At 53.2% G+C, this 67,401-nt stretch overlaps 19 protein-coding genes across 19 annotated transcripts; 9 read left to right on the plus strand and 10 right to left on the minus strand.

Moving 5' to 3' along the window:
• Positions 1-3,567: 3,567 nt before the first annotated feature.
• Positions 3,568-4,352, plus strand: V2A60_001719 (Mic19 family protein; the record flags this gene model as incomplete). The annotated part of the gene is made up of 3 exons (XM_083253076.1): positions 3,568-3,617; positions 3,756-3,813; positions 3,945-4,352. 3 exons carry the CDS (start codon positions 3,568-3,570, stop codon positions 4,350-4,352), a joined length of 516 nt encoding a protein of 171 aa, XP_083109202.1.
• A 494-nt stretch (positions 4,353-4,846) lies between these two features.
• On the minus strand, positions 4,847-6,170 carry V2A60_001720 (tRNA methyltransferase TYW3; the record flags this gene model as incomplete). Its single annotated transcript, XM_083253077.1, has 2 exons — positions 4,847-5,443; positions 5,580-6,170. 2 exons carry the CDS (start codon positions 6,168-6,170, stop codon positions 4,847-4,849), a joined length of 1,188 nt encoding a protein of 395 aa, XP_083109203.1.
• A 502-nt stretch (positions 6,171-6,672) lies between these two features.
• Positions 6,673-9,099, minus strand: V2A60_001721 (phosphoadenylyl-sulfate reductase (thioredoxin); the record flags this gene model as incomplete). Its single annotated transcript, XM_083253078.1, has 2 exons — positions 6,673-7,208; positions 8,220-9,099. 2 exons carry the CDS (start codon positions 9,097-9,099, stop codon positions 6,673-6,675), a joined length of 1,416 nt encoding a protein of 471 aa, XP_083109204.1.
• Positions 9,100-11,261: 2,162 nt separating this feature from the next.
• On the minus strand, positions 11,262-12,797 carry V2A60_001722 (uncharacterized protein; the record flags this gene model as incomplete). The annotated part of the gene is made up of 1 exon (XM_083253079.1): positions 11,262-12,797. One exon carries the CDS (start codon positions 12,795-12,797, stop codon positions 11,262-11,264), a length of 1,536 nt encoding a protein of 511 aa, XP_083109205.1.
• Positions 12,798-14,213: 1,416 nt separating this feature from the next.
• Positions 14,214-15,247, plus strand: V2A60_001723 (class I SAM-dependent methyltransferase; the record flags this gene model as incomplete). Its single annotated transcript, XM_083253080.1, has 3 exons — positions 14,214-14,283; positions 14,361-14,984; positions 15,057-15,247. 3 exons carry the CDS (start codon positions 14,214-14,216, stop codon positions 15,245-15,247), a joined length of 885 nt encoding a protein of 294 aa, XP_083109206.1.
• An 878-nt stretch (positions 15,248-16,125) lies between these two features.
• Positions 16,126-17,694, plus strand: V2A60_001724 (HAD-like domain-containing protein; the record flags this gene model as incomplete). Its single annotated transcript, XM_083253081.1, has 1 exon — positions 16,126-17,694. One exon carries the CDS (start codon positions 16,126-16,128, stop codon positions 17,692-17,694), a length of 1,569 nt encoding a protein of 522 aa, XP_083109207.1.
• Positions 17,695-18,325: 631 nt separating this feature from the next.
• On the minus strand, positions 18,326-19,036 carry V2A60_001725 (uncharacterized protein; the record flags this gene model as incomplete). Its single annotated transcript, XM_083253082.1, has 3 exons — positions 18,326-18,555; positions 18,673-18,724; positions 18,938-19,036. The coding sequence occupies 3 exons, from the start codon at positions 19,034-19,036 to the stop codon at positions 18,326-18,328; spliced, it is 381 nt and encodes a 126-aa protein (XP_083109208.1).
• Positions 19,037-19,725: 689 nt separating this feature from the next.
• On the minus strand, positions 19,726-21,655 carry V2A60_001726 (palmitoyltransferase ERF2; the record flags this gene model as incomplete). The annotated part of the gene is made up of 2 exons (XM_083253083.1): positions 19,726-20,499; positions 20,549-21,655. 2 exons carry the CDS (start codon positions 21,653-21,655, stop codon positions 19,726-19,728), a joined length of 1,881 nt encoding a protein of 626 aa, XP_083109209.1.
• A 1,920-nt stretch (positions 21,656-23,575) lies between these two features.
• Positions 23,576-26,929, plus strand: V2A60_001727 (translation termination modulator NEW1; the record flags this gene model as incomplete). Its single annotated transcript, XM_083253084.1, has 1 exon — positions 23,576-26,929. One exon carries the CDS (start codon positions 23,576-23,578, stop codon positions 26,927-26,929), a length of 3,354 nt encoding a protein of 1,117 aa, XP_083109210.1.
• Positions 26,930-27,540: 611 nt separating this feature from the next.
• Positions 27,541-27,738, plus strand: V2A60_001728 (uncharacterized protein; the record flags this gene model as incomplete). The annotated part of the gene is made up of 1 exon (XM_083253085.1): positions 27,541-27,738. One exon carries the CDS (start codon positions 27,541-27,543, stop codon positions 27,736-27,738), a length of 198 nt encoding a protein of 65 aa, XP_083109211.1.
• Positions 27,739-30,885: 3,147 nt separating this feature from the next.
• On the minus strand, positions 30,886-33,697 carry V2A60_001729 (glycosyl transferase family group 2-domain-containing protein; the record flags this gene model as incomplete). The annotated part of the gene is made up of 2 exons (XM_083253086.1): positions 30,886-33,126; positions 33,251-33,697. The coding sequence occupies 2 exons, from the start codon at positions 33,695-33,697 to the stop codon at positions 30,886-30,888; spliced, it is 2,688 nt and encodes an 895-aa protein (XP_083109212.1).
• Positions 33,698-42,526: 8,829 nt separating this feature from the next.
• On the minus strand, positions 42,527-44,065 carry V2A60_001730 (concanavalin A-like lectin/glucanase domain-containing protein; the record flags this gene model as incomplete). The annotated part of the gene is made up of 2 exons (XM_083253087.1): positions 42,527-43,463; positions 43,527-44,065. The coding sequence occupies 2 exons, from the start codon at positions 44,063-44,065 to the stop codon at positions 42,527-42,529; spliced, it is 1,476 nt and encodes a 491-aa protein (XP_083109213.1).
• A 7,071-nt stretch (positions 44,066-51,136) lies between these two features.
• V2A60_001731 (FAS1 domain-containing protein) lies at positions 51,137-52,498 on the plus strand (the record flags this gene model as incomplete). The annotated part of the gene is made up of 3 exons (XM_083253088.1): positions 51,137-51,262; positions 51,318-51,365; positions 51,419-52,498. The coding sequence occupies 3 exons, from the start codon at positions 51,137-51,139 to the stop codon at positions 52,496-52,498; spliced, it is 1,254 nt and encodes a 417-aa protein (XP_083109214.1).
• A 493-nt stretch (positions 52,499-52,991) lies between these two features.
• On the minus strand, positions 52,992-54,069 carry V2A60_001732 (splicing factor SR family protein; the record flags this gene model as incomplete). Its single annotated transcript, XM_083253089.1, has 3 exons — positions 52,992-53,494; positions 53,561-53,666; positions 53,737-54,069. 3 exons carry the CDS (start codon positions 54,067-54,069, stop codon positions 52,992-52,994), a joined length of 942 nt encoding a protein of 313 aa, XP_083109215.1.
• A 1,202-nt stretch (positions 54,070-55,271) lies between these two features.
• V2A60_001733 (uncharacterized protein) lies at positions 55,272-55,686 on the plus strand (the record flags this gene model as incomplete). The annotated part of the gene is made up of 2 exons (XM_083253090.1): positions 55,272-55,500; positions 55,583-55,686. 2 exons carry the CDS (start codon positions 55,272-55,274, stop codon positions 55,684-55,686), a joined length of 333 nt encoding a protein of 110 aa, XP_083109216.1.
• Positions 55,687-56,276: 590 nt separating this feature from the next.
• V2A60_001734 (marvel domain-containing protein) lies at positions 56,277-56,783 on the minus strand (the record flags this gene model as incomplete). The annotated part of the gene is made up of 1 exon (XM_083253091.1): positions 56,277-56,783. One exon carries the CDS (start codon positions 56,781-56,783, stop codon positions 56,277-56,279), a length of 507 nt encoding a protein of 168 aa, XP_083109217.1.
• Positions 56,784-59,648: 2,865 nt separating this feature from the next.
• Positions 59,649-60,650, plus strand: V2A60_001735 (uncharacterized protein; the record flags this gene model as incomplete). Its single annotated transcript, XM_083253092.1, has 1 exon — positions 59,649-60,650. The coding sequence occupies one exon, from the start codon at positions 59,649-59,651 to the stop codon at positions 60,648-60,650; it is 1,002 nt and encodes a 333-aa protein (XP_083109218.1).
• Positions 60,651-63,051: 2,401 nt separating this feature from the next.
• Positions 63,052-64,725, minus strand: V2A60_001736 (uncharacterized protein; the record flags this gene model as incomplete). The annotated part of the gene is made up of 1 exon (XM_083253093.1): positions 63,052-64,725. One exon carries the CDS (start codon positions 64,723-64,725, stop codon positions 63,052-63,054), a length of 1,674 nt encoding a protein of 557 aa, XP_083109219.1.
• A 1,590-nt stretch (positions 64,726-66,315) lies between these two features.
• Positions 66,316-66,915, plus strand: V2A60_001737 (GNAT family N-acetyltransferase; the record flags this gene model as incomplete). The annotated part of the gene is made up of 1 exon (XM_083253094.1): positions 66,316-66,915. The coding sequence occupies one exon, from the start codon at positions 66,316-66,318 to the stop codon at positions 66,913-66,915; it is 600 nt and encodes a 199-aa protein (XP_083109220.1).
• Positions 66,916-67,401: the final 486 nt, after the last annotated feature.

Genomic DNA, 67,401 nt, shown 5'->3' on the forward strand with positions numbered 1-67,401 from the left:
CTTTACTGGCAAATTCTTTGGTGCTTGTTGGCAGAATTCTCCAAGGCCATCTAGAGCAAGCGCAAAGACCACTCTAGCACCTGAGCTGTCATGAGGCTCTGTTAGTGTTTCCTTGGCGGTCGTGCCCTTTGAGGGTGCTGCTTAAGTATTACTCACCAGTCAATAAGTAACTTACCCCGTACTCCGTACTCAGTACTAAAAGTAGCAGGGCAGCAAACCAGCTCTTCTACGGATAAGTACAGCAAGTACGGAGTAAGTGGCATCTTAAACTTCCTGGCGAGGTACTTGCATCTCCGTTACCGTACCAGGCAGCCAGGTAAGTACTCAGTAAATCTCCCCTGACCAGGTGCCCAGCCAGGTACCCCTCGCCCAGGCGCTACCACAATACTACCAATTTGCTCTGCCTCCATCTTCCTTGGCAACAGCAGATTGCTTATACCTAGGTACCTAATACTGGTAGCTACCTACCTAGGGACCTAATAAGCACTGAGTATGCTTGGTTCGTCGTTGCCTCTTTCATCACCCCCAACAGTTCATCATTCAGCGTCCCATTTCCGTCGCCAACGTCCGTCCCCTTTGCTGCAAACATTCATCATCTCAGGGTTACCCGACGCTACCACCAACTGCCCGTTTCCCTTTTTTCGTCTCGTCTCGTCTCGTCTGGCCCTCATCTCGTCGTCCTTGCAGGGGCCTGTCGCATCCAAACGAAACAACCACGGCCTCGCCCGTCACGCTCCCACTTTGCCCCTCACTCGTTGCTCTTGAGCCTCGCTCTCTCTTTCTGTCGGATCCCGCTCACTAGCCAAGTATTGAGTACTCACAAAAAAAAACATCATTCTGAAACCAGCCACAGCGGAGTGACCTGCTGCAGGGGTTCAAAGGCCTGTCGTCCAACAGTCGCACTGCACACGCGATCGTGCAGTGGCTTTACGCCCTCGCCGTTTTCCTGCACTAGCCTCTGCGAACCCAGCCAACCAGCCCGACGAACCACCCTCCCATCTACCTGCTCTACCTGACTCTATGCACCCTCTAGTCCACTCCCGTCCACTCACGTCCACTCATGGCCGCCTACGTCTCGTCAATACGCAAACAATCCCTCAGCTCTGAACGCTATTCGCCGCCAATACCTACCTACCTACCTTGATTCGCAGCTCGGCTGCATCTCTTCTTTGCATGCCCTTCGTCGCCTGATCTGATACGTCCATCGAACCAGTTGCCAGACTACCAGATAGCTCATCACGCCAACAAAAATCTTTATAAAAAAAAACGTCACCACCTATTCGCACCCACACCGACTCGAGTCCCGCCTACAGCTGCATGTTTCAATTCGCGCTCAACCACCACCACCGCATCTTGACAGTGCAGTTTAAATACCACACACTAGGATGCTCACTTCAACTCGCACTGACGTATTTGACCCCTTCTGTGCCGTCTCTACCGTCTCTACCAACGTCATGCCCTTTCCTCGACTCATCGCCACAACCGTATTAAAACAAAGGAAAAGGACAACCTCCCCCCGGCCAACCAAAAACCTGGCCCCTGACTCCGTACGTTGTGCCCACAACCATACATCTGTACCAGTAATTGGCTTTCATGGCAATTAATTCCCGCCCAAATGCCACTCTATTACGGATGACAGAATGCACATTTCCCCGTTGGCTAACAAGCCTTCAGGCTTCTCATTAACGAGGGACCGCCAAAGGACTGCCAAGCAAGCAGCCACACCTGTCACATCAACTCGGCATCATGTCGTCTTTATTAGTCGCCTCAATGCTATCAGTCTCTAGACTCGCTCAACCCCGTCGCCCGTATCCATCGTCATCCACATCAATATCCGCCCTACTTTCTTTTGCGCCCGCTAGTACTACTCAATCTGCTACAGTGCCCACGTTGCACAATAAAAACGAATCACCAAAAAGTCGGAACCAATTTGCACAAACGCCATGCTTGCGTAAACGACAAATCTTCTCTTACCAGCAGTTCCTTTCGCGATGCAGAGTACAACGTTTCACTCAGCCACCAACTTGAGCCCAAACTATTACTTTCTGAGACAGCCACATCATCTCCTCAGAGTTTCTAGAGCCTCTACTTACCTGTGACCGTGAACCCATCATCTATTCTACACCTCGTGGCTCGCTGCCTGCTGTACGGAGGATCTGGCACCGTCTCTCCAGAAACGGCTTCCGCGACATGAACCTTGCCACCAAAATAGGCCCCTGGTCAATACTTGCATGAGCACAACATGAACGATGGAAAATTTGAGCCATCGGAGAACAATGCCCTATTGACCCGACATACATTCCAGTCGACGACTGGAAATCAGCTGCTCTTGTCGGGAAATCCGTTGGCCCATGACAACAGCGGCGGCGCTACCCCTTGCCCCATCGCCGTCACACAGAGCGCCAGCCCCCCTCACGCTTGGTTGACTCGTAATAGTCTGCAATGATATCATGCCATATTCCATCTGCCAACACGTCACCCAGAATCATCTCACCATGTTGCTGGCGCCCAAAACGGCTATTTCCAGCGGAAAATCTTGCAAAGGAATTAGTGACGTACGAGTGTGACAGCCACACGTGCTAGCTCTCGGCCGATGCCTCTGAACTTGTAGATGCGCCAATACGTTGATTTTCTTTTACCCTTTCCTCTACTGTCCTCTCCTGGTAAATATGCAACGGGTCCCATAAGTAGGAGTCAGCTTTCTGTCAAAGCCGAAATGTCCAAATGCCCAAAAACAAGGGAAAGAAAGAAAAATAAAAGGCCAAAACAAAATAGCCGGATGATAACAATGGTCATGATCTGTCTTGCACCCCCCACCCAGCAATACGGTTTCGCGTCTCTGTCAAGACAGCCGACAAACGTGGCTCGCCATGTTTGGGGCAACGGTATAAGTACTAGTTCCTGATGTTTCATTGGGACCGAATCTCCTTCGTCTATCCCCGCATCCTGAGCAGTCTACGCCGAGCCCAATCTTAGAAGTTGTGTGGTACGGATACGGATACACTGTTCCGTTCCATAGTCATGTAAGACAAGCACTACCAATCTCATCAGCCTTGGCTCTACTGTAACCACAATTGTTTCGGGAGTTACATAGACCTGGCCGTAGAGCTATCTACTCTTTTTCATTTTTCACAGAAAAGACTTCCAGTTCTTCTGAGTTACGCGTCCTGTTTCGGTTCGCGGCGAACTACGTGTCGGGCATGGAAGCCTGTACTCCAGTAAGAGAAGCCTTGGCCAAACAACCTGGTCCGCTTTTGGTCGTGTTGCGGCTAAACACAGCATGACTTCATTTTCGACCAGAGAATCATTACCAAAAATGACATACAACTGTACCTATTTCACTTTTTTTTTTGGTAGTGTCTATTCATTTTCCTAGCTGTCCAGAGTTATGCAGCGCCAGCCAAAATGCTCACGACGAAATTTCTGCCTCAGGCATAAACAGGCGTTCCACTCCGGGAACTGATCGCGCGCGCAAGCTCAACTCTGTGCCGAAGTGATCCGGCAGCTTCTCCAGGAAGCCCATTCAAGTATTCCGCCGCCGCCGCCGCCGCAATTGACAATCACATCATGGGATCCAGCACATCGAAACCAGAGCCATCGGGCTACCAGTGGAAGGCGTACGTACTGGTCAATACTTTTTCCTCTCCCCGACCGCCCCCTTTGCCATCTGCGAAGCATGCTACAAACTGCCGCATCATTTCTTTTCGCCGAGTCCGAGCCATATTTGCTAACGACATATCTTGGGGAAAAAACAGCTCAGGCACGCCCGGTGTTTCCATGCCTGTCCTCGACTCCTTACAGTCTAGTCCCGAGGTACGACAACCGCGCAATGCCTGATTTTCTTTGCCTTCCCCCCCCCCCCCCCCAACACGAGAAAGGGCAATCGAGGAGGAAAGAAAGAAAAGAAATAGAAAAGGGAAGCTAATACACGCCATCCCAAACAGACCGACGCCTCACGTGCGAAGCTGCTCGAGCAGCAGGTCCAGGCCCGCGTCGGTGAGGAGCTCAGGAAGCTGCAGAAGCGCGAGGCCGACGCCCTGGCCGCCGCCCACGACAAGATTGCCGCCGCGTCGTCCGGGCAGAACGGGTCCGCCGCCGACGAAGGCGGCCCCGACGGTTCGGCAACCACCCGCTTCACCGTCGGCAAGGAGGTCGACGCCCTCCGCCGCAAGCTCGAGGCGCGCAAGCAGGTCCGCGCGCTGCCCGAGGCGGTCGAGAGCGCGCGCGGCCGCGTCGTCGAGTGCCTGCGCGCCAACGACCGCCGGCCGCTCGACTGCTGGCAAGAGGTGGAGGACTTCAAGACCGAGGTCCAGAAGCTGGAGAAGTCGTGGGTCGACAAGGTCGTGTCGTGAAAAGAATCAATTTTTTTTGTTTTCTCTCTTTTTATAAAGAAACAATGATGATGTCGCTGCCACCACCAACACCATCAACGCAGGCCATGTTTGGGAAGACAGAAAGAGAAATAGAGGGAGAGACGTGAGAGAGAGAGAGAGAGAGAGAGAGAGAGAGAGAGAGAGAGAGAGAAACGGGGAAAGAGGGATACTACAATTTATCCCATGGGCTCGTTGGGGACAGAAAGCAAAAGGTAAGCGGCTGAAAGCTTTCTTCCTTGCTTTACTACACACGCTGGCCTTGATTCCATTTTACCGAGAGGGCCTTGGTTGTTTTTTTGTGTACATTACGAATATCGGGAGCTGTTCAAAAGCTATTATAGACAAAAAAGACAAGAATTATACGACCAGTGAGTGGTACGGTGCTCTTTATGATGTGACCTATATACAAGAAATGTGTGTGTTTTTCTGTGTGCATTTCCCTTCTTATTCTTTTTCGATAGAGGGATTAAACTTCATTCTTGCTCGTTGGACTCTATCAACGTGCCCGACGTCAGGTCAATATCTGGTCCTTTCTCCTCCTCCTCCTCCTCCTCCTCCTCCGTCCTCCTTTCCGCCCGCACGGCCGCCTTTCGCCGCAGCCCTTCTGCGCGCATCCTCTCACGCCTCGCCGCCGCGTCTTCCCACGCCCGGCCGTCCGGGCCCACTCGCCTCGGCTCCGCCGCAGTCGTCGCCTCGCAAAACGCCTCCTCGAAGCGCCGTATGCGCTTCGTGTTTTCCGCGAACCGCTCGTGGCCAATGGTCATGAGCGTGTCGAGGTAGCCCGGCGGCACGATGAGCCTCAGTCGCTGCTGTTGCCGGCCGCCGCCACCGCCGCCGCCGCCCTCCTTCTTTCTGTGGTCGTCCTCGTCCTCGTCCTCGTCTTGGACGTGGCCGATCAACGACTCAAAGCCAAGACCCATGGACCGGACGGCGACCACGGGCTGCGCGGGCCGCTCGCCGCTCGGGGCGGCCACGAGGCTGACGGCGCCGGACTCGCGGAAGCCGGCGTGGAGGGCGCACCGGAGGAGGAGTTGCGCGTGGGCGGGAGAGGCAGTGAGGACGTGAAGAATCTTTTCTCACGTCCATTTTTTTTTTTAATTCTCTTGTCAGCCTTTGATTGGGTCACCTTGGAATTGACCAGTGTTGATAGCGGGCATGGCATTTGCTACGCTCGCCGTCGCAAAAAAAAACGTGTCAGTCACTCACCATTGGTTCAAACTTGAAGTGAATCAGCCTCCGCTCTGAATCACGGCCAGCACCGGAACCACCAGTGGCATCCAGCAGCGATGCAGCATCCTGCTCGTCAGACAGGAGGCCCAGTTCCTTTACCCAGTCCACCACGGCACCCTGTCCGGCCAGCGGGTGCGGGTCGTGCGAGACGTACAACCACGTTCCGCCTCCGCCCTTGCCCCCCAGGCCGGCCACCGTCTGCGTGCTCGCCGGCTGTATCGACGCTGTCCCACCATCCGTCCCATCATCATCTGCATCCCCAGCTGTCATCGTCTTTGTCCTCGCCGTCGTCGTCGCAGCCACCTCTGGCTGCTGCTGCTGCTGCTGCTGCTGCGCCGCCTTGCGGCCCTCTACAAAGACGCTCACTCGCCCCGCGCAGCTGCTCGTCGTCACGAAGCCCGCTGCGGCGTTGATCTTGGCCAGCAGCGGCCGGATGCCAGCGTCGACGGTGCCCTTGGGCGAGGCGTCCGAGTACTCGGCATCCGGCACCGCTAGCTGTTCCAGGATCTTGCCCTTGCGTGCCTCGAAGCTGGGGTCCGGCACGGGCAGCGCTGATGGTGCCGCCATGGTGGTATGCGCGTGTAATGAGGGACAAGCGGTGTGAGTAGAATGGCTTTCAGCAGTCTTGCTTTTTCATTTCCCGTTTTCGTATGATGGGCAAGCGTTGTGATAGCGAGTGTCAAATTGAGAATTTTGAGTGGGGTCTGTCGTTGAGCATGTCGTTATGAACTTACAATCAGGTGAAAGCGTACACACCTGGTGCATCTACTCTTCGCAGAGGCTCAGACTACGGAAATGTGAAAAAATTCCTGATACAAAATTGCCCATTACTCTATTTTTTTTGGCTTGTTTCGGTGAACGACGGCGGGTGATTGTTTGGAGTCTTGGCAATACCGAGCACTACCCTTGAGTTTCTCGTGTTAGTGATGCCGTGACAAACGCTGTACTCGACCAAACCCTGGTGAAGATGGCACCTGACAGCTTGTGCATATTTGATTCACGGTAAATATCAAACGGAATATATAACCCTTGACTGAAACTCCATATATGTCATCTGAAGCTACGCCTTTCAACCAGAAATCTCCTTGTCTAGCATCATATCCCAAGTCGGTTTCGGCAGTCGATGCTCAGTCTCCCTTAGATAGTCCTCGTTATACCGGTCAGCGGCCATCTTTCCGGCCACATATTGCCGTGCTGTCGTCTCAATCAGCCGCCAGTCAAGGACACCCGCGCCCACGATCCGGCCCTTCTTGCGCATGCTCGCCAGCTGGCCCAGCACCTGAGACACCCAGACTTGCGAGTCATACCCGTCATGCAGAGCCATGGCGATGAGGTCACCCTCGACGGCGGGCGGCCGGGGTGTCTCTCGCATAAGCTGCTCCAGGCGGTCATCGTCCTCAATCTTGGCGATCAGGATGCGGGCGTACATGCGGGCGGGGCACTTGATGCTGGGGAGCGTGTCCTCGGCGTATCGCCAGACGAAGCCCTCGGGATGGCCCGTCGTCCCCAAGGGCACGCGATGAATATAGTACCGTACACCTGGGTTGATGGTCGTGTTTTCGTGCTTTGGCCCGATGAGGAAACCCCAGCTGAAGCTGCTCTCTCCTGCGTGATTAGGTTTGACAGCTCTTCAACACAACTAATGACTCTTCTAGACTTGAAAAATCTCACGCCAAGTACCTTTCCATGTCCTCTGGAGCGTCTTCGCCAGGGTATACAGTCACGTATAGTCGATTTTTATTTGGCACAATGTATAAGTGAGTATTGTTGGACGCCATCGTCGCCGGGTGATGGGTTGAGGGGCTATAGCCTTCTACAAAGTGAATTTGACGCAGTATTTATATTCCTACATTTCACAGCAGAGCTCTTCATTTTCACGTTCGAATACCGGAGGCGTGACCATGAAGTTGGACGGCAGCGTTGCGCAAGGTGGTGCTGGTACTGCAATGAGACATGGCACTGAAAGGTAGGGAATTTGGTGGTGGTGACAAAGAGCAGCAGGGTTCGATAATCTCCAATGATCTGATTCTTCCATAACTTATCTTATTCTAAGCCCTTTACTGTGAATGCAGAAGCCATTTGCGAAGCCGGGCTTCTGTTGAAAGGTGATGAGTAGAGAGCATGATTCAACTGCGGGGTCATGTGCTGACTGACCAATCCAACACAACACTCACTGTCCGACTTCAACTCGCATCTCTGCGACGTCACCGCCTCATTCTTCTCACGATACACGACGGATGAGAAACTTTACTTATTTTTGTTTATTCTTATCTAAATGCAGTCTATTTGATGCACCTGAATCGTTTGGTCTCCTTACCAAACCAAACATCCCTTTTGTGGGACGACCACCTCGGAAACGAACGGGGAAAAAACTAAACGCCAAACCATGATGATTGAAAACAAGATTGGCCGCGGCCGTATGACTACCCATGCTGTGCAACCGTGAAACACCGAGAAAAAAAACCAAAGCTTCGAAGGACTCGCAAAATTATCCTCCAGAAAATGCTCCTCTTCATCAAATTCATTACGTCACCAGTCCTGCTTCCGATTTTGATCGACCAACCCAACGCACGACGAACTTGCTTGCGCCGTTTCAGACAGGAATCTGCTGACTACCCTCCATGTCCTTGAGGAACTGTGCGTAACGCGACTTCTTGTTGTGGATACCGCACTCTGTCTTGGCCTGGCCCTTCCAGCGGCCGGCACGCTCGTCCTCGCCGTCCTTGACGGGAACGGTCGAATGCCAGTCGCCGACGGACTTGTAGCCCTGGTCGAGGAGGGTGTTGTAGGGGACGTTGTTCTCTCTGATGTAGTCGTTGACCTGCGAGAAGCTCCAGGCGGCCAGCGGGTTGATCTTGATGATGTTGCGCTCCTCGTCGAGCTCGATGATGGGAATGGAGCCGCGGGCGGCGCCCTGGGAGCGGCGGCGGCCGTTGAGGACGGCGGCCACGTTGAGCGTGTCGTACGCGCGCTGCAGGGGCTCAACCTTGACGATGTAGTCGTACATCTCGCTGGCGTTGTGGTAAAAGGCCTCGCCGTACGTCTCCTCGAGCTCGGCGGCTGTCTCGGCGCCCTCGGGCTTGAAGACGTGCACGGGCACGTTGGGGTAGCGGGCCTTGACGCGCTCAACCAGCTCGTACGTCTCGTTGAAGTGGTACAGCGTGTCGAGGAAGATGAGGTCGACGGTGCGGGACTGCGGGCTCTCGGCCTGGATCTTGGACAGCATGTCCATGGTGGCGAGGCCGGTCAGGCCAAAGGCGGTCGACTGGTACAGGTTGGGGAACATGATCTTGCAGAAGCGGAGGATATCGATGGGGTGCATCGACTCCATCTGGTCGTTGAGGTACTCGACATGGGGCTTGCTGAGGGAAATGAGGGGTGAGGCCGAGGCGGGCTTGACCGGGACCTCGCCATCCTGACCGGAGACGTACCCCGATTCAATGTCGTGGTGGTCCATCTTGTCCTCCTGGAAGGACTGGGGCGAGCTCTGCGTCATGATGAAGGAGAGGAGTACGACGACGACCAAGGAAAGAATGGGCTCAGTGTATCGAGCCACGATGCCTTTGTCTTGTGCGCGTGTATTGTGCGAGTGTGCGGTGTAAGAGGATCCTGAGTTACAGGTGAGTTTTGGCTCCTTCTTATAAAAGGTAGATGTTGTCTTTGCTAATCTGACGGCGGCAGGATGTCTTCGAGTCAAGGTTTGTAATCAACACAATATGATTTCACAAGTTATGAACTGGAGAGGAAAAGGAAGAGGAGGTTTACGGAATCCAAGGCATTAGAGGGCGGCACGCAACAAGCCCATGGCAAGTCTGGGGGGGCGGGCGAGCGTCCTGACTAATTGGGCGAAAGGAAGTGGGCTTTGTCTTGTCGCCCTCTCTTCGCCATTGCGTCTTTCTTACGGGTGTCATTGGCAATATGCAACGAGTCTGCCCGAAACCACCGGCCAAAACGGCGGCTGTGGCCTTGTCGGAGCCTGTCTGAGTTTTTGCGTGGTGATGGGGACTGATCACGACATCGACGCCATTGCTTCCGCGATGTGAAGCGTGCAACATGATTGGCCAGCGAGGAGCCGGTCGGGCTCGTCGGCAAGTTCCTTCTACTTTTCTCTCACGCCATCACCGCTAACACGAAAAGGTTTCAGCTACTTCATGGGGCTTTTAGCTCAACTTTTACTGGAACCGGTCCCCCCCTGGCGGCGGCGAAGGGCTGTGTTGTTGCCTCATTGAGCCACGCATTAAGATTAGAAATGCTCTTTGAGCCAAAACCTGGACTTCCTCTCAAGGCCGTCATTGCCCCGTGCCTCGGGCGATGATGAAATGACTTCACCCTTCCCCGCGATCGCCTTGCAAGCAGCAGCACACACACTCACACACACACACACAATGAAGGAAAAAAAGAAAAAAGAAAAGACCAAAAGATGGCACACACACGTTCGTTGACTAGTAGGGGTGGTAGTTGTGGCTGTTCAAGCATCATGACTGAAGCCGACAACCCGCCCGACGAGCCGCAGCCGTGCAGCCAATGCTGTAGTAACGTCGAGCTGCCGCCCGAGCCGTGGCCAGTGCAGATTTCTTCTCTACGAAAATTCAGAATTGTGTAGCAATGATGCTCTAGTCTTTTTTTTCCCCCTCTCGAAAACATTCTTTTACACGGGGGCTCCGGGGCGATGGCGTGCTGGTGGTGGGTGGGTGGGTTGCGAAGGCCTTGCGGAGTGAACGGACTCCAGGAGGAATTTGACCACCTTTCTTTTGCGTCGTCAGGAATACCACTCCTGCTCTCTCGCACGCAACAGGATTCCAGCAGAATGTTATATTACAGCGGGGCGCGGGGTCATCTTTGGCCCAGCCCCTGGCTCTTCTGCCTCCGGGGACAGGATCGGGAGGGTGGTCTCGGGCCGTCGCTCGTTGCGCCAGGCAGTACGCTGCTCTCGGGACATCGACTGCCAGAACACTGCCGGTTCTTGCGGGGGACAGATTAGGCAGCTCCCGGGAGCTTCTCGCTGGTGAGAAAGTGCAGGCATCACGTAGACCACTCTTGTTGCATTGATTTGACCGTCTCATGTAACCATCCAGCGGCATCGCGATGCCGTGTGCCAAGGCGTTGCAGCCAGCTAATTGGAATGGCCTCGACCGGACTCTTTCTGCGGTGAAGGTATACGCCGGTACGAACAGTCCCGTGGAAAATGTTGGCTATCCGGTCTTTACCGCGTATCACATCGGGCAACGAGGAGAGTTGGAACAATATAGTGTAATCTCAACTGATAACATATTAATCGCGGTAGCAGACTGTCCAACTTTGAGCCCACCTGTACCACTCGCTCTCCCTTTCCCTCCTTAGCGAATAGCCAATGTTCGAGGCACTCATCCTTCCGTGAATTGCTTCCCATTCCTTAAACGCCTAAAGCACTCAATCTCCCCCGCATGAATTTCTTCCCGTATCTAGAACGCCCGAGACACTCAATCTCGCACGAGTGAATGTCTTCTCCAGTCTAGGTTGTATAGCAATCGCCGGTGCTTCTGCCCACATTCAGAATGCCCGAAACACCTCAACCTAGCACGAATGAATGTCTTCCCATAGTCTAGGCTGTAGAGTAACTCCTGGTGCTTCTGCCCAGTGCTGTCCCGTCCCCGACAGGAGCAGCGGCAAGATGGTACCTCACTCTTGCCAGTCATCGTCGCCTCTCGACCGATTGCCGCGCCGATTCTTCTTGACCCTCTTCCTCTTGGTCCTGGGTGGCTCCTGCGTGACTTGGGGCGGAGGGAAGAGTTCGGAAGCCAGAGCTGCGGCCTCAAGGCCTCTGGCTGCATACCGGGCCTCTTCCCTGCTTATACAATTAACATGGCAAAACATGGCCCGCGGCATGCGTCGTGTCAGGATTTTTCGTCGTCTGCCTTGGCTAACGATTCGGTCTTCGAACTCGTCTCCAAGCAGATACTCTTCCGCGCGACGGCTTTCCAACAACAGTCTGTTCTTGGCACATGCGTCCTTTCCGGCAGGCATGTTATAAAAGGTGAAGTCCTGGTGCAGTAGCTCCTCCTGCTCACCGTCCGAGAATACTAGTTGAATGGTGGCAGTTCCAGTGTCGCTGACAGCTTCATAGTTTGGGCGCCTCCAATAGTTTCGGCTCCCAAATGTCTGCAGGTCCACTGTCATCAGCCCAGCATGCAAAGCTTCGTATATTCGGTCGAACAGATCCCAATCAAAGAACTGCCGTATTCGCCACAGACGCTGTTCGAACATGCTGTTCGGGACGGATTGCCCGTCCTCGTCTTCCAGCCAGTCGCTCAAGTGTACGCGGTGAGAAAAGCCACCCAGAGACTCAAGGCTCCGGCCAGAGAAGAAGGAGGCCCAAAAATTTTGCCTTTCGCAAAAGCAGTCTTGAATCGAGGACGCGTCCCCGCCAAAAATGCTCAGATAGGTCAAGTGTATTTCCTCCAGACGCTCGAGGTATGGACGTAGCTTGTCAAGATTGGCGTCCGTGTCTAGGAAGACATTACAGTCGAGGTAGCACGGCGGGATGGCAAGGCTCTTTAGCTTTGGTAGAAGCTGCAGCGTCCGCCAAAAGATAGGCAGGCATTTTGTGCCCCATGGAAATATGCCGCCCAAGCAGCTCTTGCCACGAGGCGTCTTGCTCGACAGATGCACCCGAGCATCCAGAAAGCCTCGGAGTCGGAACGTGACGACGCTGACGCTACGAATGAGGGCACGCGTACCGGTCGATGTGACGGCCATGCACGCGACAAACTCGGTGGCGTCAAAAAAGCTGAATGTGTTTTCGGACCAAAAGAACGGCGCAGCAATTGAAAAAATCCAGCGGTTGGTGAGCAAGAGGTTGATGCCGCTGCGCTTGGCACAGTTGCAGTACGTCCACGTCTCGGTCAGACGGAATGATTCTGGGGGATCAAACATATTCAAATAGTTGTAGGTACCGGTCTGTCCCTGTTTGTCGCGCTGGTAGACGGCATCGACAAAGACACGCTGGGACATGAAGGGCGGTTGCGCCACGGCATGCTCGTTGACGGGAAGGAGGTCACAGCCGTCACGGTGGCGGCGATCCATAAGATCGGGATCATGGACAGCGAACCAAAAGATTCTCTCTTGAATTTCCGTAGGAAGATGCAAGAGTTTGAATGGCTGCTTGGCCGCCTCGAGCTGCCGCTTTTCCAGCGCGGCTGGATCCGCAGACGCCATGACTTGAAGTGTATCCGGCGAACCGGTACGCCGGAGTGTACTGAAGTAGAGGTAGGTGATTGAAATACAGTTGCTGAAAGTGATCAAGATTTTGAATGAGGAATTTGCAGGAGAGTTGAATGAAAATTTTCGAGGCGAGTTTACCGGCGAGTTTACCAAGTCTGCATCCTGTTGGCGGGGAGAGCTGGTATAAATATGTGCATCCAGGCAGAATCACGAGGTTAACTATACTAGTGAATATTCTAGAGGAAAAGCCGCGTCTGAAACAAGAAACCTTAAATTACTGATTTGATTGTCTCTGGTCGCGAAGCGAGACGAACGGTGCCACCTTAGCTCAGGAAAGGGGAAAATGACTTTTGGGTGAAGAGTCACGATCATAGATACAAAGTACACAAATGTCACCTGAAGGACTAGTTGACGGCTGCAATAGACTCCAAAGTAGAAGAAAATTAAAAATGGAATACAGAATCGAAAAACAAGGGTTGGGAACGATTGTAATTCTGCGAGTCAAGGCCACTATACAACTGTGTGAGATTTGCAAATGAGCGTCGGTGACAATGCACAGAGTGCTGCTACTTGGGAAAGAAGACTACTTTACTAGACCGACGCGATGGCTAGACAAAAGGATAAACAGAGTTTCGGCAAAGTTTTCTTTTAAAAGAAGACGGGACATCTTGGAGAGGAAAAAAAAAAGCCCCTTCATACGTGCTGCTCGAGCCATACATGAAATAAATGGTGAGGACAGGTATGTGAACGGCATGGTGACGACACTTGAATGGCCAGGAAGACAGAGTAGAGGCCTGGCATAGACGAGAATTCCAAGCTTGAAAGAGTCATCGCTGAATTAGCCTGAATTAAAGGCCGAATACAGTGCGCGAGTACGAATTGGTCGATGAGGTTGTATTAGCCTCCGCCAGCCGAAATCACGCCTCGGCCGATTGGGGCAGACTGCCACGGTCTCTCCCAGTGTAGGCACAATGCTCTCGGGGGAGATGCTCTCAGAAGAGATGCTACTCAACCCTACTCAACCCTACTCACCCAACGGGGGCGGCGTCAGCCGACTCCTCATATGGCTGCACAACAAGGCTGACATGGTTCTCCCGACTGCAGCCCCGAGATGGCTGCTGGCCACGGACTTAGCTCCCGGCCAGATCAGGAAATTGTCGGCCGCGTGCTTGCATAGGTAGGTTTGCATAGGTTTCCCACTCACATGGCCCTTTTGGCGTACGCTCCCGCTTCTCATTTTCCTCATCTGCACACACACACATACACACACACATACACACACACATACACACACACACACACACACACACACACACACTCGTCTAGTCGGCATACGCGCGTTCAGATTTCTCAGGTATCCCATTCTCTCGACATTAATTGGAAATCACCGCTACCCTGAAATTCTCAATCATGCCGCTTTACTTAAAAGAGCGCTGGGGTGCTTACACTGACTCTGACCCATTGACATATGCCGTTTGGGGTACGTGTGGTGCGCTGTACATGCTTCCTGTGAACAACATGGCCGGGAGTCTGCTGATACCTCCACCAAAAATGTAGCGATTTACGAGAATGTCAAAGTATTTTACCGTGAGGGCCGATACGGCGACCTCTTCAGCCCTCGAAAGCTGCTAGATGCCGGCTTCCACCTGTGGTACACCGAGATAAGTAAAGCCGCCCGCACACTGTCGTCTATAGAACCTCTTGTCGTGGCGAGAAATTTGGCTGACAGCTATGGGGGGGCTGGTATAGATCCCTTCTTTCAGCGGTTCGAGGCCACAACGGCCATCGCCACGCTTGTTCCCCAGTGTGAGGGCGTTGTGCTAGAGCTCGGGCCTGGACTGGGCAATCAAATTGCGCGCTACGACAAGAACAAGGTGACGCGTGTCGTCGGCGTCGAGAGCAACCCGCACTTTCAGGCAGACATCGAGGCGCAGGCTGAAAAGGCCGGGCTCGCCAGTGTGTACGAGCTGGTGACGTGCGGCGCCGAGGAGAGCGACGTGTTGGAGCGTCACGGCATCCGCGCGGGCAGCATGGACACGGTGCTGAGCATCCAGGTGCTGTGCTCGGTGCCGGACGAGAGAGCCATGGCCAGGGAGATTTACCGCGTGCTGAGGCCGGGCGGCAAGTTCATCTTTTGGGAGCATCATGTGAGCTCGGACCGGATCACCCGTTTGTACCAGAGTAGGTTGCGCGGGCTGCGGTGGTGACAGGCAGCCATGCCGGTTCATGGAGATGGGCTAACCGCCGCGACAGACGTGACGAATCCAATCTGGAGCAGACTGATAGGAGGATGCTGCAGAAACAAGGACATGCACGCCGCCCTGGCGGCGGCGGGCAAGTGGGAGAACCTCGAGAGCATCGACGGGGATGCGGACCCTGCGAAGCCGTGGGTGACCCTTCCGCGCGTGTGGGGAGTGCTCGTCAAAGCCAAAGAGCGAAATTGACGAGATTTTTTTTTAATAGTTGGAAAGCAGACGCTGCCAGAGAGACAATGTCTGTAGTATCAGTAGGCAGTTGCGGCATGTAAATGGATGCCGTCTGATGATGAATTGAGCTTGGTGTTGCATTGCATTGGCATGTCGCGGTGGGCATCAGTGGGCATCAGTGGGCACAGCAGACATTAGCGCACGCCCACTGTAGATGGGATGCTGCAGTGCTAATTGGCCAGGCCTTCAGCTGCCAAGATGCCTTTCGAATCAACGGCCCTTGCTCCGTCTTCGGGTGCGAGGCGGGCGGGGGAGAAGAGCCTAACCATTGAAAGCTCGGGTCAAAGAAGGAAAGGGGAGAGAAAAAAAAAAAGTGCGTCATATGTGTTTTTCCAGAGCCTCGCACATTTCAATTTCTTGCTTGCGCCCGCCACTCGCTGATGCAAGTTTTGAGATTGAACATTGCCTGGCTGACTGCTCATAAAATAAACATTCTCTGATTAATTGGCATCCCGCAAGACTCGCCGCTCACACAACCGACGACGGCCCGTCAGAAACGAAAAGAGAAAAAAAAACGATAAAAAAAACCACATTTTATTTCTACTGGTACCTCAGTGGGGCACCTGCATCTGACCTTGCGCCTCTTCTCCAACGGGCGACACAACCTCTGAATACCCTCGTCTCGCCGCCCCCCCTCCTCCTCCTCTCTTCTCTCTACCCCTCTTCTTTCTTTCTTTCTTGTTTTCTCTCGCTCCCGGCAAAGGAGGATTTTTATTCTTCTGCCATCAACAAAAATAAAAGGGGGGTTCGCAAGCAATCATCAGAATAGAACAAGAGTTAATAGACAAAAGACCAAGAAAGCAAAAAAGAAAAAAAAAGAGAAGAGAGAAAACAACATGGCAGATCAAACGAGCCCGCAGAAGCCGGCCACGGCCAGCAGGCCCCAGCTCACCAGCGCCATGCGCAGCAGCTCCTACCTCAGCGATCACCAGCAGTATCGCCGCGGCAGCCCGCGCGTCCCCGACGCCCACCACGGCATCGACACGGTCCTAGAGTCCCGGAGCCCCGGCCGCGCTGGCTCGACCGGCAGCCCGGCCGCCGTCGCCGCCAAGGGCGGACTACCCTTTCGCGGCATCCCCTCCGAGGACGCGCCGCCCACCATTGTCGAGAGCGGCATCGATCACAGCTACGCCCACCACAACTGCGCGCCGCCCGCCGGCCAGCAGACGGACCGCCTCGTCGTCACGCTCTTCTACAAGGGCGGCGGCAATTCTTCCTCTGCTGCTGCTGCGACTGCTGCCGGCGCCGACGCGGCGCAGACAACCGCCAGCACCACCAGCACCGCTTCCGCAGCCATCGTCGCCCCCGGCTCGGCACCGTCCAAGTCGCCCGTCCCCGTCGACGGCAGCACCGACTCCCTGCCCGCCAACATGGCGCCGACGACCAACCTCGACGACTTCCCGCTCGAGCCGCCGACGCAGGAGTCGGAGCACCTGGACCACCTGTACGGCTCCTACGTGTCGCCGCTGTGCATCACCTCGTTCCTGCACCTCATGTCGGCGTTCCCGCTGCCCGGCGGCGCCGACGAGCCGCACTCGTCGCACCGCTGCCTCGACGACCCCGACGCCCCGCGCGTCGTCGAGCTGACCCTCACGCCCGCGCCGTCGCCCGACTTTCTCAGCGTCGCCGAGCTGCGCAAGCACGAGACGATATACCGCTTCGAGCAGGAGTGGAACGTCGACGTCGTCCTCCGCCGCGACGCCGTCTGGCGCCGCCACCCGCGCCTCGTCGTCTTCGACATGGACAGCACCCTCATCACCCAGGAGGTCATTGACCTGCTCGCCCGCGAGGTCACCGGCGGCGGGCCCGGCGGCGGCGAGGACCTCGGCGCCCGCGTCGCCGACATCACCCACCGCGCCATGATTGGCGAGCTCGAGTTCGAGGCCTCCTTCCGCGAGCGCCTCGCCCTGCTCCGCGGCCTGCCCGCGTCCATCTTTGAGCGGCTCCGCCCGGCCCTGCAGGTCACGCCGGGCGTGCCCCAGCTCATCAAGGCCCTGAAGCGCCTCGGCGTCAAGACGGCCGTCCTCTCGGGCGGCTTCCAGCCCCTCACCACCTGGCTGGCCGGCGAGCTCGGCCTCGACTACGCCTTCGCCAACGACGTCGTCGTCGGCGCCGACGGCACCCTCACCGGCGAGGCCCGCGGCGTCATCGTCGGCAAGGAGCGCAAGCGCGACCTGCTCCTCGAAATCGCCGCCAAGGAGCGCATCGACCTGTCCCAGGTCGTCGCCGTCGGCGACGGCGCAAACGACCTGCTCATGCTCGACACGGCCGGCCTCGGCGTGGCCTGGAACGCCAAGCCCCGCGTGCAGATGGAGGCCGCCGCCCGCCTCAACGGCGAGAGCTTGCTGGACTTGCTCTACCTCTTTGGCTTCACGACGGAGGAAATCAATACCCTCATTTCGTAAGAGAAATTACCAAAGAAAGATGAGGCGGGGGCCAAGGTATTCAAGTGTATGTATGTGTGTGTGCGTCTGTGTGTGTGCGTCTGTGTGTGTGCGTCTGTGTGTGTGCGTACGTGTGGTGTGCTTGAGGCGTGGTGTTTGAGATGCATTGCAAGGTTGGACTGGAGTTGAGGAGACGAAAGAAATTACTGACATATAAATCGCCTTTTTTATTCTTCTTTTTTTTTCGAAGCAGATGGACTGATGTAGAGAAGGAGAGGAGAAGAGTGCGTGTGAAGGCGTGGTGGCATTGGGACGGTGTTATGAGCTGATATCTTCATCTTTCAGTGATTTACAATTTGACATGTTGAAACGTATGCCGCACATGTACACCCTCTCATTGACCTTTAGAAAGCGTCAACTACCATACCGTGATGCCACGAGAATATTCGGCCGTCATTTCTCCCCCATTTGCACGCAGGTTTTTGGGAAACAGTTGACATCATTGAAACTTGTATTCTTCTTTTGCCGGAAAAAAAAATGTTACACAACTCTACTACAGAGTTCCCTTCCAGACCCCAACCCCCTTATCCTTGTTCCTCTGCAACGCTCCTTCGAATCCCCAACCACGGGCGCGACACCTTGCTCTCGGGCTCTAAGGGTAGCCGTCCTTGCCCCACTTGTTGTACTTGTCGTGGAACTCCTGGGTGAGGGTGACGTTGGGGACGACGACGGTGTTGACGGCCGACGGCGCGTCGCGCGGCTCGGCATCCGGGTCGCCGCCGGGCTGGTACTTGTACTTGGCGTGGTCGCCCGACTCCCACGGCGCGCTGCCCTTGGTGACGTGCACGCTGGACTCGGAGGTAGAGGTGGTAGGGTTGCGGCCTAGTTCGTTCGAGCGGCGTTCGCGGTCAGCCTTCCCTTCTTTGCTTTCTCCCTCCCCACGCCCCCCAGCGGATTGATTCTCGTTGTGCAGACACGTTCAAGGAAATGGGTGCTCACCTAGGTAATAGCCGGCGCCGCCGAGAGCAGCGACCATGACACCACCGAGGATCTGTATCAATCACATATTAGCCCTCAACGTCCACCTCATCTTTTGTCTGCCTCTCGGTTCCCGAGCCAATTGAATCTTTGGTAGCCCGTCTCAACCGATACGGTGGACGGTCATCGTTGCCGTTGTTGTCTGGCGGGTAACGTTCGGCTCAATTGGTGAGATGGCGACCCCGGACCGGGGACAGAGTAAGGAAAGAAAAAAAAAGGGACGCACCAGAGTCTCGGGGTTGCGCTTCGACTCGGCCTTGAGGTTCTGCTCCGCCATGCGGCGGATGGTGGTGGAAAAGTAGCGGCGGGTGATGCTGGAGGCCATTGTTGCTGCTTCTTGGGCTTGGATGTCTTCTTCCGGTTGTGCGGTGTTTAGGGATGAGTGAGCAGGAAGAAGAAAAATGACGTTGTCGAGACGGGCCTAGGCAAAAAGCTCCAAAGCGGCCAAGCTCATTGGCGCTGCTGCTTGCACCAACCCATTGGGGAGCTGTAGCGAATCACGTGCTCGGGAATCAGCCCATTGTGTGGACGTTGGATCCCGGGTCATACCGGCGTTTTACGCTGCATAGGTAGGTATGCATAACTAGTTACTATATATGAATAATACAGCTTCGCTAGAAATGAGCGCTTTCATGGGGACAAAAATAAAAACAATAAGAACTGGACAGAAAAAAGAGAGAATGGTGACCAACGACAACTCTAGGTACCAGACTGTCGCCCATGTCTCGCAGGACATCATTGCGTGGTGGCTGATTACTATTATTGGACATTAATCTGTACCGCCTAATTACACTAGATGAATATGTACACGCACAGTATGTTAATCGCCCGGGTATTCTATCAGTACATCGTGCGGTAAAATGATGCTAGGATTTCCATGGTCAAAAAAAAAAGAAAAAGGAAAAAAGACGGCGGGAAGAGACAAGAACGCTCGCTCAACGCATGAATCGAACCATATCGGGTTCGTGCAGGTTAAAAAAAAAGAATAGAAGTCGAACTGGAGAATGGCCGTCACTATTGGCGACTCTCTCCACGCAGAGCGACCGGTCCCTGGAAGCCTTGCACGGAACCTTGGACAGCACCCAGCTCCATTCCCTGAGAATCTTGGCGGGAACGCAGGTCTCGGCGCACTCCAAGACGCTGATCGCCGTGCTTATAGTTGCCCTTGAATGTATAGTAACTTGGGCCCCGCGGACGGCAGAGCACTGCAATAAAGTTCTTGAACAGGTTACCCTGGCTGAAAGGGCGATAGCGCTCCTTCTTGTCAAACTTGTGCGAGTTGACATATTCTCGCGTTGTCTCGCCTCGAGCGATCCAAAACAGATGATATACAAGCAAAGCAAATGGATAGCAGAATGCCAGGGCCGAAATGACAACCAGAGCGAATGGGGCTCTGAAGTGGTCAATAGCTTGGCCAAAAGAAATGTTTTCGTCGTTGCGAAAGATGAGGATCTGAGTTAGGCTGGTGCCAATGAGGAACAAGGAAAGAAGGGTTCCGCTTGAGATGAAGGTGAAAAAGTACTTGTAGTTGCGCTTGCCAACGCAGTTGTTGAGCCAGACGCAGTGATGATCGTGTGTCTCGATGCAGTTATCACACAGTCGACAGTGATGGGCGCGAGGTGGGCGCCAGATGTTGCATGTGCGGCAATGCTTCACCGGCACTTCCATGGCAGCAGCCGATGGTTCGGCTGACTTGACGAGCGTCCAGTCGTTTGTTGGCGGTCCCAACTGCAGGGGGTCGTCATTATCTCCCAGGGGAGGAAATTGATGAAGGTTTCGTGGCAGAATCTAGAACTGTTAGCAGCGGATATTTCAAGGCAAAGAACTCAACACATACACCTGGATCCGAGACGGATGCGTGAAGAAAAGAAGAGAAACATATGAAACTGAGGTATGCGCCGATGATGGGGAGCGCTGGAGAGATGTTGTGCCAGAGCCAGGAGGCTTCGGAGACGAAGAAGAGGACGCAGGGAACGAGAATGAAAATGCCGGTGGCGATGTTCATGGGCCTGTGCCGAGTATTTTGCCATCTGCCGCCGAGACAGAAGACAATGTTACCCTCAAAGTATTGATAGACCCAGCCAAGCTTGCCGTGGTCGTGCCCCGGCTTTGTGGTGGCGCCCGTCGCGGGCCGACCTTGCGAGTCAACTGGGCGCAGTCGAGGCGAGGAAGCGTTCGAGTACAACTTTTCGGCGCCATTGGTGCCGCGGGGTCGACCTGCGCTGGCATCGCTTCTCCGGCCCAGACGGAAACTGGAGCGGAAAGAGCGAGTGGACTTTTCAGCTACCGGGGATGTCGGTTGGTCACGCGTGCTGTTGCGTCGCTGCTTAAGCGGCCGTGTGCTTTCAGTCAAGCTATCAGTTGGGACATGGCCAGCTGTAGGGCTGGCGTTGGCTGTCAAGCGATCGAGAGTTTCCTGATCCGCCATTTCCGTGCCGTGGGAATGCGGCCGGTTGCCTAAAGGTGTTTCTCGATGCGCCGTGGAATTTCCAATGGTAGAGCCGCCGGCGTCTGTCATACCATCATCGAGGTTTTCGAACTCGGCGGGAGGCTGAAGAGTAGCGGCAGGGCGAGCAGCAGCAGCTCTCTGCGCTTGGAGCTTCTGCGAGCTCATGGGTCGGAAAAACGCGTTGGAGGTAAGCGAAGGGACATGACTTCGGTTTGTGGCGGGCGAAGGAGCGGTTGGCTTAGTCTTGTTAAACAATTTCTGTTGCCGAGCGGTCGTTGGGTATTTGTTTCGCAAGGCACCGGCGGTACCAGGTTTGGCGGCGCCGTCTTTGGTTTCTTCGGGAGACGACTGACCATCCTCACTACCAACGTCGGTCATTCGCGAGGATACGATGCTAGCGGGACGTGCATGCTGAGTGCTGCCGAGTTGCGTTGCCGGGAAGCCACTCTCGTCAAGCGGCGAGGGGGGGCGATCAGAGGGACGCCTCGCGGCCATGGCTGCGATGAGGTGATGGCTTGGTTATCAAACGTCACAAAAGAACATGTCGGTACCGAATGGCGAATGAGGGGATACGAGGGGGGCAGCCAAGAGCAGGTAACGAGACAGAGTTCCGCTGTTGGACGGCGCGCGGATTGATGGGGAGAATCGCTTTTCGGGGGCCGGGAGGAGGCGTGGAAGGGACGAAGGAGTTAGTGACGCGATAGAGTTGGGGCGTAGAAAGAAGGACGTTGAGTGGAAGTAGTGGTGACGATGATAATGAGTGGCTGATTTGAGAAAAAGGGAGGAAGGAAGCGGAGAAGCCGGCGATCACGGCAGCGACCAAGAAAGACAAAGCGGCTTTGTTTCTTTTGGTTTGGTGAAGTGCTTTGTGCTTCTCTCGGCTGGGCTCATTAAAATTAATTAGCGGGCAATCAGTGGTGGATGGACAGTGTGGGGCGCTTCTCTAAGTAAGGGGCTGAGGGAGAGAGTCCAAGCGCCACGGCAGTCATGGAGGGGAGGCGGCGAATAAGCTTGGCGATTACCATATAATCTTGGATGGTTGAGAATACCATCTCAAAAAGACGTTTTATCAGTACGTTTGCAGATGCCATGCGACGGTGCACTTTGTGGAGGGTGTCGTATGCAGGCGGGACGGCAGTGCGTTGCTGCACGGCAGGTAGGGCGAAACAGGAGGTTGACGCAAGTAGCTAACCGAGTTGTATGTGCAATGCTATATGATATAATGCCAATGTACTACTTATAATATTCAGGAAGAGTAGAGCACTCTACTTGCTTATTTGATCGAGATGACAAGTAGCCAAAGACGACGGACCTCTCTTCATCTACAGTCCCATGCCACCCGCGTTTCTCCCAAGTATTTGCGTAGAGGTGCACTGATGAAGCCCGTGTTTGAGCCAGATTGCCATCGCAGTCAGAATTCAATAAATTTAATCATACAAGGCAGCCCCATTGAGCTTTGGTAAGTACTTATTAACTTTGCGATGTTTGCCTGCAGAACGCTGGCTGGGTATAAGTAAGTAAGTACTTGCAGCGGCCAATGCATACTTACAGTGGCTACAGTGACTAAGTGACTACGAGGTACCTACACAGAAGGTGAGGCCACAGTGATGCAGAAAATAACCAAGGTTACTTGCCCCAGTATGCGTTTCTGGCATGCCTAGAATATAATCTTACGGTTTACGTTTTTTCTGTAGCAATTCTCCATAATGATAGCTTCGTACTGGTAAGTCGGATACATGCCAGGATTCTGTGCTTGTGCCAGTAAGGCAGCGCCCTTGAAAGTATACCAGTACCAAACATAAGGACCATGGCATGGGTACCTACGCACCTAGCTGGGTTCCTCACCAATCAGGTACTTACTCGGTACCTGGGAGGGACTACTCCGTAAGTACAGTGCACCGAGACGATAAGTACTGTCGGAGTTTGGACGCACAGTCTGCGGCCTGTCTCTGCACCCACTGACGAGATAAAAATACATCGAAACACAGTCTCGTTACTTTACAAATTTTGATGGATTTCCCATGTATACTTGTACGTTTTCTCTAAGTAGTCTCGGGCCCTTGAGAAGGCCATCTTTCCCCCAGCCATTCATCTCCGTCGGCGGGTCACGGGCAATTAGTGGCGTCTTGGTTGGTTGGCTGGCTGGTCGGCTGGCGGGCGGGCGGGCGGGCTGGTTGGCTTCTGACTGTGGCCCCTCCGATAAGATAAGAGAAAAATTATTTTGCCGTGGCAGTACTGGCGGGCACTCGCATAGTAATACTTCCGCCTGCGCTTTTTCTCGGCCACGCAGCCTTTTTCTCTTATCCATTTTCTCCCCTTCCCAGTTCTTGCGCGCGCATTTCACGGCGCAGCGTTTCGAGGCCTCTTCCATCTTGTTGACTGGCATCACAAGGGAACGACTATACGATACGCATCATGCCTCACCCCGTTTCTCCCCCGTCTCTCCCGACGGCCATTTCCAAGGCTGCCCCTCCCCCGCCATCCCAGCAAGATGTCACGGCCTTTCTCGATACAATCTTCACCGCGCAGTCCTCCAACGCCTGCATAGACGCCTGCTATGGGCTCTGCGAACTGCTTCTCAACTCAGTCGGCGTCGTTGGCCTTCACCACTATGGCATCGTTGCCGACATCAAAAAGGCTGCCAACGACAAGAAGAGTGGCATCCGCCGCGAGTCCAGCCAGAATCTTCTCGGCGCCATCTTCGAGCGATTTCCTACCCGACAGCCAATAAGCGAGGTCGTCCTCCTCAGCCCGGCCGACGGCATGGTCGCATGTGCACTCGATGCTCTGGCTGACAAGGGCGCCGTCGTCCGCGAGGCTGCCCAGTATGGCCTCGACGCCCTATTCAATAGCCTCAGCGCAGAGAGCCTAGTCTCTGGCCTTCTTCCTGCCTTGATGGCCTACCTCTCCAAGAAGACTGGCAAGTGGCAAGGCACCGTCGGTGCCTACAAGCTCCTCCAGAAGATGGCCGACAGGTCCAAGTTTGCTGTCGGCACTACAAAGGAGGAAGCTGCCGAGAAGGATGTTCTCCGCGAGGCCATGGGCGCCAAGCTCGCCTCCCTCATTCCCATTGTTGAAGAGGGCATGCACGACCTCAAGTCCGAGGTCGAGAAGCAGTCTGTTCAGACAATGAACTCCCTAACCGCGCTTCTCTCCAACGACGACGTTGCCCCTCGCATCCCGCTCCTTGTCGACACTATGCAGCATCCTTCGGCTCAGACGCTGCAAAAAGCGATACACGCACTTTCCCAGACCACCTTTGTCGCCATTGTCACCTCGCCCGTTCTTGCGCTGCTGACTCCCTTCCTCGAGCGTTCTCTCAACAACCCCAACACCGCCCAGGAAGTTCTGCGCCAGACTGTTGTCATTGTAGAGAATCTGACCAAGCTTGTCCACGATCCCATCGAGGCTCGTACATTCCTCCCCAAGCTGACACCTGGTGTCAAGGGTGTGTGCGACCGTGCTTCGCTCCCCGAGGTTCGCGAGCTCGCCGAGCGTGCTCTTGCTACCATGAAGAAGGCCATGGGTGAGGACAGCGACATTGTTGCCCGCACAACTCCCGACGACGTCGCCAAGGTTCTTGACGCCGAAATTCAGAAGCACAATGGCCTCACTGGCCAGCTAGATCTTTATAAGCAAGCTCAGCCTTATATTTGCGACATGGTTGCTACCAACGTCAACTACCGATTCATTACTCGCATCGCCGCTCGCATCACTCCTTACCTGCATAACCTGGTACAGGATGCCGAGACTCCTGCTGCCGTCGGTGATGCTGTCCAGAAATTCTACGTCGATCTGGATCACAGCCGGTTCGGCGTGCCTGAGAAAGAGGACGACGGCGAGGTCGAGATTGTCAATGCTGACTTTTCTCTTGCCTATGGTGGCATGTTGCTCCTCTCTCACACCAATCTGAGACTTCTCAAGGGCCATCGCTATGGCCTCTGCGGCCGCAACGGTGCTGGTAAATCTACGCTCATGAGAAGTATCGCTAATGGAAAGCTCGAGGGATTTCCTCCTCAAGATGTCCTTCGCACCTGCTACGTCGAGCATAACCAGGGTGAGGATGCTGACATCAGCATCCTGGAGTTTGTTGCCAAGGACCCTGAGATTGGACCCCAAGGTACCGAGCGCATCTCTGAAGTCTTGGAAGAGTTCGGATTCACCTCTGGCCCCGAGGGTCGTCAGAGCCAAAAGGTTGGCTCGCTCTCGGGCGGTTGGAAGATGAAGCTCGCCTTGGCTCGAGCCATGCTGCAAAAGGCCGACGTGCTGCTGCTTGACGAACCTACTAACCACTTGGACGTTACCAATATCGCCTGGTTGGAAAATTACCTCAAGTCGCACCCTGATATCACTAGTTTGATCGTCTCTCACGACTCCGGCTTCCTCGACAACGTCACTACCGATATCTACCACTACGAGCCCAACAAGAAGCTGGCTTGTTACAAGGGCAACCTGGCCAACTTTGTTCAGATCAAGCCCGAGGCTAAGAGCTACTACACTCTGTCCGCTAGCAATGTCCAGTTCAAATTCCCGCCTCCTGGTATCCTAACAGGCGTCAAGTCGCAGACCCGCGCCATCATCCGCATGAGCAACGTCTCATACGCTTACCCCGGCTCTCCTAAGCCTTCTCTGTCAGAAGTATCTTGCCAGCTGACACTGTCCTCTCGTGTTGCCATTATTGGCCCCAACGGTGCCGGCAAGTCGACCCTCATCAAGCTACTGACTGGAGAAGCTATTCCCAACACCGGCAAGGTCGAGAAGCACCCTAACCTGCGCATCGGCTACATCAAGCAGCACGCCCTCGAGCACGTGGAGATGCACTTGGAAAAGACCCCCAACCAGTACCTCCAATGGCGTTACCAGCACGGTGACGACCGTGAGGTCCACATGAAGCAGACTCGTGTCCTCTCAGAAGCCGACCGCGCTCAGCTCGAGAAATGGGTGGATCTCAAGGACGGCAAGTCGGCCAGACAGATCGAAGCCCTTGTCGGTCGTCAAAAGTACAAGAAGACTTTCCAGTATGAGGTCAAGTGGCGCGGCCTGATGCCCAAGCACAACTCGCAGGTCTCGCGCGAGACGCTTCTCGAGCTTGGCTTCGACAAGCTCGTGCAGGAGTTTGACGACCATGAGGCGTCCCGCGAGGGTCTCGGCTACCGCGAGCTGCAGCCTTCGGTCATCTCCAAGCACTTTGAGGATCTCGGCCTCGACCCCGAAATCGCAAACCACAACGAGATCGGCTCGCTGTCGGGCGGCCAAAAGGTCAAGGTCGTGATTGCCGGTGCCATGTGGAACAACCCGCATCTGCTGGTCCTCGACGAGCCGACCAACTTCTTGGACCGTGACTCGCTGGGCGGCCTCGCCGTAGCCATTCGCGAGTTCAAGGGTGGCGTGATCCTCATCTCTCACAACGAGGAATTCGTCGGCGCCCTGTGCTCGGAGCAGTGGCACGTCCGCGATGGCCAGGTCGCCCTGCGCGGCACCGCCGCCATCAGCCTCGATCGCTTCGAGGACAGCAGCAACCCGGCCAGCGGCGTCGCCAGCGGCGTGGCCTCCACTGTTGCCTCCACTGCCGCCAACTCGGTCGTCTCCTCTGCTGTCAACTCGGGCGCCGAGGACAACTCAGACATGAAGTTCAAGGCCAAGAAGAAGCGCAAGATTACCAAGAAGGAGCTCAAGGAGCGTGAGGTCCGTCGCCGTCTGCGCCACATTGAGTGGCTCAACAGTCCCAAGGGCACGCCTCATCCTCCCGATACTGACGACGAAGAGTAAAATTCGCCCTTTTTGTTGGAAAGAGAAATAAAACCGTCATTGAATCGTATCTATACGTGGAGGAAGAACTTTATATAAAATGAAAACTGCAATGTAGACATTGCTTGGGAAGTCAACACGGCGGGTTTTCGGGTTTCATGGGGATATAGCAAAAAGGCATTGGTTTACATGTACGGCTTGTGCAGACACGACCTGGCCTTGCGATAGAGGCTCGCATAGAAGCAAGCTCCGCAATTGAAGGACATGGACGTGTTCATGATGATGAGTAGAAAAGCAAGGAGGATTTAGAGCATTCTGCAACGAAAGAGATAGAGGCGTTTTTGTCATTTCTTTGGTTTTCTTGGGGCTTCATCTAGTCTTTGGTTGTGCGTCGTTATAGAATAGAATAAAAGGATAATCAAATTGAAGCATGTCAAACGTGGAATATTGCGTATGTATTCGGAATAAAAAGCACACATGGTTACCTCTACTCTTTGGTTCATGTATGCCCTTAATGTGAATCCTTGTGAACCTTGTGAACCTTGTGAAGCTTGATCACCTGCGATGCATCGTCAAGCGTAACGAGGTGATGCGTCACCTGGATGAAAGTACAGCCAAGCAGCTGCTCGGCCATGACGCCGTCGACGACGAGGTCAAAAGGTCGGATCGACGGTGCTGAGGACGCCGTCGACGATACATATGTTGGCGCCGAGGTGCTTCGGTCGGAGGATGGCGCGGGTAATGACGAGCACTTCGGGGACATGCCTGTGAGCGGTGACGTTCTCAAACTTGATGCTGCCAGCAAGGGACCAACGAATACTGGTGTCTGAAGCATCGGAGCTCGCCGCGGCAACCTCGCTTCGGTCTGGGTGCGTCTATCATGAAGTTACCAATATGGTACGCTGGTGCCAGAGCCGTAGTCAGACGACCCCCCCAGCTGTCGATGACGCCCCTTGTGGATGTGTGTAGGCCGACCAGTGTGAAGATACAGGTCTGTCGGCCGCAGCTACACGTTCCTTAGCAGCTTTCTTCCAGCCGGAGGAGAAGGGGGGAGACGGCTCCAGCAAGCGGGCTCACACGCAGTCACATTTGGAGCAGAGAGGACATGGTCAGTGACAGTATGCGGTAGAACGGGTTACAAATTTCCGTCATCTAGACCTAGAGGAGCAAGAATTGCCAGATTGATGTAGCTACCAGAGATGAAAGTGATGAGGTTGAGGCCGCATTCGAGCTCAAGCAAAGATGACCAGAAGCCGTGAAAAGCGCGGACCATGTATTCAACATTGTCCAAGCTCTTTCCAAATAACCTGGCAAGTTGAAACTTTTGAAACTGTCTTTTGGCTCACTGGGACTGGGAGAGCTGGGAGATTGGCATGAGCAACCACGAGATTGTGATCATGAGTGGCAGGTATTCTATAAAGGATCCAGTAGAAAGAGAGGAGAGCCACAAGGAGAAAAGGTCGGTATACTTGCCAGCCTCGTGCTTGGAAGGGGGGGTCGAAGCAATAAGAGGCACCTCGTACGACAGACGCCGAGTGCCAGTGGGTAGGTAGATCCACGTTTTATTTGGATATTTGAGAGGAGCACCTACATACGGAGTACTTACCGGTAGGACGACTCGGCGGAGGCCGAGCCGGTGGTACCTGGAGCGATGGGGCAAATGCGGAGGAGATGCAAGTACCAGCGGGGTCAACAGGGCTGCCACTGGCGGGCAGCGTCCGCTTAGGGGATAGCGTCACTATAATAAGCCCGCGCTATGAATGGGAGTGGCCTCCGCCACAGGTCTTGTCGAGAAGCAATTGAACGTCGACGAGAAAAGTAAAATAAATTACGCCGAGACGAAATGAATATAGACGACTGACTTGCATTAAGAGAAAAAAAAAGATAAAAAAAGAAGAAGAAGAAAGAAAAGAAAAGAAAAGCGCCTTCAAGTAAATGGGAAGAGTGTAGGTACCTCTCAGTCCTAACTAATAATAGGTACTGACAAGTACCTACCTAGATTAGTAGGTAGCCACATCACGTAGAAGCAGCATCACGCAGCTTGGCAAACAGCACATTACAACACAATCTAGTTGATCCAGCAGCGACGTCGTTCGCTGCCCACCGGCTGCAAAATAGCCTCTTGTGTCTCTTGAGTCTTGCAAAAGAGCCCAAGCGAGGGATCCATCAGACCAAGCCTGCCGCAAAAAAAGCTACCTACCATCAACGCTGGCATATAAGCCACTTGCCAGCCTCGCCATCTCTCTTGATCATGTAACTCGCCTCTGACAGTCTGGCAGAACTTCTCTCCTCTCCACTGTACCATGGCCCATGGCCCATACCACGTCGATATTGGCCGCCCACTGAACTCTGTTTTCGGCTTCTCCGCGCCTCGCTACAACCTCCCGTCGTGTTTCGCTGCTCGCGGCCAAGGTCTGGAAGCCACTGCCTCATCATCAGCAACGGATTGCCACCCGGCCAACTTTCCTCAGGGCAAGGTCATCCCTCTCCATCCACATATCCATACTCCGTACGGAGTACATTGCTCCAACTTACCAAAGCACAACCGAAACCTGTGAGCTTAGCTGACGCCCTGCCTGCGGCGGTGTCTCCGAGGGAGGGGGTGGTTGAACTCTGACCCGATTGCTACCACGTCGCCCAGGTTGGCACCGAAACATTTGCTGCATGGCACACTTGCATTGCTGCTTTGCAGAGCTTCCTGCTTCCATGGCCCCTCATGGCCTCTCATTTGCGAGAGTCGAGCCTACCAACGCCACAACTCGGGCTCTGGGGGAAGCATTTTTTGTCGGATACCGCCATGTCTTGCAGATGAGCAATATCACAGTCAAAGTCTCATCTCACATCACCGCCACATCCGACCCATTCACTCCTCCCGTCAACTGAACCGGACAGTCTGGTTTCGGTCATTGCGACCTTTGTATGGAAGCAGTGACAGCATCTCTGACAGATTCAGCCACGCCCATCGTCGTCAGTAGATTGTCCCAGCCACCACTACTACACGCACCATCTACATGTCGAATTTGTCTCAAGGGCCGACCAGAAGAGATTTTCGACTACTGAGTACTTACTGAAGTGACAAGTTCTTCCCTGCATGCACCCATTGTGTTTCACCTTGACTCAACGACACCAGCCAGCCAAGCCTGGCGCATGTTACGTACTTACGGAGTGCATGCAGTGTTGTTTGTGCTACAGCAAGCCGCTCGCTGATCCCGAGCCGCCAGCTGAGCAATGTGAGGCGGACGTCTACCGCTCCACTACTCGTCCCAAGGCCCATCGCGGCGTTCAGGCACTCGATGATCACTTCCTTGCGGTGCCGGCTGATAGCCCGATCAGCATGTCACCAAAACTCGCATGTACTTGGAAAACGGCGGCAAAGTCACAAGAAACTTGAGCTGGCTAAGTATTCATTATGCTTTTTGTGGTGTACTCGTTGTAATAGTAGTAAATATTAGCATTGGTCTGCATAAATTGGGCATCCCAAATTTTGCATTCTAAACACAATAAAAAGATCAAAGGGCATACAGCCAGGGACAATCATCGACTGGAACAGATCGGCCCCGAAACAGTTCTCCAGGGCAAGAAGGCTTTGCAGGCTACGCAGTAGGCAACGTCATTGCGCACTTCAGCACAGGATTAAGGCAATAATAGTATCCAACAACATTCGAGTAAACAAGAAAAAAAGACCACAGGGAAAAGCATAAAAAGTAAAACAATGAGGCTCATCCAGAGCCGTGGGCGCCGGTGTAACTCCAATATAATATGCGTCTAAGTATGGTGGGGTTTGTTTTCGTTCTGTGCAGCAACATGTGCAAGTGGTTTGTTTGTGAGAGTAGTTTATATGCAAATCGCCTTCCTTGGCGCGGTGTGTCGATCTGCCGCTGGATGGTGAAAAGGCAAAGGAGGGTGCATATCAAGGAGGTGAGGGATGAAGAGGAAAATAGAAGAATCGCAGCGACGCGTCTCCATTTGTGGTGTTTTTACCACGAAAATGTCATGAGAGCCGGGTTTAGGGCAAAGGGCAGCAGGAAGTGACTGGCCGCCACGGTCGACATGGGCAGGATGGCAACGAAATCGGTGATGCGCCAGTCGTGGGGCACAAACGGCGCGACGGCCAGGATGATCATGCCGGCAATGGCGATGAGGGCAAAGATGATGGAGAACTTGAAGCTCTTGAGCACCTTGGGCACCTCGATGAAGAAGTTGGAGAACTCGGCCTCTTTGGAGGTGGACCCCCAGGTCATGTCAATCTCGAACATGTGGGCGAGGAGGGCCTGGCTGACGTGCAGCGACAGGCCACCAAGGAAGATGGCAAGCATCAGCGTCCACTTGAAGTTCTCGTAGATGGCGTACAGCAGGCTGCGCTCGCCAATGCGGTAGCGCATGATGGCGAGGGAGATGTTGCCGAGGCCGTTGAAGACGATGATGATGGCGAACCAGACCTGCCACGAGTCGACGTAGTACTTGTCAAGGTAACCGTTGAACCAGCCCATGAGGAAGTAGTTGACCGTTGTCATGATCCAGGCGGCGCCGATGGCATAATAGGTACCGATGTAGGAGATGACGGTGATCTTGGAGGTGAAGCGAATGTTGGAGAAGAGAAAGGTGCGGAAGAGGGGCGTGAAAGGGCCGCGCCAGAGCCAGGTACGGATAGGGTGGAAGAGCAGCTCGTTGCAGCCATAGGCGTACTTTTCCCATCGAGCAAGCTCGTCGTAGACGGTCAGCGAGACGCCCTCCTTGAAGCCCTCGCCAGCCCAGGCAGCGAGACGGATAATGTAACCGTTGCACTGGAGACGCAGGGACATGTCGAAATCCTCGGATACGTGGCTCTCGGACCAGAACTTGTCGTAGCCATCCTCGTCCTGGTAGGAGACTTGCTGAATTGCGGACCAGCGGAGGAAAGCATTGTGACCAACGAAGGGGGCGACGTCACCATTGGAAACGGTGTAGCGGATAGCGGAGTAGATGAGGTTGGTGAAGAAGGTAATGCCATTCTCAAAGTAAGTGTGGACGACCTGCATGACACCCGAGGAGAATTGCATGATGCCGACGTCGGGGCCCTGCTCCATCTCGGAGACGGCGTCGAGGAAGCAATCAGCGGGAACACGAGTATCAGAGTCAATCAGCAGAATGTAGTCGCCAACGCGAATGTTGCCATCAGCCCAAGCGCGGCCATTCTCCTCCAGGACGTCCTTGAGGGCTTGCTCGTAGGCAAGGGCCTCGTCGTGCTGGCTCCAGTCGGGGGTGCGATTGACGAGCAGAAGCTTCTCCTCGACTTTGCAGGAAATCATGAGAGCGTAGTTCATGTTGGATGCCTTCTTGAACTTGCCCTTGCGAACGAACCCGTCCTCGCCGTGCTTGGGGCGAGCGACCCAGCCAATGCTGTTGTCGGCATAGAATTCGATACGGGCGCGGCGGTCCTCCTCGGGGAGGAGCTGGAGACCGTCGTCGTTGATGAACATGTTGGCTGAGCCGCCCTGGAGCTCATATGTGGACATGGCCTGCTTAATGGACTTGACGGTGGGCATGATGACACCCTGAAGACCCTCCTTGTAGACTGGGCACTGAATGGTAACGTGAGGCAGGACCGCGGAGGTCAGACGGGGAGGAGGGCGAGCCGAGTAGAACTTGGAGTTGACGGTGAGTTGACGGATGGGTCCGAAAATCTGGGCCAAGCAGCCGACAATGACCTGGGCGAAAAAGAGCGTGAAGAAGATCTGGAGGGGCATGAGAGCGACGAGAGCGAGACGCATATAAGAGTTGTCGACAGACACTTCGATGGCCAGCTGTCGCCAGGCGGCACCGAGCGAGACGATGACCAGGATGAGGGTCAACGAGACAAGAATCGTGTTTTGCAAATGAACCGGGCGGGTTTCGGGCTTGACCTCGCCGCTCTCCTCGTCAATTTCGGCTTCGGCAACAGCACCGGCGCGCTTCTCATCCTCTTCTTCGTCGCTGTTGCCAGCCTTCCAGACAAGCTCCATGAGTTCCGACTCAATGGCCTTGGCGCGCTGAACAAGGTGGAGTGCATCGTCGTCCCAGACGACCAGAAGGCCCTCGGAGGCGACAAAAGCAGCAAACTGGTATTTGCGAGCACGAGGCAGATCCTCAATGGTGGGGAGAATCTGCACGCGAAGGCCATTCATGAGCGGGACGTCGACGGCATCTGGGGACCACTGCAGGAAGGTCTTGATGACGCGCGAGTTGACCGTCATGGCGCACTACAACTCGAGTTAGTCAATCTGCGCCGCACAATGTAACCCAAGAGGCAACAGCCAAGAGGAAGAAGGAAACAAGAGGGGGGGTGAGGTGCGACGGAGCTCGCATTGCTAGAATCGAGCTTACCTGGACATTGAGAGCGGAGCAGGCATGCGCAAACGGAGAGTGGACGAGCTGGGGAGGGCAGGCCATGTAGTGTCCTCGCGACTTACGCAGCAGGACACCCTCAATTTCGCCGGAGCCATCGCTGACCCAGAGCTGAGAGCACTGCTGCTGGTAAAGGTAATTGACCATGACTTCGTGCTTGATCTCGTCGAGCATGTAGGAGCTGTGGTTTGAGGGCGTGGAGTGGCCGGAGCGAGTAGAGCCGGGACGGGAGCTGTAGCGCGGTGTAGGAGCCTGGAGCTCCATGTCGTTGGCATTGAAGGGTTTCTCGCCGATGATTGTGCTCTGGAACCGCTCCGGCCTCTCGGGTCGCGAAGAAGCAGGAGGAGGAGGGGCAGTCGGCGGCGCAGGCGGCGGCGCAGAGGCCTTGCTTGCCTTGTCCGCCTTGAAGTAGCTTCCGATACCCATTGCGGGATGGTTGGTGAGTAAGGATGCGATTGAGAGTGATGCTAAACTTGATTTTTTCTTCCAACGTGCTTGGCGCAATCGCAGTCGTCAAGCTTAGGGGGGGACGCAAGACGTCCGAATTGTGAACGGGTTTGGCGCTCTGGTGAGGTGTGCTGCTAGTAAGACATGTGAGGAAGAGGAGGAGGAGGAGCAAGATTTGAAGAGCAAACAACGAAAGAAAAGCTCGAGGCGTAAAGGGCAGAGAGGAAGAACGAGTGAGGTGATGAAGCAGAAGAACTCGCCGCTACCTGCGAGCGTGCAAAGAATAGGTCAAGGTCGAGCTCGGGGATGGAAAAGAAGAATGTCGAGGCGGAGGGTTCATGCGCGGAGCGGACAAGATACTAATAATAAAGAGAGAGTGACGAAAGGTCGACAAGCAAGCCAGCCAGGAAGCAGGTCAGTCAGGGTCGTGGCTAATACGGGCGACAAGCGGCAGCATGGGAGAGGAGGAGGACCAGAGCCAAAAAGTGGACTCTCGAAGAGCGAGTAACGCTGACCCAGGGCAGTCCGGATCTTTGTGAGTGGCTACCGACCTCGATTTTTTTTTTTTTTCCTTCTACAGCTTGGTTGGCATCTTTTTTTTTTTCCTTGGTTGTACCGTGTCTCTTGCGCATTGTGCGGTAGGATAAATAAAATGGCCCCAGAGGATGCTGCACCCGCCGCACAACGGGACTAACTGGCGAGACAATGGACCGGGAGTGGATCTGGGCAAGGGGAAGGGGAGGGGGGATGGGCGTGGCTGGAGCAAGAACAAAAAAGACACACCCCAACAGCCAACCGGTGCGCCACTTTTGAGAAGGGAAGGTGCAAACAAGCAGCAGAAGAAAACCCTCGAAAAGTGCAGCATTGGTGCATTACCTGCCAAAGAGGTGCAGTGCTTGATGCCCAGCAGAGCACATACGCACATACATACATACAAACGAAGCAAGCAGAATGTATGGCTCTTTTTTGTATTTGTGGTTTTCCACACGGTGATTTGCTCGCAAGGTCATCTGTACTTGAGGCCCAGCGGGATACACAGAAATTCAGCGACAACGAACTGACTACTTTTAGCTCGCTCCTCGTGTAGCCAGTGACGGCTGGCACGTATCCTGCCGCATCAGGCACACCACATCATCCTGGGCCGGGCTGGCTTGTGCTATCAACCTGCATTGTTGCGCGAGCTAATCAATGCTGGTCACGGCAAAGGAAACAAAATACGAAGCAACCACCTCATTGCTTGACTTTTCTTTTTCTTTTGACCCTTTTTCCCGACGTTACCCTTTTCACCGTCCGCGGGCCTGTCACCGACCTGTATTTCGAGGGGGAAAAAGCACGCTCTCCGCGCAAATTGGCCGTGTGCTGGCGGTGGTGGTACTGGTAATCTGCTTAGGTACCGTACCTCCGTACATACTTCCCTCCCGATTACTCCGTAGTTTTAGCTGGGGCTTGGCAATGACAGGCGACTACTATTAACTATCCGTACTGGTACTGGTATGTACTGCCGCATTGTCCTATTCTGGGGGTGGCGGCATTGTGTCTGCTTCAGGTCACCAAGTGAGGACCCGCTGATTGTTTTGGCGTCGAGCACCCACGTTTTTTGTTTTAGGGAGGGGTTTCTCCTAGGTACCTACCAGTCATTGTCCTCTCATCGCAAAGGTCGTCGAGAAGAAAGGCCAATTCACTCAACCCACCTACTTTCCAAAGGACCAAGGCAGCCCGGCTCCTATCAGTACTAGCTACATGACTAGACAGCTGGCGTCGAAGCCCTGGGATTCCATTTACCCATGCATGCCTGTTGCTCTCTTCACATGGTGCTCCACCTGCAGGTGGCCGACTAGGTAGTTGGGAAGACAGCTTGACAGCCCAGGCCGCGCAAAATTACGATTACTATCCGAACCTACCCAGCTAGACAGTACCTATATGCCTATTTATTTATCTATTATTTGATTTTTCCATTACTGTCGGATCCGTGACAGCTCGGAACTGTTCCCGTAGACACTTTCTGGCCGCACGTCTCTCTTCTTCTTCTTTTCATTTTCTTTTTCCTTGCTGGGATTCCCATGGACGAGACATGAAGCAGGTCCCCTGACTCCCTGTCGACCAGCTCCTCTTCTCTCTACCGGGCGAATCGCCCAGATGTCTTGGTACAGATTTATTACTCCTATCTACGGAGTATACCAGTCATGCCAGTACAGATACCTTACCGACATTGCTACCCCAGTAGCCGCCCGTGCTGGAAGCCCGGCGGACATTGGTTCGCAGCGACGCATTGCTGAAACCCGCTCCGCTCCACCGCACAGCACCGCACAGCACCCAGCGCTGTCCGAGTGAGCGAGCGCTTGGCCACAAATCATCACTCAACGCTCGACACGGACGGCCTGCCTACCGCTTCGCTTCGCTGCAACATTTACCTAGTCGCCGCTAAACTTTTTTTTTTCTTGTTCTGTTTCGCCCCGTCATCCATGCACCAGCCCACCCTGGCCACGTCAATTCATCCTCCCCCAGGCGCAAACATACACACCGACGCGCTGCCTCACCAGATAGCCATGCCCAGCCCAATAACCTAGAAAGGCAGTCCGAAAACTGGGGGAGAAAAAAAGAAAAACGAAAGAAATCAAATCAAATCAAAATCAAAAGCGCCCTCCGTCGCTGTAGCTCCAAGCCAATTCAACAAGCCATGTTGATTCGGCCTAGTGGCCACAGCGGTTCGGCGTCCCGTCGCCCACCCCTACCCCCATCCCACCCTAATAACCCCAGTTAACTTGACCAGGTTGCTGGGATTTGCTTTTAGATTTTAGTCCCCCCCCCTCTGTTCCTGTGGCTACTCGTAGTCGCTCGACCCTCACCTTGCGAATTTCGTCGGCCTGTTAAAGCGGCGGCACTTTTTCTTCAATCATTGTTGTGCCTGCGCCACAACTTTCCACCAGAGACAGCTAGCCAAGTTAATAACTTCACCGTGCTGGCCCGGGCATCGTCTCTCCACCACAAGTAGTCCAGTACTGACTGAGCTAGCATTACTCTTTCAACTTATCAGGCATAGTGCCTTTTCCAACGAGTCCCAGGAAGAGACATCTCGATCTGAAGCTACGAAAAGTTTCCTTGGTCTCAAGCTTCAGCACTGCCATGCCATTGCCTGCAGACTGTGAACATGCTCGCTCCCTCACGCGCCATCTATGCAAACACGCAGTTTCAAACCCGCTCTTCTTACTCGTACGACAGAATCATGACGTCCTGACCAAGAGGAATACGTCTGCCTGTGTTCGCTTACACGGCGGCTGAACCGTGATCCGCGGCACTGAGATGAGTGCACCAGCCAGCGTCGTCAGCCCGGCTGCTCGTGTACCCAGTCTTGCCCGTCTGGATGCCCGAATGCCGCAACGTCTTGATATCCCTCGACCGCGATCCTGCCAGAATAGGCACCAAGCAAGCCGCCTCGTGGCCGGCCTGCAATGTGCGACGGGACAGCCATTCATGCACTTCAGCTTGCAGGGAAGCAAGCCATGCCTATTCACAACCTTGAGCGGTGCCATCTCGGCCCTTGCCCGCGGCTTTCAAATGGGATTGATATCATCCTTGCAAAAGTATGCAGGTCTTGAATGCATCCTTACGATGGAAAAATAGAACAAAAGCGGGCGTCCAACAGCCACACGCGTGCATGGCCCTTGACACGCACAGCGACGCCATCGCATGCTTATCGCTAGCTCGGGTCTGCGTGGCTGTCTGCGCGGAAATCAAAACTGCTCTTGAGGCAATTGTTACCCAGTCAAGACTGTAGCTGGTATATGGCGCAACTGGTATCCCACATATTTTCCCAGTCTTGGTCTCGCTGGCCTGCACCATCCGCCGCTACTTAGTAGCCATGAGCCTGCAGCTTGCAACCGCCACGATACCCCTGGCAGAATAGCCTTGCAGTCGGGCGCACTGGGAGTGCAAGCGGAAAACTTTTGACAGCGATACCGACGAGCATTGTCATGATGGAATACGCCAGAGCGGCCTGTTCCACAGCCTTCAGCCAGCGGTGGCAGTGGCGTGGCGAATGTAACCATCCACAGCGTAGGATCATCAACGCATGCAGTTATCGCAAAGCCGTGTTCCCGTCGCTGCACGAGAATGATGCTGGAAGACGCCCAGAACGTTGTTCTATGCTTGATCAAGTGTATTCGTGTTGGTGCTCGACCAGAGCAGAACCTGACGATCGCTTCCCAAGATTGGTAAGCTCTGTCTCTCTCTTTCTTTGTTTCTTTTTTTTCCTTTTCTTTTTTTTTCCACTCATCAGGGCCTGGATCATGCCGGATCGCCACTCACAATGACCCATGCCTAGCGTCTCAGGCGGAACAAGGGGCTGCCTGGCTGGTTCTCGTACCGGGCCCTCCTTGCTAGACGATCTCCTGTGATAATCGCCAAGACTATAATGGACAATGCACACACGTCTTGAGGTGTCGTTTCTGTTCCCCGTGCTGCTTGGCGGGTGGTCATCACCCCACTGCTGTAATTTTCCTGGTTGCCCAGCTCGTATTTATTATATGCCCTACCGCTCCTTTTATTTTTATTATCCTTTTTTTCCCCAGCTCTCTCTCTCTTGTCACCCTCACTCCAAAAATAGCCCGGTGGTGGTTTTTAACCTCGGCGTGTGGGGGCGGGCTGAAGCGCTGAACCAAGCCCTGTCTCAACAGAAAGATGGATAGGGTTTGCGCGAGAAGAACGGACCTTTTGACCGGGTGGCTCAAGGCTCTGCATCCGATATGGAGAAGGTCGTTGTGCTGGCACCGGGACGGCAACGCCATGTCTCAAGCCACGCGCGAAACGACGAGACGCTAGCTAAACGACACCTCGTGTGCCAGCGACGGAGCAGTCGAGTTTGATATCAAGATTCTGGTGTCAGTATGTATGTCTGCTGTTCCATCCGATGTATCAGCCTTGACTGTTAGCTTCTCTTTCTTGTATCGTCCCGCGTCCTCCGACGAGCGAGCACGCCCATCTCCCCTTCACAGCTTGACCAGTCCTTTTGTCTGTGAATTAACTTACAGGTTCAACCTTGGACTTGCGCCTGAGGAGGTAGATATCCGTGACACACGGCGCCAGCGACAAAGAAGAAGAAGAAGAAGAAAAACTAGCGGCCCGGTTACACGTACCGTTTTGTCTTCTTTGACCGGTAAATCTCCAACTCCAGCCCTGCGCACCGCCGACTTCAGCTGAAAGTACAACCCCCCGTCCCCCCTCTTCAATCCGCCATACTTGCGCACAGAAAACAAAAAAAGACATTCATGAAAAGATTACCGAAAGCTCCGCCGGGAGGTGCAGGGAAGAGGGTCCGGACCGACCGGAGTCGCTTTCCTACTTGGGACTACGCCAAGATGCCCATTCGATGACAGTGCCTTGCCACACTCCCTCCTCTGGATGGGTGGCGTAGAGCTGAGAGCGAAGAATCAGAAAAACTTTAGTAAGAGTCACGGATAGCGACATGCAAATATGCATAGAACTCCAGCTTGCTTGCATATTCGATGCTACAGCCCAAGGGTCCAGGCCTCCTCGAGTCATATGGCCTTTGCAGGCATCCAATCGTCTACTCCGTGTTGTGACGGGCCTTTGTGTCGTCTTGCTCTTGCCTATCCGTACCCAGTACGAGTTTGTTGAACGAATGCGACGATCGGGGCCCGTCACAAGTATCATCGGACTTTGAAAAGACGAGACGCACGTACAAGCTCGCCCACCAAAAGACCCCCCGGCCCAATTGCATGCAAGCCAGAGGACGGATTATTACTGATAGCGGCGGCCGGGAACAGCCTTCTTCCAACCCCCCCCCCCCCCCCCTGCCGGCTTTTCTTGCAATTATTACTTATTTCGATAGATTCAATAGTCTGCGGTCGGCGTCACAATCGCAATCAAAAAAGCAATCTCGGGAGCGGCGGGGCTGACTGCCAATCACTCTACGCTACCCGCCTGGTTCCTTCTCTTTTTTTTTTGGTATTTCGGCCTAAGCGACGATACATTGAGGCTTGTTGACTTTGAGTTTTTATGCTTGGAAGAAAAGGTAACATGGGGGGGGCATGCAATGAGTCGCAGAAGCAATCCCATACCACATCGGACTACTGTAGCAAAGGACCGATGACGGGTCTACAGATAGATGGTGGCGTTGAGCCTATGACCCCCCCAATATCTATCTTTTTGTTTTGTCGTGCCGCCATCATTTGCCAAGAGTTGTGTTTTGGAGTGCGTAATGCCCCCTTTGATAGGGCATGATCTATTGAATTTTTGAGTTTTTTTTCTTCTCGTGTACCTCTTGTAATGCAAAAACAAAGGACCAAGAGCAAATAAGTCTGGTCCTCCTGACAATGCCATGGCCCGCCTTGTTTCTTCTTAGCTTGCGGCTTTTACATAGCCACCAGTCCAAATGGGTCGTGATTGGGGGCCAGTCAGTGGCGCGGCGACGGAAAACAATGTTCAAGGTTTTTTTTTTGTGTAAAGACCGCTCGAGCCAATCTCAGTTTCGTGTTACCTTGGAGGCTTCATGTGGCCATCATGGCCTTCTTTTTCTTTTGTTACAACCACCCCGAATGTATATACGAAAAATCTTTTTTTCAGGCTCGAGCTGGCTGAAAAGCGGTGACAGGTAACTGAGCAATGTGCAGCCCGCACAAAGAACGAAAGAGAGCGAGGGAGGCTTTAATAGAGAAAAAAAAAAAAGAGGCTAAAAAGGAAGAGCAAACGTATTACTGAGTAGACTAGGTACACAGATGAGACATTGCCCACAGAGCCTCAATATCAGGAGAACGAACAGATTCAGCCCTTTTTCCGACGGTTTGTTGAATGCCAGCCACTACTTAACTGGACTAAAAAAAGCAGAAAGAGGCTGAAAAGAAAGCGAAAAAAAAAGCAAAAACAGTGAGTGATGGGACAAAAAAAAGGGTGTGAGTCGTAACGCAAGCAAAACCGCAAGTTACTCAGCTCGCCTCACCTGAAGAGCGAGACAGCATACAGCACAAACCCCGAATCCAAGTCCAAGTGGCCCTTTTTTTTTCTTGTAAATACACCGGGGGGGGGGGCATAGGCAGGCCTCTAACGTGGCTTCCAGGACGAATGAGACTTGGTCATCAAGATGATTCGCAGCGTGCAGCATGTAGATGTACATGACCCCCGGCAGGAGCAGAGCAGCAGCAGCAACAGTATCATCATCTTTGCTTTTGCTTTTGCTTTTGCTTTTGCATTTTACTTTTCTTCCGTGCATCCTTTTTGGCCGCCTTGCAGCTCTCTACTCCGTGGCCTTGGGGCTTCCCCCCCTCCCCCTCGTTCGCCTCGTCAACAGAGCATGAATCGCCAATCCAAGCAAGATGGAGAAGTAGGGGGGAAAGCTTACTTTTGTTTTTCTTTTTTGCCCCCCTTCTTTTCTCGGCTTTCTTTTTATTTTATTTTTTTCAAATTCAACAAAGTTTTTGTAATTTAAAATCTGCGACTTGGTACACGACGTCTTGATACCATGGGGCTTTTTCCACAGCGACGGGCGTTGGCGGCGGGCGCGCCCTGAAGGCGTTGGCGCTATCGCCGCCGCCGCCGCCCGGCCGGCCGTTGAGGGCGTTCAGATGACAGCTTTTTTCGCTGCACTTGAGAAGCCTCTAGTGAAGAGTGACCAGGAAAAACAAAAGGAAAAAAAAAAGACAGCATCCTGGCAAGAAATGCGCACCAGCCCTACTATAGTTTCAGCACCGAGAGGGTACCAGTAAGAGAGAAGGGGGGTGTAACTTTATCACTGATACTGGAGGGAAGAAAGAGAAATAAAAAAAGACAAGCACAAAAATCAACTCAGCTCGGGCTGAAAGCGACCACTGAGCTCGGGCGTTGCTCGCGCCGCTCTTCCCAAAAACCCGCTCGGCCGGGAAGCTCTCTCTCTTTCTCTCTTTTTTTTTTTTTTCTTTCTTCTTTTTTTAATGAATTTTTTTTTCGGGCCTCACCTCACACCTCCTCTTCACCTCACCCGTTGTTGTCATTGTTGTTGTCGTTGTTGTCACGGTTGTGCTCCGCAACGTCCAAGCACAACCAACTAACACATGTGGCGAGCGCCCAAGCCTTGCCTTCTCCCACCCCCTGCTTGGTTCCTCTCACTCTTACTATCTGTTTCCCTCCTTATCTCCCCCATCTGGCTTGACCCTGCGTTTAATTGTTGATTTCTTTTTCATGGTGTTTTTCAAGAAAAAAATTATGGATAGAGAGTTTGGTGGCTGCTCCGGCGGTGAAACCGTCCGAGGGGTGCGAGGCTCGGCTAGATAGATGGAGGTATAGATAGCTCAGAGAAGAGCGGCAAAGAATACGAGAGGGCTATTTTACTTGCCCTATCACACTCAAGTAATCTGTACAAGGTGCGTAGGTGCCAGGTGCCACTCCATCGTCTCGTAGAACAGCCCAAGGTGAGACACACGGTGCTCTGGAAGCTTAATTGTCACACTTGGTCGTATGATGCACATAACATTCGTCAATGGCCGGTGGAGGCTAATTTTAGTTTATCCTTTTGTGTCGCTTCTTGTTCAAATATTTTTTCTTTTTCAATTTATGAGACCCATGATGTAATTAGCAACATTGTAGTATATGCCTGCGCCGCAACTACCCAAGCCCAAACAAATGATGATGATGATCAACTAGTCCAGAATGACTTGCCACATATTCATGTCTATGATACCATGTTTTCTAATGCGAGTGAGAGAAAATGACAGAAAGGAAATAAGGAAGAAAAGGGGGAAAAAAGGAAACAAGACTTGCTTGTAATTATGTAGTAGTAAAGTGCCAAAAAAGGTGGGGAAAAAACAAGACATCAATGGTTTACAGCTCCTCATCGCCATCGCACTGCTTCTGCATCAGGACGTGCTTAATCTCCATCTGTGGCTGCTTCCAGGTGGCCTGCCAGTCCTCACGAGCAGCCCAAAAGTCTTTCTTGGCATTGGGGGAGCCATTGACCCAAGGCTTGAGCGACTTGTTGTCCTCGAACCAGCCGTTGGTGCCGCCGACGGCCAGGTTGATGATGAGGTAGAACTCCTGATCAAACGGCGTGTTCTTGCGGGCCGTCTGGCTCCAGACATCAGCCAGGCGAGTGCCATTGCTGGTGGTCTGTGGAAAGCCACCGCGCTGCCACATGGGCTTGTTGAAGTTGGTGTAGAGCACCTGCATCAGGCGCGTGTTGACGTAGGTGAAGAGGTACTTTTGCGACCACTCGAGGCCAAACGTGTTGAAACCATCGCCAAAATTGCCGCGCAGGATCTTGTGCTTGTTGTTCGTCTTCCACCAGGCGTCGTTGGCGGGATCGGGGCCCCAATGCAGCGCCGACGAGACAATGTTGTTGCCGCCCTGTGCATAGGTCCAGTTGTTGCCGCGCGACTCCATAATATCAATCTCGCCCGATGCGGGCCAGGCTCCATACGTGTCCTTGACGGGCATCATCCAAATGGCAGGCCACAGCCAGTCGCCCTGAGGGAGCTTGGCCGTCACCTCGACGCGGCCGTACTTGAGGGTGGCGCCCTTCTTGGTGTGGATGCGACCAGACTTGACGGGCGGGACAACGCTCGAGTTGCCGGCCGTGGTATTGGTGACGGCGACACAGTCGTAGAAATTGGTCGAGGTGCAGGTGCCATCCTTTTGGAGATCAATGGTGGTAGTCTTTTCCATTTTTTCGGCATCCTGGAGGGTGGCTTTGATGACGAGGTTGCCACTGTCAACGTAGACATTTTCGTCGCCGCCTGTAGTCATTTCAAACTCGCCATTACTATGGGTTGTTGTTAGCATGCATGCGCGAAGCGTTTCTGGCAGTAGAGCAAAAGAGACTTACCCGAATCCACCGACTTGAACCTCTTTGGTCCAGACGTTGCTGTCGAAGCCATTGCCGAAGTCCTCATCCATAAGTGGACAGTACTTGTGGTGAACGACACTGCGGAGGCCATCCCAGACTAGGAAGCCGGAGATGCCAAGGCCAACGAGGATGCCAATCAAGGGAATGATGGTGACCCATTTCTCCTTCTTGTCTTTTTTCTGCAGCCAAGGCTTCTCAACATCGCCCTTGGCGACTCGGCGCGAGTGAAAGTAGCGCTGGGCGCGCTCTTCAAAACGGGGACCGACGGCACTGGAGGAACCAAAGCTAGAGGCGGGACGCGAGATGGCCGGACTAACAAAAGGGTTTGTGCCGGTAGTAGCAGCGAGTCGGTGGTTAGCGCCCGGCTCGGGGGTATCGCCAAAGGGATTGCGGCTGCCTTCTGTGTTTGGCGTTCCTGGTCGGGGAGGTGTGACGTTGGAAGAGGCGTTGCCCGAGTAAGGCTGGGAGTTTTGGCCGTGATAGCTACCGGCGTAGCGATCCTGTTGTTGGTGATCCATGACCGAGTTTGTGTGGGAGAAGATGAGGAAACAAAAGTATGCACAGAGCAGGAGGGGAGAGGTGCCGTCGACCCAGGACAATGGTAGTAGCAAGGAACAAAGCGATGAGCGCTGGCAGTGAAGCTCAAGCCGGCGCAAAGCGCAAGGACGGAGGGAGACGGAGGGATAGAGCTGTTGCAGCAGTCGAATTGACAATGGGAAGAAGAGCAGAGCAACACGGTAGGAATTGGCCAAAGGGTAGGAGTGCAAAACCCTATATGAGACCAGGTTTGTAATGGAGGAAGAAGATTTGGATGGAGTTGGTTGAAAACGAAACGTGGACGAGAGTCAGGCAGATGCAGGTGGCGCTGGGAAGCTGTGGTGGTTGGTAGTGCTGGTAGTGCTGGTAGTACAGAACTGGGCAGGAAAACTACCTGTATTTCATGTCCAGGCAGGTTGTGCACTGGTCAGTATCAAGGTACCCTGCCAGCCTACTACACCTGTATCAGTAGGCGTGGTAGGGGACCGAGTACGTAGTGGCAGAGAGCATGGGCGTGGGCATGGGTGAGGGTCATGGTGGTGGTAGTGGTGGTGGTGGTCGCACTGAGTGGGCACCGCGGGGATGGCCGGATCTGCCGCTTTTTTTTTTCGCCTTCTTTATTTTCCATTTTCTCCTCATAATGAGGGGTTGCTTTTTTTTTCCTAGGGGGGTTCGAATGCGGCGCGACCTATTGAGTGGACTGTGGAGGGTACCAAGCTGCCAGTGCCCCGTAGAAACAAGGGCTACCTATAATGAGATGCCTAAAGTAAGGGCTTTATTAGGAATATCGGGGCCGAACTGTGCCAAGTACTTATTTTCCGGCCTTGAATTGGTGACCTCTCAGCCTCTGAACCTTTGCACTCGCAGAACACGGGCGGCTACGAACCTACCTGCCTTATTACCCACAGTGGGCCTTGAACCTGGTACCTAGTAGGCTGCTAGGCATTCAGGTACCTATAGTTACTAATTATTAGGTACTGATCACTGACCAGTGATAGGTGAGTCTCAATCACCACTCGACACCACTCAACCCTGCCCTGTCTTGACTGCTCGATTGCTCGATTGTTCGTGGTCCTTCCTTGTCCGCGGCTGCTTCCCTGAGACGGTTTACTTGCTTTCTTCTTTATCTACCAGGTACCCATCTTCCTATCTTCCTACGTCCGAGTCTTTTGCTACCAGCCGCAGACTGAAGCGACTACAGCGGAGCCCCCAACGTGTCAGAGCATCACGGTCCACCTGCAGCCAACTAGACGCGAACCTCGTTTACCGCGAAACTCTTCCTACTTCCAAATGCAGACAGATAGTACCTAGGCAAAGAATTGGTCGTCAGCAGTGCGGTCCTCAAACCAAGTCACCTGAAGCAATAAAACATGTGTTCAGGCGCTCAAGTCCAACTAATCTATAGCCAACTCGCTCTTCATATTCCGGCGCACGCACAAGTCTCGACGCCATCACGCACGTCCTCTCTCTCTCTGGGTACGGACTGGCCCATGCGCTGTGACAGGATTGCGTCGCCCGTCCTGGTGACAATGTGACGCTCCATCACTCTGGTTGTACTCAGTACTCCGTCATTTCTTGCCCAGGATAGACGACTGACTAGTAACTACCTACTTACTCAGTACCCTCTTCATTCTCCTCTACCGGTAACGTATGCCGCCTGCCGATTGGCGTCTTTGTTGTTTCCCAATCTATTTCTACCGTCGATGGATATCATGCGCAATGAATCGACCCGGCCAACCGGACCACTCTTTGACACTTTGGCTTGTTTCACTCATCGATCTAGAGCCGCCCGCCAGAAGGACCCTCTATCAACCTACCAAGCATGCCTGCATGTATCATATCAGTCAGTACTCAGTACATCAGTTATGAGGCGCGAGTATTTCTCAGACACCAGCCGCCCGCTGTCCCATCATTGCGTCTGGTGCCAGCTCCCAAGCCATAAAGTATCAGCTCCGTCAATACAGTGACAAGCTTGCATGAGTCTCCTCTCCATATTGCCTCGAGCACCCTGTCGAGCTGTAGACATAATTAATTAATGCACTGTCGCTGCCCGGCTGCAGCTGACAAGCCCAAGCTGCACCTCGTATCTGGAGAACATGGCATCAATCCAAAAGAGGACCAGTCAACGGCCAACTTTTTTTTTTCCCGCACACACTGACTCTTCATTCACAGCCCTGCATCCTCGCCCAACTAGCAGAGCACAGGAATCTCATCGCTCAACCTTCACAGCGGACCCTGGCCCTGCAGCCCGTCATGCCCGCCCGTTCTGCCTCTACGCTGGCCGACCACCTTGTAAGCGCCAGACCATTTTGACAGCCCCGGGACTCGATAGTCCCTCGGCCAGCCGTGAGCCCGCACATCCCGGCCAAAAATAGTCAGCCAGCTAAGTAGCAGATCTAGAACCTGGGTCCCGTCCATCAACGAGGGCGGAAACATGCCAGCCCAATCCCTGCCGCAGCTCAGCGCAAGACCATGATCCGCTGAAGACCTGCATAATGTCAGTAGTGCCGGGCAAGGGGCAGGCCTCTAGACAGGTGGCGCGCGCAGATGAACGCATGCGCTAAATTAATCAACTTGGTGTCTTTTTTTTTTGTCTCCTGTTCGTCTAGGTACATGCCACGGTCCTAGCGAGCCAAGAGCCCACGGAACCTCCCTACCCGTCATAAAAGCAGCAACTTACGGCTGGCCCCTTCGAAAAGCGGCATGAGGTGTGGCTGGTGCCTCTGGTTCTGTGGCTTGCCAGGGGCCAATTTATCTCTTTCCTTTTTAGGGAGGCAAAGATCCGTGGCTGACTACATCCACACCCCCTTACTGGCCAACCGCACCCCTTCCCCTCCATCCCCCCCCCTTTGCTCCCCTCTTCCACCGAGCCTTTTCTCAGCCCAGCAATCTATCGTTCTATTATTGCCTCGCTGGCACCGTGCCAACATCGGACGACAGGCCCTGCCTACATTGCTTTTGCCGGATTCGTTGGTGTTGTTATTGATTTGTTTAATTTTTACCTGCTTTAGACTTGGTTGCTGACCGCTACCCAACGCGTATCAGTGCTTACGACGTCGCTTTCCAGCCGTCATCCCGTCTCCCAATACTGTGCTTTGGTCGTTTGTTGGCCACCACGACCCTCTGCACAGACAACACAACCCAACCTGATACGACGACCTCGTCAGTTCCGCCGTCGCCGCCGCTAGGCTCCCGGCTGCCTACGCTTTGGCACTTTGTTGCCTTGTTTCAAGGCAATGGGCAACGACGGCGCAAGCCCATCCTCCACAAGCTCATTTAGCTGCCCGGATTAATATGCTGCGCATGCTCAGTATGAATCAATCTTTCTCTTATTCAGCCTTCGGTTCCCCATGCCTGCTTGATTGACAAATCAGTACGCTTCCCGCTCACACGTACTCTTATGAGGTCTGGCCTGGGCACGCACAAAAGTTCCCCGGCCGTTCCAACCCGTCAGCCATCAGCATGGCGTTGCACCATTCAACATTACAAGAAGACTCATGTTCAACCAAGTACATTGTTGCTCCTGCACAGACTAGAGCACCCATGCCCGTTATCGAAGCTGTCAAACTGACTTCGGAATGGCCTAGCGAGGCAGCAGGCGGTCCCCAGCCAAGACAACGCTTCGGTGTGCCTAGTGCATGATGTTCACTGTGGCTCCCTTTGCAAAAAAGGGAAAGCGTCAAAGGCAGAGCTGTGGAAAGAAGAGATTAATATTCAATCCCGTCATCCAACCCTCGGGGTGCGACCTACCCATGCTACTGGTAAGCGACCCCATCGCCATCCTCGGCGACGACAAAAAAAAGTTTTCTAGCGGGCTTCTATTTAGATCCACCAGCCACGCTACGACTGGAGCTTCTCCTCTCTTTGCCAGATGGACACAGCATTCTTATCATGAGAAAGAAAAACGCCGGTTTCCATATGCAAAGAGTGACCATTTCGAAAGTTGATCAGCTTTTTCCGGAGACTTTCGGGCTTGGCTCCCGACCAGCTCAGCTTGAGATGATGAAAAGTGGTATATGACAGGCTAATAAGCCGGCATAAACATGGGCAGCGGGGGCGTATCACTGCGCAAAGTTTAAATCAACGGACTTTGTCCAGATCCCAAATTTTTTGGGGCTGGTTCAGTCAATCGAATACGGAGTAAGCTGAGCTGTGAAAATTATTCGCAGAAAACGTAAATTTCGTCATCAGTACCTCGCGAATAACATATGCTCCATTCAATCAACTCAGAAGACAGTGGATGCAACTACATCAGCCATGCCAACATCCCAAAGCTCAAGACTGCCGGTATGAGATCTCGTCTCATCTTGACAATCACTCTTATCACTCTTACTGGTAGATTATACAAGCAAACGCTCCACGCTAGCCTGACCTTAGCTTCTTCGTGCCGGCTATCAACGAAGCGAGCGTTGAACTTATATCGGGGCCAGAGTGGATGGTCTGGCCCTATTCTGACTGCTCCGCGGTACATTCCGCAGGCGGCAGCTTTGCAAATTTTCCAATCGGACCGTTGATATCACCCTGTGATATTAGCACACCTCGTTTTCGGTTGTCCAATAGCCAAAGACTTGGTAATTCCACCCTGCGTCATAAAGGACGACGTGCAAGTATCAAAGAACAGACGCTACCAAGTGGCAACTCACCTACCTCTTGCTCTCTCTCTCTCTCTCCCTCTCTGTGTATCTCTGTCTCTGTCTCTCTCTCTCCAGCTCATGTAGCCCACTGTAGCATTTTTTTTCTTTCATCTTGATGAACCAGTATGCTGGTAAATGTAACCATGGAAATAAAGAGGCATGTTGCATATCCACTAGCCAAATCAGGCCAATTAATAGCACCTATCAAACTTGGCCAAGTCTCCCGTATATGCAAGCACTCGGACACACTAATGCACTCAGGAGCCACAAAGCGCTAATAATAGCTGTGAAAATCCATGCTTTACTGGGATCTGTACTGTACATTTGGCGTGGCTCATTTTGACAGGTTGACCATGAGTAGCAAGCCATGTGTTGGGGTAGGGGCGGGGAAGTTGTTGCGAGAAAGACAACCTGGCGCGCCTGGTCCCTTGACCATGCGGTGTATACGGGCTAATAGTAATGCTACTTGGTCATAATTCTCTCGACATTGTTTCTTTCACTTCATGCACATCAGTTCACATTTGACAAGAGAAGATTGAGCTCGGAGGACCGACGTTGTGCACACATGACCAAAGATGTTGTACAGTGCAGGCATTTGTAGGCCACCATGCATGGGGGGGAGCCTGATACGACATAATTGCGTGGTTGATGAACACAGAGAATCGCCAGCCTCAGCTGGCAATGATTATGGTGCCCGTCTGATATCAGCGGCCTGAATGTAGCTGCCTGCAACACGTGAGGCAAGTCGTACATGTATCTACCCCGTGGCTACTTATCTCCCCATTCTCGTCTACGTTCTTTATTGGCGGCAACAAAATACTGGCCTATTATCAAGTCACTGTCCACGCAACAAAATCAATGCCCCCCTCGTATGCCTCGCAGAAATGAGTCACGGAAAGGGCCCCGGGCGCGACGAGTTCTCTTTCCCCCCCGGTCCGTCTCTATTGATTCGCTCACTTGGCGGCAGCAAGCCTTCCCCGGAAGCGAGAGACATTGAGATGCTGCATCCGGACACGGACGACGTCTCCGGCTAAGGCGTACCTGTCTGTCTGTCTGTAGTCTGTGTGATGGGCATCGCGTATACAACCTATTGGGTCTTTTGATCGACCGTGACTCAAAGACTGGCATCCGAACTTGCTTTCTCTGCCCATTGCCTTTCATCCCCCCACCCCCTCCCCTCGGCCGATACGACAGGCTTTGCAACAGCAGCCGGTGTTGTCTCGGAGTTGGGAAGCGATATTGACAAGGACGCCACGGTTTGATGTCATTTCGGAACCGTTTTGCAAATTGAGCAGTAAGGGCTGAGCTGTGCACATTGTCAGTCCCCATCGAGTTGCCTCAATTCGCAGTCGTAGCCGTCGTGTGTGTGGCGGTGACGAAATTCAGCATACGCCTCTGCAGACTGCCACCACGTCAACGTGTTCCAACCCTGAGGGTCATATCTCAGTCCGATGAACGGCAATGATATTCCGAAGGAGTTTTTTTTTTTTTTTTTTTTCTTGTGAGGGTGTGTGAGGGTTGTTTCGGCTGCAACTCTATTCCTTCGTGTGCTGCAGCCGTTTCAGCCGCCGGGCGCAAAACCCGGCTCGTATCTGGTCGATCCCTTCTTTTTCATCCGTTGCCTGGACCTATTAGCGTGCCGACCTCTCGCAGCCCAGTTCTGTTGGGCCACTGATCTGGTCTCTCAATTGTCTTGGCTGCGTACGACAGAGTCACTGGGCGGTGAGTTTACCGGCCAATGAGACAATGCCGTCCGTTCCAAGGATGGGAGAGACCCTGGGCCAAGCCAACATCAGAGCTCGATCTAAGGGGACGGCCAAGTGATTTGTACGCCCCGAATCCGCCGGTACCGTATCTCGAGGTGACGCTCTGGTTCGTATTATCTGTACTCCATAGTCAGAAAGCCATTCAGGGCAGCCCAATTCATTATTTTTTTTTTATTTTGAGCTTGCCCCAGCAGGCGTTATTTGAGAGTAACGCACGGCATTCGCTACCTCTCAGGGGGAGGAGGCCTCTGCTTCGCCGCCTACGCGGAACGGGAACCGGCGAGAGAAGTTGCGGCGAGACTGGAAAAGAGCCAAGAGAAATCCAGCGCGCATAATATCTATTGCTGTACTTCCCTGGCGGTCTCCCGCCACGCGCATTGGACGCACAGTGGAAGCAGAGACAAAGAAGCCCGGTCTCACAGCGCTGCGGCGACACCGGACAGGCGTCCGCGTTTGTGCCTCGTGTGCGGCATCGCGATAGATTGCAAAGTCACACGGCCGCTCTCTGTGTGTCCTCCCTCCCCGGATTACAAAGTCTCAGTCCGCTCGACTGCGGTCGGCATAGCTGTCTTGTCTGGTCTGTCTGTATCGAACTGAACCTGACGGCCACGCCTTGTGAGGTATAGCCGTGACGAGTCCGAAGAATCACGAAATGGCTCGATTTGTTGCTTGGCCGTTGGCCTTGTTTGCCGCGACAGCGCTCGCCGTCTCTTCCAATGACTTGGGGTCCGTTCTTCAAAGACAGCACAATCTAACGACATTTTACGATTTGATCAAGGTATGCTGCTTCTCGTCGAGAAGGATGAGCAGGAGGGCATGGCTAATATCACTAGAACAACTCCGATGTGCTTTTACAACTTCCAAGCTCTGATGGCGTCACTGTAAGCCTATTTGCACTGCATATCGCCGCGGTCTGCATGCTAATCAGCTCCAGATATGCGCTGCCTCAGACGCAGCCTTTAGTAACATCCCATACACGTCTCTCAACGGGGTCTGGGATCCCGACGACAAGGCCAAGACGACCGCCTTTCTGCAGTACCACATCATCAAAGGCAGCATCAACACCGGTGACCTCCAGTCGGGGCCCGCGTACCTGGAACCCACGCTCCTGACGGCGTCCGAGTACACCAACGTGACGAGCGGCCAGAACGTGCTCCTCAACAAGCAGCCCGGCGACGTCGTGGTCCTGACCAGCAGCCTCGGCACGCGCTGCACGGTGCTCGAGCGCGACATCGCCTTCCAGGGCGGCCGGATCCAGATCATTGACAACCTGCTGATCCCGCCCGCGCCGCTGCGCGCCACCGCCGAGACCTTCCAGGCGCAGTCCTTTGTCGCGGGGCTGTACGCCGCGGGGCTCATGCCCGACGTCGGCGAGCGTCGCAACATCACCGTCTTCGCGCCCCGCGACGCCGCCATGGAGCTCGTCGGCGGGTCGCTCGAGAAGCTGGGCGGCGGCGGCGGCGGCGGCGCGCTTGCCCGCGTCATGGGCTACCACATCGTGCCGGACCGCATCCTTTCCTCGGCGGACCTTGCCAACGGCACCGTCCTGGCCACGCTGAGCCGCGGCGGTAGCAACGACACGAGCGGTAACAGCAGCAGCGGCGGCAGCAGCAGCAGCAGCCCGGGCCTGACGGTGCGGCAGGAAGGCAACAGCAAGTTTGTCAACGCGGCGCAAATCGTCCAGCCCGACATCCTCCTCGCCAACGGCATCATGCACCTCGTCGCCGACGTCCTCAACCCGGACGCCCCCGCCGCCGTCCCCAACGCCAGCCTCGCCACGCAGACGCCCGCCTTCCCCGTCAGCGTCGCCAGCCGTCCTTTTGCCTCGGCGCTGCCCTGCACCGCTGACTGTCCGACCAGCACGGACAGCGCTAGCGCGTCGGCGACGGCGACGACGGCGACGATGGGCAGCGGCGGCAAGTCCAAGTCGAGCAAGAACAATGGCGTCCCCGCGCCGACGGCACATGCGGCCGTGGCGGCGCTGGGCGTTCTCGGAGCCGGCCTGCTGCTGTAGTTAGTTACCTGGCCTTTATTTCCAAGATCTTGGAAGACGGAGAAATGATTCATGAATTGTGAAAGCGTAAATTGATTCAGCATAGTCATAAGCGTCATGCGCGTACTCGTCGTGTTGGAAAGTCGATGATTTGCGCTGCGTCGTCCACAAAAGGCTTCGAGAGAAGAATCGCTGTCAAGGCATGATAAGGCGTCTCCAGAGCCGACAATGTGGATACGTTTCTTCAGATTAGTTTATTCATCATAGATAGAGCAGAAGCTGTCCTTTAATATAGAGTTGCCCTCCTTGAACAAAAAGAACCCAACGCCTACATCTTCTCTATTAGTTCCTTCTTTCATCCAATCCGCATGGTCTTTTCGCGGCTCTTTTCCACGCAAAATAAAGGAGATTTCTTCGGCGATATTATACATGAGCACCACATCCTAACTACTGTCAGTTCTTGCCCCAATTGTGCCCCCTTCTGGTAGTAATCAAGAACTCGCTGCGGCTTCGATCAATCGCGGCTGTCTGCGCTGCGACTCCGACGGCTGTAGTGACCGCCACCGCCGCCGCCGCTGCCTCTCCGAGGTGGCGGCGACCGCGATGAGTACGAGGCTGGTGAGCGACTCCTATATCTGCTTCCGCCACCGCCCCGCGCAGGTGGTGGTGATTGTGATCGCGACGAACCGCCGCCAGGGCGATAGACGTCCGAGCGAGGCCCGTATCTGCCGCCACCGCCGCCTCCTCCCGATGGGGACATTGGTGGCCCGCCTCTGCGACGTCGACCGCCGCCGCCGCCGCCGCCGCCTCGCCCGCCACCGGTGAACGGGACGCGAGGATCAATGTTGGCGCCCCGTCGGGCGGTCGGTGGGGGAGGGGAGAGCTTGCGTCGGGGGAGCACAATGGAGACGTGAATCGTGGCTCCATCGACTTGAGCCTCATGCATGTTGGCAATGGCAGCTTCGGCGTCGGCTTCGTATTCAAACAAAATGTACGCGGTACCTCGGTTTGTGTTGACTGTCCTGTTAGTTGAGACTGCCATCAGGTGTTTGGGGGGGCAGAAGAGGAGAGGAAAGAACTCACACGTTCGGTTTACTGGAAGATCGAGGTCTTTGATACGACCAAATTTGCCAAATATTTCGTATAGATGGTTCTCGTTGATTGTCTTTGTCAAACGCTCCACGACGATCTAGTTCTCCTAGGTTAGTGCATGCCCCCCCGCTTAGGATTCACGCAAGGTTTCTGCAGGCAAAAGATACCTTTGTGCTTTTGGCGAGTGGTCCCTCGCTTCCCCTGCGGCTGCGACTCCAGCTGCGACTATCGCTGCGGCGGCTAGGGCTCTTGCTGTAGCTGCGCCCGCGACTGTAGCTGCGGCTGCGGCTGTAGCTGCGACTTCTGCTTCTGCTGTAGCTTCGACTGCGCCCGCGGCTTTCGTCCCGGTGGCGTCCTCCTCCTCCACCATTGCGCAGCGATGAGCGTGACCTGCTGCGCGACCGGGAGGGTGAACGCGAGCGCGCGTTGTGCTGATTGTTCGGAGAGTGTGAACGCGAACGCGACCGGAAGCGCCCTCGTGCTGGCGATGATGATGGCATTTTGTAAACGTCTGATGGGGGAGGTATTGATTCCTTGGGATCTCGTTGCTTATAGTACCAGGCGTCGAATATATATATGTAACCGAACGAAGCGCATTCGTTTCTTGTTTGCCAATATGTGAAAGAAGTCTTTTGAAGGAAGCTACCCTGGTCACGTGTGGGGCCATCAACAACAGACGAACTACACAGGGAAGTGATGCGCAAACGGACACGGAAACCCGTTGAGGATATGTGAAATTCTAGGTCGTATGTAGTAAGCTTCCATAAACTCAAATGCGAGCCTGTTTTGGACATTCCTACATCACACGATGAACTAATTCACTTATGCTTGTTCAATTGCCCTGGAACTTGCTGGCGATTCGGCGGCTAGTCCGCCTGATCGTACCTCATTTCAAAACTTTCCGTGTCTATCAAATCAAAAATTGCGAGAATACACACAAAGTATGTCTACTTTGACAACCGAAAATGGTCCATATCCAAATCTTGGCTGGCAACTTAGGTAATGCCCCCAGTTCAGTCTTACGTAGTGCTCCCGGGTAGGCTGCCTCGTTAACCTTACATGTACAAAATGATCATGATGTATCACTCAGCCAATATATATGTATATCTCAGGACAAGGCAGTCCCAAGTTTTTCAGCTGCAGTTTTTGATGATTGAGCATCAATGCCAAGACTTTATAAATCAACGCATATGAAAGGCAGACTAGAGTGAGCATCAACGTGGTTGGTGGAAGTGTTTCGCAAAGGCCTGACCATTTCTATGTTGGCTTGAATTGAAATCCGGATTGAACTATGGGGTATCGCAATAGACTATTGTCATAATTCATCCACGCATTGATTTATTTCGACGTTGTAACATTCGCTGTCCAAACAGCAACCAGTTGAGTTGCTCGCCGCAGGAAGTCTCCACAACCTGCGAGCGTCAGCCAATCATAGAGCGGTCTCAGGCATCTACCAGCTACCCCAGACTTCCGGACCAAACCGCTCAGCAACATCAATCTCCTTCTCCGACAATAGGAGCCGGATAGCCCCTCCGTGAACCGAGCGCATCTGCGACGGCATTAGATTAAGAAGAGGGCTTCGCAAACGCCAGAATTCCCCGAATCATCACTGTTCAAACGCAAAAACCTAACCACTCGACGCGAGCCCCTTTGTTGAAACCTCCCCTTCGCTCCCACCCACTCAACACGATACACAGCCAACATGGCTGCTGCGGACGAATCGCTCTACATGGTGTCGCAGACGTCACTCCTAGAAAAGGATGATGAGTTGGACTCCCTACCGTCCCTCTCGACTGACGAAATATACTCGGAAGACGAGGACGATGCGCAGGCAGAGTGGGAGCGCAGCTTAGATCAAGTTCAGATGTTGCTCACCATGGTGCTGGTGCCGTGGATGGGCAAGTATTTTGGCCGCAAATTCGCTTACTGGAGTACGTTATTTGATGTTAATTTGTGACGTGCTGTATTACCGACGTTGGGAAAGCCAAAGTTTGCTAATGGATGGATTTCCAGGCTGGGCCAGATACATGAACTGGGCACATGACGTCGAAGTCAAATTTACCAATAAAAAAGCATTCAACGTGGTTGGTGCAGTGGAAGCTGCTCGATCGTTATGATGTTGGGCAATCTTTATCTTGCGACAATGCATTGCATCTTACAGTCGGACTCCTGAAAGCGGCACTTGACACTATTCGCCGTTTACTGCTTGACTTGTTCTTTTCCCTCTTGTTTTTCGGCGTTGGGGATATATCATCTTATTAGACGCCATATTTACCAGGCAAGAATATATTGGCCCGTTGAACGACGGGCTCATCATACATTTTACCAAGTCACTAGCTTGATGTCATCAATATTTCTATTAAGTGTAAAGTGAGTGGCATACTAACATGAAAACAGAGCGTTCGCAGCTTATAAATTATGAAAAAGAGAACACGATACATCTTCTACGATTAAGTAGCCTTAGGATTACACCAAAAATGGCGTCAGCATATTTCATACACAGAAAAATTTGCGGGCCAGTCTGTTCACGTCAGATTTGATGGCCGTTTGAACAGTTTCCGCATCCCACAATTGAAAATCGAGTGACAACATGCCACTGACTCATTCTGACCATACTTGTCCCAATTAGCGAGTGCTGGTAGAATACTCTCAGGTCGGGCAACACGAGTGCCGGCGGACCGAAGAATCGCGGCGCGGCACTTATTTATTAAACTTGGGACATGGCCGGCCGGGATGAGCGGGTAGAGCCCGTAGGGCTGCGCATCTCAGTGAATGAGAAGAAGAGAGCACCACAGAGAGTGGCCCAGAGGAACCACATAAAGGCATCGCTGGCCTGCAGCTCGCGGCAGCGGTGTTCTGGGTTTCCGGAGCCATATGCGATCCAGTTGGCGGAGCGGTCCACCGTGTTGGAGCAGTTTGTGTTGCCAATGCGGGCCGCAAGGACGATGGCGCTGATAAAGGTGAAGAGGACACCAAGACCATCAAGAACTATGAGGATGATAGGCATGCTGAGGCTGGAGATGACGCCGGCCACCATGCCATAGAGGCAGACGACCCAAGAGAGGGCCGTGACGAACATGGTAAAGTTTACCGCAGCGCGGGCCGATGTAGAGGCATGATTGTCCTGGGCAATGACGTTGCCAATGAGACCAGTGATGATTATTGTGAAGAGAAAGGCGACGCCGCGCAGAATGAGATTGAGGAAGCCTGGCATGGCGAATACTTGGAGGGGCAGTACTGTGATGGTTGTGCAGCTCGTGTCGAGTTTGGGCCGAAGCGTTTTAAAGACGAACGTTGAATTCTTAGATCTTCTTGAAAAAAAAATTAAGGTGGAAGAAGAGTAAAAAGTATGGGAAATGGGGTGAGAAGCCGCTCAAGTATTTGGTTCGGTAGACTCGGCTGGCTAGTTATATCGATGATGCGATCGATTGAGCGTTGTGGAGTCGGCAGCATAAAGCTTGGACAAAGCTTGGATAAAGCTTGGAAAGAGGGTAGATGGACAACTCGAAGCCTATCTAAGGCTCATTATTCTCCCGGCAGAAGTAGTAACTGCGACTGCATGCAATTTCAATCAAGTGTTCAAATTTTTACAAAGCATGCTGTGTTGATTTGGCCCAATAACAAACTGTTGATCACGGAGAAGCTCTCATGGCCGCGTTTGCAGTGGAGCTTGCACTATTCCGGCCGCCACCCAAACCTGGGTTTCGACAGAGGAAATCTTCAGGAAAAAAAACGGGAATTTGGTAGAGCAAACTCTAAAAAACGTCAAGAATCACCCGCCCCCTCAAACTATATTCGGAGTCGGTGCTGAGGTTGAAGGCGACGGTGAGCCTGGCTTATGCTTCTCGAGTCTGGCGCTCCGTTGCTGGCCCAATAAGACGCTGCAAGGGCCCTCGAAGTGTTGGCATGCACAGAATAGAGAGCATAATAATATTGGGCCAAATTCGAAACTTAAGGATTAAATCTAGCTCTGTTAGAGCTCCTAGCTGTGGGTATTTTGCTACGGATATAATGCAGGCTGGTGATGCTTTAGTCAATGGATATCACAAAGGACGTGGGATGAAGCAGAGCCCAGCTTAAAAGCTTTCTCTATTCATCGCTAGCATTCATACCTGATGAGCTGCTGTACTTAGGAGAAGCTCCGATGCCGGGAAGCGCTATCCTTGCGGCGATGACCGCTAAACTCGCAGCTTTCTGTCCTTCAACTACAAGCGATGGCAGCCATGAAACAAACCAGTCAGGCCTCCAGGAACCACGGCCGAACTTTTCGCGCTTCATGGAGTACAAGAAGCGTAACGTTTACTTTTCACCACATTGCTATCGGCTGACCGCGGACGCCTCCCCCACGGGTCCATCCTGTCATGTCGGATCAGCGTCCAGGATAAGCAGGTGTCTCCCATGCGTGGGGGCGACGAGCCGAAAAAGAGAATAACGCGACACTTGAGCAGGAAGATACTGCCGCCTATTCCGACCTGTAATGCGCCCATTCGGGATCGATGACCACGCTCAGCCCCTGCGTCTGTAGATCAGCATCGTGCTTATAGCCCCTCATATGAGCAGCTGCACCCGACAAAAAGAATCCCATTGCCGGCGATCGCATTATCCCTCTCGCGGCCTTCTCAGCCCTCCCCAGGCTCTTACCTCCCTGCCTCCCAAGGCTAGTTGGCTGACGAGGGCCGACTGACCTGCTCTTAAGTCAGGGGACAACGTCGATCGTTGGGCGGGTCGGCGAGTTTCACATTTAGTTTGCGCCTTTCACCCGCTCATCAACGATACTACATTGGTGCAATCTCAGCACAGTACTCCCAACCTCAAGCTGGGCTCTTGGAAAAGAGAATCATCATAAGTCCGGCGAAGAAATACAGACACCCATGACTGCAATGCTGTCTGCAGAGTCTACATTGGCCGTGGTATATAATGATGCGGCAGGTTTTATTAGTGAAATAAAAGCGCCTCGAAAATGAATGTATACTGATGTGTGGATAGTTCGACGACAGTGAAGCTCTCCTTCTTTGCACGTCTTTTGCAGCATTGTATAGTTCTCATCTAGTTCCACAAACGGTGTAGGAGCCGATACCACTTGCTAAGCAAATAACTGAAATGTCTAGCACCTCCAAACCTGGCTTATATGAGGTATCAAGTTGCGGCTCGATCCGTGGATGCTACCCAAGTTCATCACGTCGCATCTGACACCGAGACCTTTGAAGCATCATCGCTCCTCACATTTACAATCATTGAAACCGGAAGCTGCGCGACGATATGAAGTTCCTCGAGCCCGCGCCTCTCTGGCGGTGACCATGCTCGGCTGCTACTTGCTCGACCACGGGTATCCGGGAGTCCATGAACGTAACCATAGTTTGCCCGAATTTGGGGACGGTAGATTTCTTCATTTCATCTCCACATTTCTCCAAATGCCATTCTGAAGGCTTGCAGATCGTTCTACCACATCAGTCGAAAGCTCCGGTGACAGTTGCCGGTGTCAGCCACTCTTTGCCTAAACAGGAAAGTGGCCTCCAAAGCCGTGATGGCCGCGCATCACACGAAGGAACCAATTCGAGGCGATACGCCTCAAGTTCGAGTCCTAGTTCGGACATCAGACGGATTGGTATGCTTCTCGAACTCCGCCCAGGTGATGGAGATCTTCCTACGGAAAGTGGCAGATCGTGGGCCAGCCAGCTGGTGCGGCGGGCTACAAGTCCATCTCTAACACACTACCCAACACCCTGGCCAATGGTCATGGAAGTGTAAGCGACCATGATACGCACATTCACATACCGTCTCACCATCCCATACATGCACATGAGCAAATGTCACGTTTCCGTGGACGTGATAGAGTCCGTTGCGGCGTCGAGTGGAATCACCACGAGAGGGGATGGATATAAAGGGAGCCCTTCGTCGGAGCAATTCCAACCGTTTGGTTCTCTTGACTATATCCAGCCATTTGCAACTATTCATTCCTTGATATTTTCTTCTCTTCTGTAAATATTCATTCTTCTTTGCACATATACGCAGATATACGCATTTTCGTACATACACATAACGACTCCCTGCAAACGTGTTCTCGATCTGCATATCCGCCATGCGTCCCTCACCTGCTTTTGCCACTTTGGCCGCTCTAGCGGCCTCTGTCTCAGCGGCACCGTACACTCGCACCGACTCTGGTGCTCAAAATGTTGTCTATTGGGGCCAGAACGGCGGCGGCGTTGTCGAGAATAACGACCTGGCTGCATACTGCGATGCGTCTGCTGGCATCGACATTATTGTCCTGTCTTTTCTATATCAGTACGGAAACGGCAACACGATCGCCTCTGGCACGATCGGCCAGTCGTGTTTCATTGCTACATCTGGCGAGGGCCAGAATTGCGACAGCTTGGCCAAGGCCATCGATACTTGCAAGTCCAATGGCGTCAAGGTCATCATGTCCCTCGGTGGTGCTGCGGGGGCTTACTCGCTTTCCTCAAAAGAAGAGGCGGAGACTATAGGTCAGAACCTGTGGGAAGCCTACGGCAATCTCGGCGGCGGCAACGGCGGTGTACCACGACCGTTTGGGCAGACATTCGTCAACGGCTGGGACTTTGACATTGAGAGTAACAGCGGTAACCAGTTCTACCCTGACATGATTGCAAAGCTGCGCGGAAACTTTGCCTCCGACCCGTCCAACCAGTACTTCATCACCGGCGCTCCCCAGTGTCCTATCCCGGAGCCGAACATGAACGAAATCATCACCAAGGCGCAGTTTGACTACCTATGGGTCCAGTTCTACAACAATCCCGGCTGCTCCGTGGACGGCACCATCAACTTTGACGACTGGAAGAAGAATGTGGCCAACACGCCCTCGTCCAATGCCAAGATCTTCATCGGTGTCCCCGCGTCGCCTCTTGGCGCTACAGGTACCGAGAGCGGCGCCAAGTACTACTTGGAGCCTGCCAAACTTGCCTCCCTCGTCCAAGAATACAAGTCTGACACAAGCTTTGGCGGCGTCATGATGTGGGCAGCTGGATTCTCCGACGCCAACGTCAACAATGGCTGCACTTATGCGCAAGAGGCCAAGCATATCCTCACCAGCGGTTCTCAGTGCTAGGGTGTGCGGATACTGGGAGATAGAAATTGTTGGATACTCTGATTGAGTAGCCAGTGGTAGAGATGAGGTCTGTCGATGAATTACATTGACATTCAGTGTATATAACCTGATGATAGTAAATAACTACCTATACAACACAACAATTCAGTACATCTGTAACGCGGCTTTCGCTAGTTGTCTCGAAAGAAATGAACCTGGCAGGATATAATCAAGAGCAAGACTTTTGCGATAAACCCAGCTTCAACTACATCTGCAGCGATGCTCTCGCTTAGGTAGATGCACGACAATGCGACTGCGCAAGTCCTATTGTGGGTTGATACTCAAGGGACCTGACGGCTATGGAAACAAGTGCTGATAGATGAAAAGCACAAAAGTGTATCAAAATATGTGCGAAACCGCCACCTGGGAAGCTTGGTGATGGGGATTAGTCTATAGTTGGGAGCACAAGGATAGATTCGGTGCCAGCTCATGTGAACTACGAAATATGAGGGTGCTTTTACGATGCACATAGAGATGAATAAAATTTATCTATACATTTGGCTAATTACCAGAATTTTTGAAATCGGACAAGCTCGGTATTACCCAGAAGGCTAAGCACCATTCGAGAGACTCGAGCGATTGAAGCTTCAACGATGGCCAGGAGTTTCCTTGGGTTGCCTTTCTACCATTCAAAACCGGCCATACTGATTTTGATAACATGGAAAGATCGAACCAGCACATGAAAACTGCCTGTCATGCTGATGTTGGGACAGTGTCATTACCTAGAAAATTGCAGCAGAATGATTACGAATGGGGGAACCCGAGCCGGGGTTATGAGGCTATCAGGCTTTAAGGCTTTTCGTTGACTTGATTTGCCTTTTTTCTACCGAGAACACAAGTACAATAAGCTTTGAGACGTACATCACCTTTGTTTCTATCCGAGAAATTTGAATGTGACCATAAGTAATAATAACCGTCGCAATTAGCAGGCCGGGACTATGCTAAGAGCACTCAAGCTGCGCACAAATGTAGCCACCATATCGCAACTCGACACACAGAAAATCGATACAGTATTCGGAAACTGAGAGGCAGTTGGCGCATTCTAGCAGCAAGAATAAAAGAGTATGCTCCTTCGAGCCCCACATCCCGATGCGTCACGGAAGATAACCGAGTGCCGCGTGAATGATGACGGTATCTATCGCGTCAAGAAGACTTAGGTGGGACTGCAGCTTCGTTTTGAACTACCGACAGGTCTTTCGGTAGATTCTTTCGTCAGTGGGTAATCTACTAATCGCAGACTTGTCGGAATCATCTGACACGGATATCGGAACTGGCCACTATAATAGAGTTCAACGACTTGTACATATGTACATGGAAGCAAATTGCATGACCGTGCAAATCGATCAGCAGCTATCGGGGATGAAGAGCGGTGAAATGGACATGAGCTTGCCGCATGTCTATCGGAAGCGTCGGCTTCTGCAGTCTCAGTCTGCGGTGGTTACATGATAGCTAGTGCCGACTTTTCTTTCAACTGACCTAGTGAGTTTCCGAGCGCAGAGGGAGCAGGCGAGTGGGATTGGATTGATCTTCTGCCAAGACTGATCGATGCCACTCTCGGAAATCCGCGTCATGTGGCCAGTAGGAATCCAAGCAGATAGGGGTCCAAGCTGGGCGTCGGGGCCAACGCCTAGTTGCTAATGCCGAGAAATTAGAAGCTTGCGACGAGCCCTTACCTGAACTCTATTGAACGCCGAACGACACGTCGAAACTTTTTATAGACGGTATTTATGAAAAGCAAAAAAATACGTGACGTGTACTAGCTGGCGTGTGATTGCATTGTGAAACGAGTTCCCTCAAGAGCCTCAGACCAACATTTAGAACCTTGGCACTATCGCACTGTAATTAAAGTAAGAAACCTAAAAGGAGCCTAGAAACTAAGAAAGGTGGGCTGGAAAATCGCCGACTTTTAATAGCCCGTATTGATTAGGAAGTAAGCCTGTCTGTGAGGTATTGATAACCTCAAATGCTATTACAAGATGTTGCGAGCGCAATTATGACGCCTTTCAATTTCAACCATGCAACTCTGGTACTTTCATGTGTGACAAATCCATTTAGTGAATCTCCTCTACGACTGCAATCCTGTTTCTCCGCACATGACTTCCTATGATAGCGGAGCGGCAAATTCCAAGGCACTGGCCGTTTTCCGTTGGTTCATCTCGCACGTTTGATACAACATCGTAACTATTCTTAGCTGGGCAAGAAACCTGTGTACCGCCCCGCCGTTCTGTCCTGCCCTGCCTTGCTTCTACCTGAGAGAGGGACCGTGCAGCAGCACAGGCTAATAACACGAATGGCGGTACAGCTAGAATTATATGCTCAAATCTGCCACCCAACGATTGCCGTTGGAAGCGTTTCGTTCTCATTATCCAGTAGTACCTTTGCCCATGAATATGGCTATGCCAGGGGCTTGCTCGTCCGGCACCGGAGCAAAGCCCTTCACAAACTTGCTTCCGCTCAATGTTTCGGCAGAGGTTTTATAATCGGAGCGATACACGAACACGTCATCCTTGATGCGCTTGTCACCCGTGACTTTCACATTACGACTGTACAACAAGGGCGAGGCATCGAAGCGCTGGCCGACGGTGTCATGCGGAGCGCGGCCGCCAAACTTGTAAGTTTGGTGCGATTCCGACTCGCCCGAGGTCGTAGAGCCATTCTTGTTCTGATAGAAGACGGCTACGGCCTCACGCGTGGTCTGCAGGACACTACCTGAAACCTCGGTTTCGAGTCGGTTGCTAAAAGCTTCGATGCCGTAACTGAAAGCAGACTTGCCAGTTACAGTGAACTCTATACCCTGCTCCAAGGTTGTAGTCGATTTTAATGAATCCTTCTCGTTTGCTGATGTCATATTCACGGTGAATGGGTACCTGAAGCCGACGTAGAAATGAGGCAGGAGGCCGCTGGTGGCGGTTGATTCACCTTCGTACAGAGCCTCGACGTACTGATCATTGCCGCCGTTTGTGATGCTTCCGTCGTTCCTCATAGAGTAGCGCTGGCTCCAAGTGTAATTCTTCCGCTGCCCGGCAATTTCAAGCTCAGAGCTAACACGAATTGAGCGCGCGATCGATTGCCGGTAAGAGACGGGCCCTCCATTATCACCGCCCCCAGACGATTTCAAATCCACAGGGTCCAGGCTGACTTGCGGTGCTGGTCCAGTCGTGGTTTGGTTGGTTTTGTCGCTGACCCATACAAATACTTTGCCTGTCATGATCCAGTACGATCCCGGAGGCTGCGCCTTTTCGCCCACAACTTGGAGGCTGAGAGCATGTTCTGAGCCGTCACAGAGAGTTCCAAGCCACGGTGTAATATCAATCTCGCTTTCCCATAGATCGAACGCCTGGATTCCCACCATGGGCCGATGCAGCGGTGGAGATATCCCGCCAGTGAAAACAACTGGGTATGGCCAAGCAAGACCAGCAATCTGGCCATCGATGAGTAGTCTGACTTCACGGAATGCACTCTTTCCGAAGGCGCCGGTGGCGTTAGCCTGAACAGAGTCCGGCACATTGGTTTCCCAAAACTTCTCGTCTGATTGGCCCGTAGCAGAGATGGACACAATTGCGCGTACTGCTGCCTGTGGGAGTTGAACGCCTACAGAGACGACATCACCGGGGTATTTGAAAGCACTTCCTTTTCCGTCGCCGCTTCTTTTTGCTGAAATAGGTATTATCTGTGTTGCTGGGTCATGATGTTGATCACTTTTAACCTCATCTTTCGTGGAGAAGAATTGAGCCGTTAGCGTCACGTTGAACGCACCCGTATACTTGCCATCTACAATGTTGCCAAGGTCAAAAATGAGCTTCTGCCGCTCTTTCCACAAGGGGAGATAGTTCGTCATATCCTTCCAATAAGTCCATGAGATGCCAGGATGCGATTTTGGCTCAGCAGTCGAAGTACGCCAAACCTCGATATCCCCCAGATACATGACGGCGAGACGATCGAACTGTACTCCTTCGGAAGCAACCGTGAGGTTCATTACAACGCGGTCGAATCCACAACTGGGAGGCAAATACTCGGCTAGAGATGCATGAGACATTCGGATTGTAAGTCCAGTAATTGGCCAAGGTTCGTGTTAGGCGAAGGCGCTGCCTGCATTGACAATAGAGTTGGTACTTACAGACATACGGATGACCATAGCTGCTTTGAAACGAGTGCGTCACAAGCGTCTGCTGGCAAGATGTGATAGGCTTTTCCGAGCTTTGTGCTGGGCCAACAAGATCTGGCCCAGAAACAAGTCCCTCGACAGACAAAACGGGACTGCTGACCTCGAAACACTCCAAGACAGAGGATTGGCTTTTGGATACAGGGTCTTGATACTTGATTTCCCTCGGCATGACAATCCCAGCTCGGGCGGTCTTGGCGATGGCGGAGATCGCAAATATTATCCAAGAAAGTCGTGCCATTGCGCTCATTCAGCAGATGCCCGCTTCTCTCAAAGAAGGCCGACAGGATAGATGAAAGATTCCTGGAGAAATTATATAGAGCTTGCGCCAGAATCGAATGAATTACGGGCAGTCCAACTGCGCTGCGGGGCTCCTAAGCCGTGCATAATATGAAGATAAGATGCTGTAATCTAAATAATGCAGCACCCATATACGGAGCAACGGCCAGAAGATAAGCTAGCTGTTCAAGGAATAAATTGCGCGGGCACACATCGCTGTAACCCTCCACGCGCGGGGCAAACCTAGTGTGAGGCTAGCAACACGAGCAGGAAAGGATGAGAGGTGACTTGTGTGAAGTCAATATCGTATGTTATTTGGTTGGTAATATATCGTTTTAGGTGCATGGCCGCATACACGCCTCGGAGACGCAAGACAAGCTCTCGAGCAGGCCGGCAAAGCGTCACCAACTTCAGTACAAGAAGACTAGGTAAGCTGGTAGCAGCCTAAACTCGGGAGTATTAAAGCTCAAGAGGCAGTAAGGAGTTACGCGCGAATATAATGCCCTGGCTGGTGACGCTCTTACAAGTCCCCAGGTTTCAAAACTACCCGAGTTACATGGTTGAGAAGACTCGGGCGTGCCAAATCAAGACGGCTGCGAGGCGCTGGTTGGTTGAGCTTCCCAGACGACGGCGCCATTGTTGAACGGCACTAATAAAAGGTACTTAATCATCTTATTAGTCCGCCACCTAAGAAAACCCGCATTTGTCGTGATGGACTAATGCCGGCTAAGCGTTATCCACCTCTTTGCTAAACGAGCTGATAAATGAGTCCCTACAGGAGAAAAGTCCCCTCAACTGTAGCATGACAGGGGCGCTGAGGTGCGGCCTTCAGCAGACACGCCTTCCCTCTAGGAACACTGTTGCGGCATGTTTATACTTGGAGTATCACGCTCTCATACACAAAGCGAGCGCTGCAGCCCGATCATCCACCCGCAAGGCAAAGAAAGTTGCTTGTCATTAGCGGCCTTTTGAGATTCTGGTGCATTCTGGGACCATCAGGAGCAAGAGCCAAGTAACTAGTCAACAACAAGGGCGCGCCTGCCATGTCGTTGACGGACCATCAACCAACCAACTGCATACAAAATAGGAGTCATGCTCAGCACAAGTTGCGGAATTGTAGACTCCCACAACCAAACAAAACCCCTGCTCAGTTACGTTACAACCTGCATTTCTACCGGATAAACCATGATTGAAGTGCGCAAAGCTACTTTGGCGGAGGCTGCCGATATTACTCGCATTGGTCGGGTTGTATTTGCCGACACCTTTGGCCACTCAGTGCCAGGGTCGGAGCTTCAGGCCTACCTAGATTCTGCCTATACCGTGCCGCTCATTTCTGCCGAGTTAAAGGATGCTACCAAAGACATCCTCGTTGCGATTCACCACAGCGAATCTCAGAGCACCAACTCTGACTCTAGCAACGCTGAGCCAGGCAGCAAGATTTCCACAGACGACGGCGTGGTTGTCGGCTTTGCACAGCTCACAAGAGGTACCTCGCACACAGAGCCGTGCGTGGCTAAGCTTCCCCACGCTGCCTCGTCGGTTGAGTTGCAACGACTCTATGTTGACATGTCACATCATGGCAAGGGAATCGGCAGTAGGCTTGCGGGTGCGATGGAGGACATTGCTCGCAGGGAAGGCTTTACGCACATGTGGCTTGGCGTCTGGGAAGAAAATAAGATGGCCGCCCGCGTGTATGCCAAGCTGGGCTACGCTGGGATTGGGTTTCATGACTTTGTGGTGGGAAGCATTGTTCAGCGGGACGATATTCTGATGAAACAACTCTAGATGTCTTTTTGACCAAGACTTGACAGAGAAACTTTATTCGAGGATGAGAATCTGTTGAAAAGAGGATGCAAAGTGAACGATTAATGAATTGCACACACGGCAACAAGGGCCTGCCGAATGGCTTTCATGGGTGTGAGCTGCGGAGACAATTTTATCCTCCGACCATTGATGGAGAGAAACAAAGGTCTCTTTGTGACCAGCCAGAGCCAGGTACTTGACGGAAGCATCAGTTTAACATACTATGTATAACGACACGGCGGCGAGGGGTGCCACATGCAACGGCTTCGTGTGAGGATTGATGGAGGAGGGGCTCGGCACAGACCCTGGCCAGACACGATCCTAGGCATGCACAAGCGGTCGGGAATTATATATCACCACAATTGAAACGCTAACGTGTGGTCCTGAATGTGTCTCTGTAGTCTCGGAATGTCAGGAAAGCAAAGGCAAGGGTCCCTCGTAATGACAACGCAGTTTTGCATTTTATCA

This window comes from Cordyceps javanica, chromosome 1, assembly GCF_051103115.1.
Source record: "Cordyceps javanica chromosome 1, complete sequence".
NCBI classification, from domain to species: domain Eukaryota; kingdom Fungi; phylum Ascomycota; class Sordariomycetes; order Hypocreales; family Cordycipitaceae; genus Cordyceps; species Cordyceps javanica.